Below are 66,135 nucleotides of genomic sequence, written 5' to 3' on the forward strand. Positions count from 1 at the left end.
CTAACAGCTGCATAGTATTCCATTGTATAGATGTACCAAAGTTTCTTCAACCAGTCATCTGTTCTAGGGCACTCGGGTTTTTTCCAGATTCTGGCTATTGTAAACAGTGCTGCAATGAACATATAAGTGCAGATGTCATTTCGACTATATTTTTTTGCTCCTGGGACATATTCCCAGCAGTGGTATTGCTGTGTCAAATGGGAGCTCAACCTCTAGTTTTTTGAGAATTGGCCATATTGTTTTCCAAAAGGGCTGAACTAGTCGGCATTCCCACCAGCAGTGTAGAAGGGTCCATTTCTCCCCACATCCTCTCCAACAGCGGTTGCTTTTGTTCTTTTGGATGTGTGCTAGTCTCTGTGGTGTGAGGTGGTATCTCATGGTTGTTTTGATCTGCATCTCTCTGATGATTAGTGATGCAGAGCACTTTTTCATGTGCCTTTTGGCCATTCGTATCTCTTCCTTGGGAAAGTTTCTGTTCATTTCTTCGCCCCATTTTTTGATGGGGTTGGATGTTTTCTTCTTATAGAGTTCAACCAGTGCTTTATATACCATTGATATCAACCCAAGTAAAGGCATGTTTTATCTAAAAGCTCTGAGAAAGGAGAGAGAGAGAGAGAGAGAGAGAGAGAGAGAGAGAGAGAGAGAAGGAGGAGAGGAAAAGGAAGATGGACAGGGAGTGAGGGAGAAAAAGGGAGTGAGAGAGGGACAGAGAAATGCATGAGAGAACACATGGATCTGGATTCTATCTCCAGCATCCTATATGGTCCCCCAAACACTTCCAGGAGTAACCCTGAGTGCAGAGCCAGAAGTTACCCCTGAGCATTGCTGGGTGTGACCCAAAATGCAAAGAGAGAGGAAAATCAGAGGGCCAAGGTAAATGACTCCTTTTCTGTCCTAGAAGATAAGGGCTCCATTTGCACTGGGGACTCACAGGCTTGAAGGTTAAACACCAAGGTCCATCATGAGCAGATGCAGGAGTAAATATTGTGAGCAATTAGCTCATCTTGGGCTGGGCAGGATAAGGTCTTTGTCTTTTTTTTTTTTTTTTTAATTAATTTTTTTTTTTTTTTGCTTTTTGGGTCACACCCAGCAATGCTCAGGGGTTACTCCTGGCTTTGCACTCAGGAATTACTCCTGGCGGTGCTTGGGGGACCATATGGGATGCCGGGGATTGAACCCGGGTCGGCCGTGTGCAAGGCAAACGCCCTACCCGTTGTGCTATCGCTCCGGCCCGGTCTTTGTCTTTTGATTTGAAAGTAGGGGTGGTGGTTGGACACACCCGTGATGCTCAGGGCTTACTCCTGGCCCTGCACTCAGGAACAATTCCTGCTGGTGCTTGGGAGAACACATGGGTTGCGGGGATCAAAGACTGGTCACCTTTGTGTACGGCAAATGCCATCCTCAATGTGCTATATTTCTGACAGGTCCTCGTCTTCTATCTTCTATGTTTATCCTTTCTCTTTTTTGTCTGCCATTCTATATCTGACTCAGGACTGATGTCTTTCTGCTGTCTGGGTCTTGGGAAGAAGATTTCCGCTCCATCCTCCACCTTGTAACCCTGCCCATGAAGACCGTCTGCTCAACATCCCCTTCTAGGTACATTCAAAGAGTCAGATGGCTCTGTAGTGAAGAGCCAGAGAGAACAGAAGTCAAGAATCTTTCCCTGTGATCATCTGAGAGCTCAGTCAAGTTTGCATTGTGGTGAGACATCACTCTGGGGTTTGCTCGGTTCCTATGCCAGCGTGTACATTTCTGCCCCTTAATACCCAGGGGCATTTTTCTTTTCCTAAACGTCCCTCAAAGTAAGCTGGAAGGCATGTTTGGTGGTCCTCGATCCTCTGAACTGTTATTTGACTGAATGACTCTTTTCTGTTCTTTCTGGTCTGCATTCTAAGTGAAATGGGTAGAGTATTGTTGGTGGGACATATTCTGCTCTCAGCACTTTTTGATACCACGTCACCTCCACCACCCTGTCTTCTGATCTATAGTTTCTTGAGAACTCTGTGGACAGTCTTGTAGGCATTCTCTTCAGAAAGAATACTTTTCTTTTGCTGATTGTAGGGTTCACTCTTTGCTTTTTGTCATTGTAGGCTAATGTATCTTGGTGGGTCTGATTGGGTCTCTTCTATTTGGAACTCTTTGAACCTATGGTTCTGGATGTCCAACTCCTGTCTCAGCTTGGAAAAGTTCTTAGCTGTTACTTTCTCCAAACTTTTTTGTTTGTTCATTTTTGTTTTGTCTCACACACAGCAATGTCATGTTACTTCTGGCTCTGCACTCAGGAATCACTCCTGGTAAGGCTCAGGGTACCCTGTGGGACATCAGTTACCACAGTTGGGTTGGCCGCATGCAAAGCAAGTGGTTTGCCTGCTGTACTATCTCTCCAGCCCCTATTTTTTTGTTTGTTTAAATAAGAATTTGGGGGTGGACCTTTGGAGCAATAGTACAGAAGATAGAGTGTTTGCCTTGCACACGGCAAGCGGGGTTTAATTCTCAGCATACCATATGGTCCCCTGGGCACCGCCAGGAGTAATTCCTGAGTGCATAGTTAGCCACATCCTCTGTGTATCGCTGGGTACGACCATTCAAAAAACGCATAAAAAAACAAAAGGAAAGGAAAGGAAAGGAAAGGAAAGGAAAGGAAAGGAAAGGAAAGGAAAGGAAAGGAAAGGAGAAAGAAGAATATCTTGTCTGTTATCAATAACGTTGCAATGAACATGATCGTGTATATTTCTTTCAGATTAATGTGTCGGAATTCTTGGATTAGATGCCTTGAAGTGGAATCAGGTCTCCTATGGAAGTTCTAATTCTCAATGTTTTGAGAAATCATCAAAGCATTGCCCAAGGAAAATGAATCATACAGTCCCACAAACATTGAATGAGCATTCCTTTTTAAAATTTATTTTGGGGTGATAGCCAGCAGTACTCAGGGCATTCTCCTGGCTCTATGCTGTGGGATGCTGTGGATCAATCTACTGTCAGTCGCATGCAAGGCAAGAGCCCTGCTTTCTGTACTATCACTTCAACCTGGTTTCTGTTCTGATTTTTTTTTTCTTTGCTTTTTGGGTCACGCCTGGTGATACACAGGGGTCACTCCTGGCTATGCCCTCAGGAATTACCCCTGGCGGTGCTCAGGGGACCATATGGGATGCTGGGAATCAAACCCGGGTTGGCAGAGTGCAAGACAAACGCCCTCCCCGCTGTGCTATCACTCCAGCTCCTCTGTTCTGATTTGACTTCTTTCTTTTGACCCTCAGTGGAAACCCTGTTCTACTGTATCATTGTACAAACTTCCTGATTTTTTTTCAAACTTACACCTCCCAAACAGTAGGCACATTTGTGCCCTTTAAATGCCTAGTGGATTAATGTGATATAGCACCAATAAGTAGGGTTTCTCATTTGCCGACTTGGTTTGTTTTATTCACTTATTTTGAGGTAAATGAAGAGCCAGAATGTGGAAACAATCCAAATAGCCAGCAACAGTAGATGGATAAAGAAGGTATGGGGTCACAGCAATAGTACATTGGTTACGGTGTTTGCCTTGCATATGGCTGGACTGAGTTCAATCCCCAGCACCCTCAATGGTCCACTGAGCCCCACCAGGAGTGATCCCTAAACTCAGAGCCAGGAAAAACTCTGATCATCACAGCCTATGGCCCGATACGGAAAAAAAAAAAAAATCTTTTGTCCTAATTGTTTTTATTTAAAAAAGAACAGAAACTGATATGAGCAATAGATAGTACAGGAGAGTTTGGCTCTTGCTTGCATGCAGCCAACCCAGATTCAATCCCCGGCATCCCATAAGGGTTCCCCAAGTCTGCCTGGAGTAATCTCTGAATAGAGAGCTACGAGTCAGCTTGAACACAACCAGATGTACCCCCCAAATACATACATTCTACATCATGGAAAATAATTTGTTGGTTGAAAATAATGCGATATCAAATGACAACTTTGAACAGGTGAGTATGAAACTCATAGTGCGTAAAACTATTGACAAAGCGGAAACTGTGGTACTGGGGTTCATCTCAAAGAAAGTTTTTCTCTTGTAGAAGAACAGAGTCTGAATTTCAGGGGATACCAGGACCATGTCGATCACAAATCAGTGCTTTGAAGACCCACGGGTGTCCTCTACATTTTGGAGAAATCGGGAGGGGTGAACACTATTTAAGTGATTGGCATTGTAACATTGTATGTCTGAAATTCAACTATGAATAACATGGAAGTTGTATAATTCAGGTTGATTCCACTTTCTTTTTCTTTTTGGGTCACACCCGGCAATGCACAGTGGTTACTCCTGGCTCTGCAGTCAGGAATTACTCCTGGCAGTGCTCAGGGGACCTTATGGGATGCTGGGAATGGATCTTATGTCGGCCAATTGCAAGGCAAAAACTATACCTGCTATGTTATTGATCCACTCCATTGATTCAACTTTTTTTAAAGAAAGAAAGGAAGGAAGAAAGAAAGAAAGAGAGAAAGAAAGAAAGAAAGAAAGAAAGAAAGAAAGAAAGAAAGAAAGAAAGAAAGAAAGAAAGAAAGAAAGAAAGAAAGAAAGAGGAAGAAAAAGAAAAAATAGGAAGGAAGAAAGGAAGGGAGGGAGGGAAGAAGGAAAGAAGGAAGGTAGGAAAGATCGAGGGGAGGGAGGGAAGGAGGGAAGGATGCAAGCTGGACTTCTCACGTACTGTCTTATTGCTCTGTCTCCACTGAGGGAGGTAAATCTGGCACTGACCGAGTGATGGTGCCCGTGGTGCAGCCGACCTCAAGGCAGGCTGGTGTTCATCACACACTGAGTGGGTTTCCTTTGCAGATCTCGGCTTTGAAGAAGCTTGTTTTTCTTCATATAGAGTCTTTGTTACATTAGAATGTCATATTAGGTTGGTCACTAAGGTTAATATCGGTGGCTGGTCTGTTGGACAGTAATCCTCTTAGCCAATTAGACCTGTGCATCTGCTTGCCCTACTGTGTCAATGTTTAGAGACGTTACTGACTCTCCAATAAATGTTCATTGATAAAGAATGTCAGTGTTTTCATTTCCCAGGGGAAGCATCTTGGTTTATTCTCCTGCCCCTGGATATGGTAGAAGAGAATCTCCCTCCCTCCAGAGCTAGAGAGACCCCTTCATTGTGCTATGTGTGTTGAGCGCTGCGAAGTTTGCCTGTGTGAGAAATGGAGTTGGTCCCTGTGCCAGGGGGACGACTTGCTCTCTTGGCAAGCGTGGTAGGAGTTTCTTGGTGGGAAAGACAGTGCAGCGGGGTTGGTGCTGGCCTGGCACATGGCCACCTCAGGTTTGATCCCTGGCATTTCATAGGCCTCCCTTGAGCAACTGGATGTGACCCCAAATCCAAGAGGCAGAGTCCCCAGCCTCTGTCCTCTGTGGGTCTCCACCAAAGAACTTGCTCCCTTTCTACCATTCCATGTAACCCTCAGAACATTCATTATATATAAATAAAAAGAAAAGGCGCGGGCGAGGGAAGGGACGCCTCACCACACAGAGCCAGGCACAGGGCCCAGGGCAGCAGCGCTGTTTCTCCCGCCACCCGAGTTTGGGAGTCTCCGGCCGCTTCCCCACCCAGGGGAGGTTGATGGCGATGATGTGGCAGGCGAAGGAAGGAATGGAGCCAAGATGGTTGGTCTTACTTGCAGTTTATTCCAGTCTTCCCTCTATACACTCTTCCCCCCCCCCCCAGGCACAAAGAGTCCAGCCCTGTCCAAATACTAACCCCATCCAGGCTCCATCTTGCAAGTGAACTGCAACTGATACATGATATTTCAAAATGCTCTGCATCCCTCTGTGCTTTGTGCTCTGGGCTGCCTGAGCAGAGCCCAACCACACCCGCCACTCATCCAGTAAATGCATGCAGAATTTTGTTCTGAATTGCTTCCTTCCTTCCTTTGTGCCGGTAATTTCCGAGCCATCACCAGTCATTTATTTTGTTAATTTATTATGTTGTTGGGCAGTTAGTGCCATACATAATGATTGCTCAGGCTCACTGTACATGCTGAGCTATTGCTCCAGCCCCTTAATGAACTTTCCTATCTTTTGAGGGGGAGGTCACACCCAGCAATGCTCAGAGCTTCTCCCTGACTCTGTAGTCCAGGATCGCTTCTGATAGGGCTATCGGACCCAGTGGTGTGACAGTAATCGAAAGTGCATCATTTGTCTGCAAGACAATTCCTTTGACTTGTTTCAGGGAAAGTAAGAGTGAACAACTTTTTTGGTTTGTTTCATTTGTTTAGGTCACACATGGTAATCCTCAGAGTTTACTCTGGGTTCTTTACTGAGGAATTACTCCTGGTGTTGCTCAGGTGACCTATAGGATGTGCCAATCAAACCGGTGGCCATGCCCTCCTCATTCTACTGTTGCTCAGGCCTCATGAAGTTTTTTTTCTTGTAGGGCCACACCCGGCAATGCACAGGGGTTACTCCTGGTGCTGCACTCAGGAATTACTCCTGGCGGTGCTGTGGTAACATATGGGATTGTGAATCGAACCCCGGTTGGCCAAGTTCAAGGCAAACACCCTAGCAGCGGTGGTATCGCTACAGCCCAAAACTCATGAACTTTTAAGGATCTGAACTTTGTCCTCGGGTCAGTTCTGAAGAACCCACCCACTCTGGTGTTAGTCTGCCAGCACACTAACATCTTTGTTATTATTCTTGCAGCATGTCTGGAAGGTTCCCCATGTAGCTTCTTCATATGCCCAGATCCACTGTTCCTTGACTTCCAAACTGCTCAAGTAAGATGGTGAGTTTGGGCTCATTTCTTTTTCATGTTGACGATGATGAGGATGATGATGATTGTGATGATAATTGTGTCTTTTGGGCCTCACACTGGCGGTGCTCAGGGTTGACACCAGGCTCTGTAATCTAGGATATCCCCTGGCGGGTTTTGTCCATTTTTGGACTCATGCAAGGTAATTGCCTCCTGACTGTCCTATGTGCCCTTCCCTTCTTTTCCTAGCGTTTATACTGTGATTAGTGGCTGAGGGGGCAGGCAGCACTTGGACTCGGGCATCCTATGAGCTCCCTTCCTTTGTTCAAGGTGGCCTCTATGGACATTTTCCAAACTGTCCCGCGTGGGGATTCAACCTAGGTAAAAGTCCATTGCTAAGAAGGTGGACAAGGAGTGGGAGTGGTGGTGGTCTTCTTTGAAATCCTTTCCTGTCCTTTTGTTTCTTTGGAAGCTTCTCTGGATCTGTTTCTATAGATTGGTGAGGGTCTTATCAAGTCTTAGTTCCTGTTTCTCCACAAGGTTGGCCTTTGCAATGTCAGAGCTATTACTTCCCAGGAAATTTACTGTGATCACTTGGGGAGGGGCCTTCCCTATCTGCAAGCAGACCTACAATAGAATGACTCCTGACTCTGAGCTCAGGGAACTCGGCTGGGGGTCTTGGAGGATGTAATGTGATGTTGGGGATCGAACCTGGGTTGGAGCATGCAATGCCTGCGCCTTTCCCACTCTGCCCTTATCCAGCCCAATAAGCAAGTCTTCTGGAGGTCTTGGTTTGGCCTCTTAATGCTCCATTGATAGACAGCAGGATCTCTCCTGTCCCTTAAGCAATTCTGCGGGTCTCCCGGAATTAGCTGTCTGAGCAGCAAGTCTCTGGGGTCTGAGGAGTTGCCCAGAAGCTTTATTTTAAAAATTTCTTATTTATTTATTTGTTTGTTTGTTTGCATTTTGTGTCACACCCAGCGATGCACAGAAGTTGCCCCTTGCTTTGCACTCAGGAATTACTCCTGGCGGGCCTCAGGGGTACTATATGGGATTCTGGGAATTGAACCCAGGTCAGCTGCTTGTAAGGCGAAAACCCTACCCACCGTAATAGAAGCATCTCTTCTGTATCACTCTATAACAGGAACCTTGCTCTAGGTCTTGGTAATGTGAAGTGGATTTTCGCACGTGATGCAGTTACATCACCCACCATTTCTTGGGCGTGAATGGGAAGGGCTTTTCACCAGGCCACTGTCAGTTTCCACATTCTTCAAACAAAGATTCCCTTTGTCACTCCAGCTTTTGCTTTCGGGTCACACACTGAGATGCTCAGGACTTACTCCTCACTCTGCATTCAAGGATCACTCCTAGCAATGCTCGGGGACCTTTAAGGGATGCCAGAGATCAAATATACATCCACCACATGCAAGGCAAGTGTTGTCTCTGCTGTGTTTTGCTTCAGTGCCGTCCCTTTGTCATGCTTTTCAGAAGACCCCTCAGAGTTTCCATACAATTCTGGGCCAGATGGTATCATGGTTTGTGGCTCCCAGCACTTGCCACTGAGCTCTGCGTTATGCACACATCCTGGTGTTCCCTGTGGAGATCCTGATGGTTTAAAGTAGAATAAAGTAAAACCCAGGATCCTAAAATCACCCCTCTGAGTCCCGCTGCCCCCGCGGGGTGTGGAGGGACCCTGGCTGATTGGCATCTGTGTGTGTTTCAGGAGTTAGTATCCTTTGAGGATGTGGCAGTGAACTTCACCCAGTCCGAGTGGGCTTTGATAAATCCTGATCAGAGATGCCTGTATAGAGACGTGATGTTGGAGACCTGCAGGCACCTGGCCTTCGTGGGTAAGATTCAGTCCCAACCCTTTAATAAAGCATGGGGCATGGAGCCCGGTGCCCGCATTCTCTGGGGCCATAGTACAGGACTGCTGGGGATAAGGGGCCTGTCTGTAGGCTCTATAGCCCAGGCTTGAAGCATTCCCAGGCAGGAGACAGATTCTAACTGACTTTTCTCTGATTTGGGGCCATAGCGAGAGGGAGCGAGGTGTCAGGGTCACTGCCAGCACCTCTGGATTTTGCTGTGACCCTATTGTTGCTGGTTGGTCCCCCGGTGATCAGGGGCCCAGGGATGAACCCCGCACTGGGTCCAGGAGCATGCCAGGCCCGTGCTTCCTTGGAGATTCTTCTTAGCGACACGACGCCCACACCTGGAGTTTCTCGGGGCTGACCCCTCACTCTATTCTCAGGGACACTCTCGTTCCTTCTCATGGGGTGCGAGAATCTGACCCACCATATTCAAGGCAGCTGCTTCCATGTCTGTGGAAGCAAACCAGCAGAATAAGTCCTATTCTATTTTTATTTTTATTCCTGCAGAGCATCTTTTTTCTTTGATATAGATACCTGGTGATGCTCAGGGCCGATGCTTTGCATTGCTTGGAGGAATCCATTGGGTGTTGGGGAGTGATCTAGGTCAGTTGTGTCCGAGGCTAGTGCCATCCCGGCTTTCCTATTCCTCTGCCCCTTCCCAGAGCCTCCGTTCGGGACTAAATTTTCTTCCTGCTTGTTCCAGAGGGTTTCTCTCCAGGAAAAGACAATGGTACTCTTGGGCATGTCTTGGAGAATAAGTTGTTCAGTGAAAACTGCACTGTGGGGTACATGAGCAATGATTCCTGCAATCGATTCGGAGAGAAGCAGATGTACCCTGATGTTAGTGACCAGCACCAAACTCAGAAGCGGCAGCATAAGTGAGTGGAATGGCCGAAGGGGGAGGAGAGGAGGGTGTTGTTGGCCCGGTGGGAGACAGATCTTGGGAGTCTCCAGTGTCTTTCGAAGTAAAACCATGTGTCCAACTAGTGCAAGACTGAGTAGTGTCCCCTTCACAGTCTTCGCCCTCAAGGGCCTCTTTCATTTACCACACCCGTGATTAGCATGGCTGACTCCTGGCTCTGCACTCAGGAATCTCTCTATGAGGTCCGAATTGCCCTGAGTCATGTAAGGTGAGGATCTTGCGGGTAAGGCTGGCAGCCTCCGCTGGCTTCTTAAGTGGTTTCCACTCAGTATTCTTCTCGGAGAGATGTCCCTTCTCCAACTCCCAACATGGCACTCCACTACTTACAGGCTTAAACAGGGTCCTTCATATAAGGTTTTGATGAATGATGAATCAAGTGTTTATTACGAGGAATATCCAAAAAGCTCTACAGTCAGGCCTCACGCTATAGTTCAGTGCTTATTGTCTATTCTCTAGCATAGTTTTGCCCTCCAAGTCTTGCGTTTGAGTGATTTCTGTGTCCAAAGCCAGGAATAGACACTGAGCACTGCAGTGTGGCTTCAGAGTAGGAGGGAAAAAAAATCGACCTCAAACCAAAAAAGCAAAACAAAAGATAATCAAGCTACTGATTGATTGTTGATATTCATTTATTATTTTATGCTTGAGCATTGCCTCGTCCTGACTCCTGGTCCTATGCTCAGGAATGACACCTGGTGGGGGGGGGGACTTGGGGACTTGATGGTGTTAGGGGAAGGATCATGGGCAGCCTCATGCACGGTCCCTGCCCTTTCGTTTTCCTGTGGCCTCGGAGGTCAGGATGATCTTGCTTTTCTACTCATTTTGTCTCATCTATGGCAGACATCTCTTGCCAAAGAGTCTCGGTTTTGGTCACGAAGCTCCTGCACAAGCCAGAGGAACCTCGAAGCGGACTCGAAACTTCTCTGCACCCCAGGGACCTGCTGCTAATTCTTCTGCGAAATGTTCTTCTCCCCAAGACCCTCCAATACTTCCCCACGGCTCTCCTCCAGGTGACCTCGTTCAGGGGGGCATCAGCTGCCTGGCCATAAAGGGGACTCCCTCTCCCAACTTGGGTGCCTTAAGGCGATGCTCCCTGCAGGATGCTGACACCTGGAGCTCAACATCCCAAGAATGCAAAGTGTGTGGGGAGACATTCAGTCTCGCCAAACTGCTGACGTGTCACACCAGGGGGCACCATGAGGAGATGCCCTATGTGTGCGAGCTCTGTGGGAAGGGCTTCCGCTACCCCACGTACCTGCAGGCTCACAGCGGGATCCATGTTGACCTCAAGAAGGCCTTTAACTGCCCTGAATGCCCACAGAGATTCCAGTATCCCGGTATGCTTGGTGCCCATGCTAAAGTGCACTCTGGGGTCCCGCCTTTCGCCTGCGAGCAGTGTGGGAAACGCTTCAGGACTCACTCGAATCTGCGAAACCACCGCCGGACCCACACCGGGGAGAGGCTGTATGAATGTGAGCAGTGTGGGAAAAGCCTCAGTACTCGCTTAACTCTGCGTCAGCACAACCTGATCCACACCGGGGAGAGGCCGTATGACTGCAAGCAGTGTGGGAAAAGCTTCAGGGATCGGTCCAGTCTGCATCAGCACAGCCTGATTCACACTGGAGAGAAGCCATATGACTGCGAGCAGTGTGGGAAAAGCTTCAGTACTCGTTGGGTCCTACATGAGCACAGCCGGATCCACACTGGGGAGAGGCCATATGACTGTGAGCAGTGTGGGAAAAGCTTCAGGACTCGCTTAACTCTGCGTAAGCACAACCTGATCCACACCGGGGAGAGGCCGTATGACTGTGACCAGTGTGGGAAAAGCTTCAGGTCTCTCTCCAATCTGCAGCAGCACAGCCTGATTCACACTGGAGAGAAGCCATATGACTGCGAGCAGTGTGGGAAAAGCTTCAGGACTCGCTTAACTCTGCGCCAGCACAACCTGACCCACACCGGGGAGAGGCCTTATGACTGCGAGGACTGTGGGAAAAGCTTCGGGACTAGCTCGAACCTGCGTAGGCACAGCCGAACCCACACTGAGGATAGGCCATATAACTGCGAGCAGTGTGGGAAAAGCTTCAGTACTCGTTGGGTCCTACATGAGCACAGCCGGATCCACACTGGGGAGAGGCCATATGACTGTGAGCAGTGTGGGAAAAGCTTCAGGACTCGCTTAACTCTGCGTAAGCACAACCTGATCCACACCGGGGAGAGGCCGTATGACTGCAAGCAGTGTGGGAAAAGCTTCAGGGATCGGTCCAGTCTGCATCAGCACAGCCTGATTCACACTGGAGAGAAGCCATATGACTGCGAGCAGTGTGGGAAAAGCTTCAGTACTCGTTGGGTCCTACATGAGCACAGCCGGATCCACACTGGGGAGAGGCCATATGACTGTGAGCAGTGTGGGAAAAGCTTCAGGACTCGCTTAGCTCTGCGTAAGCACAACCTGATCCACACCGGGGAGAGGCCGTATGACTGCAAGCAGTGTGGGAAAAGCTTCAGGGATCGGTCCAGTCTGCATCGGCACAGCCTGATTCACACTGGAGAGAAGCCATATGACTGCGAGCAGTGTGGGAAAAGCTTCAGGACTCGCTTAACTCTGCGCCAGCACAACCGGATCCACACCGGGGAGAGGCCGTATGTCTGCGAGCAGTGTGGGAAAAGCTTCAGGACTCGCTTAACTCTGCGCCAGCACAACCGGATCCACACCAGGGAGAGGCCGTATGTCTGCGACCGGTGTGGGAAAAGCTTCAGTTCTCAATCGAACCTGCGTACGCACAGCCGTACACACACTGAGGAGAGGCCGTATGATTGCGAGCAATGTGGGAGAAGCTTCAGGACTCCCTCAAACCTGCGTAGGCACAGCTTGACCCATAGTAACTAGAGGCCGTATGACTGCGAGCAGTGTGGGAAAAGTTGCAGTACTCATTTGGTCCTACATAAGCACATCCGGATGTACACTGGGGAGAGGCCGAATGTCTGTGAGCAGTGTTTGAAAAGCTTCAGGTCTTGCTCCAGTCTGCATCAGCACAGCCTGATTCACACTGGGGAGGGGCCATATCACTGCCAGCAGTGTGGGAAATGCTTCGGGACTCACTCGGAACTGCGTGTGTAGGCACAGTTGGACCCACACATAAGAGAGCCCGTATGACTGCAAGCAGTGTGGGAAAAGCTTCAGGACTCGCTTGACTCTGCTTCAGCACAACCTGATCCACACTGGGGAAAGGCTGTATGACTGTGAGCACTGTGGGAAAAGCTTCAGGACTCACTCCAATTTGCATCAGCACAGCTTGATCCTCACCGGGGAGAGGCCGTATGACTGTGAACAGTGTTGGAAAAGCTTTAGTAGTTGTTCGGACCTGCGTAAGCACTTCCGGACCCACACTGGGGAGAGGCTGTATGACTGCCCTTAGGGCGGAAAGTCATTCCGGCATAGCAACTCAAGGGCTGAGCACATGCGCATCCACAAGGGTGAGTGGCTCTACATGTGTCCACTTTGTGAGAAAGGTAATCGCAGCTCGGGCACCAACCGTGGCCACCAGGTGATGCACACGATCCAGAGTTGATTCCAGTGTCCATGTGCAACAAGGCGTAACACAATCATTCCTACTTCAGAGACCACCAGCAGATCCACAAGGTGACCCACACTCTCATCCGCAGGGAGTGTGACAGAGTCTTCAGCCACCCCAAAATCCTCCTCCAGCACCTCAGGAGGCATGTCGAGGAGCAGCTGTTTGTGTGCCACTCCAGGCAGGGTTTTGGCAGTGCTGCAACCCTGCACACACACGTCCGCCAAACTCACACTGGGGAGAACTGCTGAACGTATCTTCTTCCCTATGCCAGGATAGTCTCCTGGTCTCCTACCAACCTGTGGGGCAAGAAACCTTGGGGTTGCAAGAGGGTGTGGGGTGCAACTCTGTGCCTCAATTTCTTACCGCCCCTCCCAAAGCTGAGGGTAAAGCCATTTGTTTCTTAAATCATGTTGGGGCTACAATGATGATGCTCAGGAATGACTTGAGATTCTGTTCCCAGCAAGTTAATCCTGGTGGTTCTAGGGGATCCTGTGGGATGCGGCATCAAAACCTGGGTCAGCCACATAGAAGTCCAGTGCCCCACCTGCTGTGCTATTGTGATGGCCCCCGAAAACTGTAATCTCGATGCTGTGAAGTCATTTGTGACTTTCGGAGCTTCTGGACAGAGTCTAGTGGGGAATTCTATTTGAGTGATGTTATGTTCCTTGTGTTTATATTTCCTTGGAGCCCACACCTGCTGCCGCTCCATTCAGATTCCTGGCTCTGCTCTGAGCGACCAGTCCTGCGTGCCTTTGGGGACCCTGTGATATGTTCCAGTTCCCACCCGGTCAATTGCTGCATGGCCAGTACCTTGTTCTTTACTATGGTCCGGGTCTGAAATTTTATTTTATTTTAGCTGCTGCATGTTATCCACGATGGTTTCAGGTAGAGTTTACAAACATCAAGTACTACAGAGATTTATTATTATTATTATTAGATGGAACGGATTGGTATTCAGGGTTTTCCTGTGGTTCTAGACTCAGGGATTACTCTGACAGTGCTTGGGAACTGTTCAGGGTCCTGTGTATCAAACCCGGCTTGGCTTCATGCAAGTTGGGCTTCCTGCCCACTATCTTACTGTTCTGGTGACACTGATGGAGGCAAAGCTAGCACTGACCATAGTGAAGATACCCGTGGGTCAGCTGACTAACAGCAGCCCTGAGAGGCCACTACGATGTTCTGCCACAGGACCCGGACAAAGAGAAACGCCGGCAGTAGAGGCAGACAGACGTTTAGTGGGGATTGGTGTTGATTCAACACTCAGAGTGGAATCTCGTCACAGATCTGCCCTCGAATATAATTTTTCTTCTATCACAATCATGGATACATCAGTGTCACATGAGGTTTGGTCACTGTGGTAAACATTGTTGGCTGGTCATTTGGACGATAATCCTCCTAGCTGCTTATACCTGTGCATCTGCTTACCCTAGTGTGTGTATATTTACAGATGTTAGTGACTCTACTATAAATGTCCGTTCATAATGAGTGTCAGTGTTTTCATTTCCCAGGGGAAGCATCTTCATTTATTCTCCCGACCCTGGAATTGGGAGAAGAGAATCTCCCTCCCTCGGAGCTAAGAGACCCTTCATTGTGCTCTGTGTGTTGAATGAAGTGAAGGTTCCATGTATCAGAAATGGAGTGGGTCGGTGTGCCATGGGGACATCATGATCTCTTGGCAATTGTGGTAGGATCTCAAGGATCCCACCCTTGAGCTGATTACCTAGTAATCTGGAGTAATCACCTTGGATGAGATTTTGTCCCTGGGGAGTGGTCTTGCCTCTCTTTGTTGATGTGGTAATGTTCTAACCCACCCAGCAACCTGCAGTATGTGACTTGAGAGTTTCCGCCAGGTCCCCCGTGCGGAAATCTCTCTCTCTCTCCTTCAACTTTTTCCCTGGACTTTAGACAGAAACCCAAAACCCAAAACCGCGCGGCTGCGGCAGATGGTACTAATGGACCTAATGTCATCTTAGTATCAGCAATATGTAATGGTTCCTTCTTAATGGGTCGGACTTTTGTGGGTGATCCTAACAAGAATAGTAAGTATTTTGTTGAAATATTGAAGGCAATCAAAATGGTAGCCATCTCTCTAGACTGAACTAAGCTATATCCCCACGCCGGCTGAGAAGAAATATCCTTCTTTCTCGGGAAGAAACGCGGCGTGGTGTCAAACATAGTGTGATGTCCATTAAGCAAACAGACCTGGTGGCGTGGGAATGGGAGATAAGGGGGAAAGTTATGTACATGGAACAGCGGGACGCTGGTGGAATCTCGAGCCGGAGCCGATACCAGCGCAAGATTTTTGGTTCCAGAAACTGCTTGCAGACACTCTACTAGACTATCAACTAAGCCAGAGCCCCACGCCGGCTGATGACAGGAAATAACCATCCTCTTCGGTTTTTTTCCCTTTGTCAGACAGCGTGGCGATTACTAAACAGGCGTGAACCGGTGGCGCGGGGCAAGGGGGAAAAAGAAAAGTTAATTAACAAACAGCGGGACTTAATATCTCTATATTCTTAGCAATGGAGAACTATCAAATGCCTCCTTGGCAATAGGACTGTCTTTTTCTTTTTGGGGGGAAACCCCAGCAATGGTAGTGAGTTGTGTGTTGAAACATGGAAGGTAATCGAGATAAGCGTAAACGAAGTGAAACTTATCACGTACAAGGGTGGGGACTGGGGAGGTGGGAGGGGGCGGCAGATATACTGGGGGGGTTGGTGATGGAAGATGGGCACTGGTGAAGGGAAGGGTGTTTGAGTATTATATAACTGACATAATCCTGAGAACTCTGTAACCCTCCACTTGGTGATTCAATAAAAAAATTAAAAAAAATAAAAAAATAAAATATGATGATCAAATTCAAAAAAAAAAGTATTTAGCTGGTCGTTCATTAGGTGCATATACGTTTTTTAGTGTGATTTCTTCCTGTTGTACATATCCTTTGATGAATAGGAAATGACCTTCGCTTTCCCTTCTAATCTTTTTCAGCCTGAAATCTGTGTTGTCGGATAATAGTATGGCCACCCCCGCTTTTTTGAGGGAGCTGTTTGCATGCACGATTGTTTTCCATCCTTTGATTTTGAGTCTGTGTTTGTTCTGCCTATTTAGATGTGTTTCTTGTAGGCAGCAGAAACTTGGGTTTAGTTTCTGAATCCATTTTGCCATTATGTGTCTGTAGGTTGGTTCATTTAGGCTGTTAACGTTAAGAGAAATTATTGTCATGGGATTTTGCGCCATTTTTCTGTAGGATTTGTTGTTCTTGTAAGTTTTTTTCCTTGTCTTATAGTAGCCCTTTGAGTCCTTCTTTTAAATTTGGTCTTGAGGCTATGAAGTTCCTGAGCTGTTGTTTCTCCGTGAAATAGTGTATGGTTCCTTCAAGTTTAATTGAGAGTTTCGCCGGGTAAAGTATTCTTGGTGAGGCATTCATTTCATTGAATTTGTTCACTATATCCCACAATTGTCTTTGGGCTTGGAAGGTTTCTTCTGATAGGTCTGCTGTGAATCTAAGGGGTGCTCCTTTGTCTATGATCTCCTTCTTTGATCTTGCTGCTTGCAGTATTGTGTCTCTATCCATAGCATCCATCATTCTGACTATGATATGCTTTGGGGATTTTTTATTTGGGTCCCTTTTAGCTGGCACCCTTCGGACTCCTTGGATCTGGATGTCCATATTTTCTGGCTCTGGGAATTTCTTAGCAATGGTGTCTTTCATTGTGTTTTTTTCATAGTATTGGTTCCCTGTGGTTCTGGTACTCCAATGATTCTTATGTTGTTTCTCTTGAGGTCATCCCCTAGGACTCTAATTTGCTCCAGAGCCATTTTGAGGTCTTTTGCCATTATTTGTTGTTGCCTATATGCTTTCTGTAGCTCCTCTTCAAAATCACTGATTTCTTTCTTTGGCAGTAGTCATTCTCCTGTTAAGGGTTCTTACTGAGTTTTTTATTTCATCTACCGATTCTTTTAATTGTGTCACGAATGGCCAAAAAGCATATGAAAAAATGCTCTGCATGACTAATCATCAGGGAGATGCAAATCAAAACAACCATGAGATACCACCTCACACCACAGAGAATGGCACACATTCAAAAGAACAAAAGCAATCGCTGTTGGAGAGGATGTGGGGAGAAGGGGACCCTTCTACATGGCTGGTGGGAATGCCGAATGGTCCGGCCCCTTTGGAAAACAGTATGGACGATTCTAAAAAAATTAGAAATTGATCTTCCATTTGATCCAGCAATACGACTTCTGGGAATATATCCAGGAGAAATAAAAAAGTATAGTCGAAATGATATCTGCACTTATATATTCATCGCAGCACTATTTACAATAGCCAAAATCTGGAAAAAAACCTGAGTGCCTGAGAACAGACAACTGGTTAAAGAAACTTTGGTACATCTATACATTGGAATACTATACAGCTGTTAGAAAGGAGGAAGTCATGAACTTTGCATATAAGTGGATCAACATGGAAAGTATCATGCTAAGTGAAATGAGCCAGAAAGAGAGGGACAGACATAGAAAGATCGCATTCAACTGTGGAATATAGAACAACAGAGTAGGAGACTAATACCCAAGAATGGTAGTATATATTACCAGGATGTTGGCTCCATAGCTTGAAAGGTGGCTTCACATGCTGGGGGAAAGTCATCCCAGATAGAGAAGGGAACACCAACTGGAGATCCTGCATGGGAAGGGAGATGCGTGCTGAAAGTAGACTAGAGACTGAACAGGATGACCACTCAATACGCCTATTTCAGGCCACAACACCCAAAAGGAAAGAGAGATATCAAATTGGAGTGCCTCACCAAAAAGGCTGGGGGCGTGGAGGGTGGGACTGGGGGGTGGGAGGGATACTGGGTTCATTGGTGGTGGAAAATGGACACTGGTGGAGGGATGGGCTCTTAAACATTGCATGAGGGAAAATCAAGAACAAAAATGTGAATCTGTAACTGTACCCTCACTGTGACTCAGTAATAAAAAAATAAATTAATTAAAAAATAACAAAAAAGTTGTTCATGATTGGGTTTCAACACCTGTCCCTTCATCAGTGTATATTTCCTACCATCGATGTCCCCAATTTCCCTCCCTCCACCCCTCACCCCAGAATTGTTTTTTCTTTTTGAATCACACCCAGTGATGCTTAGGGGTTACTCCTGGCTCTACCAAAAGGAATAAATCCTGGTGGTGCTCAGTTGACCAGATGGGATGCTGGAAATCAAACATGGGTCGGCCACATTTGAGGCAAGTGTCCTACCCGCTGTCCGATCGCTCCAGGCCCCCGAGTTCTTATTCAAAAAGTTGGGGTTTGAAAGATAGTACAGCAGGCAAGCAACTTGCTTTGCATGTGGCCAACCCAGGTTTGATCCCTGACATCCAATAGGCTCCACTGAGCACCACCAGGAGTCATTCCTGAGTGCAGAGTCAGGAGTTAGCCTTCAACATCGCTGGGTGTGGCCCCAAAACAAAAATGAACAAACAGAAACGGAGAAAATAATAGCTAAGAACTTCTCCAAGCTGAGACAGAAGTTGAACACCCAGAATCAAAGGGTTCAAAGAGCTCCAAATAACAGAGACCCAATCAGACCCAAGAAGATACATTCGCATACAATGGCCAAAAGCAAAGATAAAACATGAACCCTACAAGCAGCAAGAGAAAAAGTATTCTTTGCTTAAGAGAATCCCCAGAAGGCTGTTAGCAGAGTTCTCAAGAAACTTTAGATCAGAAAGTAAGGTGTTAGACGTGCGTGGTGTAAAACAGTGCTGAAAGCAAAGTACGTCCCACCAAGAATACTGTACCCAGGTCACTTAGAATGCAGACCTGCATAAGGAATAAAGAGTTTTTCAGTCACATAAAAGTCCAGAGGACTCATGACCACCAACCAGCCCTCCATGATTATCTTGAGGGACTTCTAGGGAAAGAAAAGTGACCTGGGAAATATGGGGCTGAAATGAACTACATTTCTGTCTTGGTCTAGGAACCGAGCAAACCCCAGAGTGATGTCTCCCCACTGCAAACTGGATGAGTTCTTGGATGATCATAGGGAAGGATTCTTGACTTCTGTTCTCTCTGGTTCTTCAATACAGGCTGGTGTGGCTGTTTGGATGCACCTAGAAGGGGGTGTTGAACAAATGGTCTTCATGGGCAGGGTTGGCATGTGGAGGATGGAGCCTAAATCTTCTTCTCGAGACCAGACAGCAGAAAGCCATCAGTCCTGAGACAGAATTAGAACATCAGACTAAAAAGAGAAAGGATAAACATAAAAGATAGAAGACGAGGACCTGTGAGACAGATAGCACATAGGAAGGTACTGGCCGTGCTTGCAGGTGTCCTGGGTTTGATCGACACAACTCATGTGGTTTCCCAAACACCAGAAGGAATTGTTCCTGAGTTCAGAGCCAGGAGTAACCCTCAGTATCACCGGGTATGCCCAACCACTGCCCCCCACTTCAAATAAAACACAATGACCTTATCCTGCCCAGCCAGAGATAAGCTAATTGCTCACAATATTTGCTCCTGCATCTGCTCATGAGAGACTTGGTGTTTTGACTTTCACGCCCATGAGTCCCATTTGCAAAGGGAATCCTTATCTTAAAGGACAGAGAAGGAATCATTTCCCTTGGCTCTCTGATCTCTCTCTCTCTCTCTCCTCTCTCTCTTTCTCTCTCTCTCTCTCTCTCTCTCTCTCTCTCTCTCTCTCTCTCTCTCTCTCTCTCTCTCTCTCTCTCTCTCTCTCTCTCTCTTTGCTTTTGCTTTTTCAGTCACATCAATGATGCACAGAGGTTACTTCTGGCTCTACACTCATGGATTACTCCTGGCTGTGATTGTGGTACAGTATGGGATGCCACGGATTGAACCCAGGTTGGCATGTTCTCCCTCATGTCTCTCTCCCTTTCTGTCCCTCTCTCTGTCTCTCTCTTCCTCAGAGCTTCCAGATAAAACCTGTTTTTACTTTGAAAGAACAAAGACATGTGAGTCCAAGGAGATAATTCAGGGAAGGCGCTTGCCTCACATGCAGATGGTCCAGGTTTGATCCCCAGTACCCTGCAGGGTCCCTCAGAGTTGCCAGGACTCCTCCCTGATCACTGCCAGGTATGGCTTTCAAACAAAATTAATAATAAGATTTGTTTGTCTGCGGGCCACACAGAGCAATGCTCAGGGATCACTCACGGACAGTCTTTGGGCATCCTCTGAGATACCAGAGATGGAACCCTAGTTGGCTGTGTGTGAGGCAGTTCTCCAGTATTATCTCACCATCCCTAGGGAAATAGGAGATTGTGGGTGATAACCAGCTGGGAGAAGTGGCCCCAAGGGAGCTTGGATACATTCTCATCGTTGAGTGTACTCGGCCTTACTGAGGAAAACTGGGAAAACCTCCAGTTTTCATGCTGGTATGACAAAGCCAGAAGGGTGATGTCATGTCCTGGGGAGGTAGGTCAGGAGGTGGGTACCATACCTTGCACGTGCAAAGACCAAGTTTTGATCCATGGCACCACATGTTCCCCACACACAGGTATGGCCCTAGCAGCCCTCAGCACCTCAAGGCCTGAGCAACCAACTACCTGAGAGTTCCTCAAACCCCTGAGCACTGCTTAGGAGTTTGACCCTCCCTCTAAAATAAAAAGATGCTGGTGGGATGCACACAGCATCTGACGCCCTGCGTCCCCCAGGTGAAACTGACCTCATGGTCCAGGGAGAAGCCAAAAATCTGCTACAGCTACTTCAGAAGAGGGAAAATGGTCACTCAGAGCTTGGGACACTGGCTGACCAGGAGGAGAGAGGCTGACTCACAGGAGAGGGCAGGAGACCCAAAGGCATGGTGGGAGCTTAGGGACCTGCATGATGGAAGGACCCACAGGCCCCCCCAGGGACAAGGTGCTGCCTGACTGAGGACTGAGCAATGACTGGGGTTAATGACTGGGAACAGGGACAAATGTGCTAGCAGGCAGGAGCAGGCCTTGCAGAATATCAGCGAGGTTAAGTTGGATTTTTTTTAAGTGTGTGTGAGTGAAACAAGATCATCTTTTTTCGTTTTCTTTTTGGGCTATACCTGTGATACTCAGGGCTGATTTCTGGCTCTCCATCTTGGAATTACTCCTGGCTGTGCTCAGAGTAACCCTACAGGATGCCGGGAATCAAACCCGTTTTGTTGTATGGAAGGCCATCATACTCCCCACAGTACCATTGCGTGGGTCCCAACAAAATAGTTTTTATAGGGGCTGGAGCAATAGCACAGCGGGTAGGGCATTTGCCTTGCACGCGGCCGACCCGGGTTCAATTCCCAGCATCCCATATGGTCCCCTGAGCACAGCCAGGAGTGATTCCTGAGTGCAGAGCCAGGAGTAACCCCTGTGCATTGCCGGGTGTGACCCAAAACAAACAAACAAACAAAAAAAGATAGTTTTTATAGAAACTTACTTAGGTTTATTTATTTTTTATCAATTTTTATAAAAACACAGTGAGAACAGTTACAAAGTTTTTGGTTTAAGTCTTGGTCATACAATGATGAAACACCCGACGCTTCACCAGTGCACATTTTCCACCATCAAAAACCCCAGTATCGGGGAGGCAAAGGTCCTGGGACTTCTCCTATGTCTAGGAACCCCAAAACTCCCAGGAAGGAGATGGCATTCTCAAAATGTGGGGTTTTGGGGTGTGGGGATGAAGGGTTGGAGATCTTGTGAACCAGTTTGTTTGAAGGGATAGTCCTACAGCAGGGCAAAGCCTCTCCTGTGTCACCCCATTCGCTCTTCAGCAGCTGGCTCTGGAGCACTGCTCACTGGGTGTCCCTCCACGCAGAGAGTGAGTGAGGCGAGCCCCAGGCAGCACGGACACCCGGACACAGTTCACCAGTTTATTCTCTTACCAGCAGGGCGCGGGCTGGGCTGGAAGTTGCTGGACACTCTTCCCTTCCAGCCCTTGGTGGGTGTAAGCGAGTTGAATCCACCAGAGGAGCCCTTCTCTCGACCCAGGGATCTCTCGAGAATAATAGTGGCACATGGTATCCAGGGTCACTTCCCAACCTACACTCCACCCCCCAGGCCACAACTCCTTATCTGGCTGGGTGATTCAGGGGAGGGGGTGTGACCCAAAACAAAATAATAATAATAATAATAATAGGGCGGCTTGAGGCCTCAGCACCATTAGTGCCCCCGTGGGGTCTTCCCGTCTTTTCCCGCTCCCACGGCTCCTGAGACTCTCAGCTTCTGAGCAGACTGGCCCCACTGGAAGCTGAACCTCTGGTCGGACTGTCTGAAGCAGGTGTCTGCCACTTCGAGCAACTGCAGGACGTGGCCCCGGGTGGCGCTGAATTCCAGCATGATGATCCTCCCTTTCTCACCAGGCTAATTTCTCCCATGTAATCTCATCCTTAGAGGCTGGAATAACCGGTGGGAATTGAGTGTAATGAGAAGTTGTAAATATTACAGGGAGATGTAAATATTTCTCTGCCTTAGTCCTTCAATATGCCCCACATTGGGTGAACAGTCTTTGGCTTCCTAAGTCTGGCTCATAAGCAGACCTGCAGTTCGCTCCTTCTTTTCTTCCTCCAGGACCTTGTCTGAGATCAGGGCTTGATTCTCTATTAGTCGCCATTTAGGGAGGAAACCAGACATTTCTGCTGAGTCCTTTTTCTCAGGCACCCACCCCAGTAAGTATCAGACCCTTGTGGGGGATCACAGATAAAAATTGGAGAGAAGTAGATGCTGGAGCAATAATACATTGGAGGGGGACTTGCCTTGCACACAATCAACAGGGTTCAATTCCTGGTATCTCTTATGGTCTCCTGAGCACTGCTGGGAGTGATCCCTGAACGAAGAACCAGGGGTAAGTGTTGAGCACTGTTGGGTGGGTGTGTCCCAAAATAAATATATAAATTAAAATGGAGAGAAGGAAAACAGACCACTTACAACTGGAGACTCGCCCTGGTTCAGACTTCGTTTCTTGCATGAGTTGGTTTAGCGAACGGAATTCTACTTCCTTTCTTTCTTTCTTGACTCTGTGAAGAAGGAAGTGTCCCCTGGACTGAGTGATGGAACAATCATCAGTGACAGTGATGTGAATGATACTGGGGCCAGTGGATGGAAAAGAAGAAGGAGTGGGAGTGAATGAGTTTACAATAAAAATCGACTCTATCTCAGAGTTGGTCTATCCAACTGGGGAAAACCAAAGGAAGCTTTGCATGCTGGACGTTGAGGATCCAAGCCCATGTCACATGACATTTCCAGTACTGTCAGTAGTTCCTGGGCACCTACCATGTGTGGTCCCTGACAAGTATAAATTTTGTGGGGGGTTTTATTTTGCTTTGTTTTTGCTTTTAGAGTCCCACCATCCCCCCAAAACCAAATAGAATATTCCCCCAAATCTAAGGCCTTTGCTACCCTTTTCCCCGGGCCTGTTGCCGCGGACAGAGATCTCGCTGGGGCCTCCAAATATTAGGGTACCGTTCGATGTCTCCGACCGCAGACAAGGACCACACAGGAATGCAATTAGCAAGCAGCTTATTTATTAAGCTGGCTAGCCAGGGTCGTGCATATGCACACAGCAACACGCAGGTCCCATGTGCAAGGCAAGGCACAGGGGTTACTCCTGGCGGTGCTCAGGGGACCACATGGGATGCTGGGGATCGAACCCGGGTCGGCCTCGTGCAAGGCAAACGCCCTACCCGCTGTGCTATCGCTCCAGCCCCCGAATTTATTGTTTTTTAACTTAACCATTTTTCTTTTTGTTTTTGGACCACTTTGGCAGTGCTCAGGGCTTACTCTCTCTGTTCTCAGGAATCACTCCTCGCAGTGCTTGGGATACCATAGGGGAGCCTAGGGATCAAACCTCGCTCAGCTGCTGGCAAGACAAGTACAACAGCCACTGTACTATCATTCTGGCTCTGAAAATAATTTTTTATGTAGGAGCACTGTTATTTGAATAGCCACTGATGAAGCTGCATAAAGCAGGCATGAACTCCACATAACTTAAAAAAAAATTGTAATTGAATATCTATGAGAAAGACCATTACAATTTGTTCATTATTCGCTTTCAGTCATAGAATGATCAAGCACCCATCCACCAGTGTCTATTTCCCACCACCAATGTCCCATCTTGTCACCACACCATCCCTGAGTACCTCAATCCTACCTCTAGCCTCCCTCCATGGCAGACACTTTCCTTCTTGCTCTTCCCTTTTCCTTTTCTGCATTTTGGTTTGCAATACAATTATTAAAAGATCATCATGTTTGTTCACGGCTTTCAGTCTTGAAATGAAATTTTTATCTTTTTTTTGAGTCACACCCAGCAATGCTCAGTCACTCCTGGGGATGCTTGGGGGAACCGTATGGAATGCCATGGATTGATCTTGATTCGGAAGCGTGCAAGGCCAATTCCCTATCTGCTATACTATTGGTCCAGGCCTTAAAATCTTTTTTTTTTTTTAATTTTATTTTATTAAATCACCATGAGATAGTTACAAACTTTCATGTTTGATTTACAGTCTCATGATGATCAAACACCCATCCCTCCACCAGTGCACATTCCCCACCACCTATATCCCGTGTTTAGCCGCTTTCCCACCCTCCCCCTGTCTCTATGGCAGACAATATTCTCCATACTCTCTCTCTACTTTTGGGCATTATGGCTTGCAACACAGACACTGAGAAGTCATCATGTTTGTTCTCTTATCTACTTTCAGCATGCATCTCCTATCCCAACTGGTTCCCCTAACCATCATTTTCTTACTGATCCCTTCTCTATTCCATCTGTCTTTTCCCCTCCACTCATGAAACTGTCTTCCAGCTCTGGGCAATCCTCCTTGCCCTTGTATCTACTGTCCTTGGGTGTCAGCCTCATGTCATGTTATTCTATAATGCACAATGAGTGCAATCCTTCTATGTCTGTCCCTTTCTTTCTGACTCATTTTACTTAGCGTGATACTCTCCATGTCTATCCATTTCTAAGGAAATTTCATGACTTCATTTCTCCTAACAACTGCATAGTATTCCACTGTGTAGATATGGGAAAGTTTCTTTAACCAGTCATCTGTTTTTGGGCACTTGGGTTGTTTCCAGAACTTGGCTATTGTGAACAATGCTGCAATGATTAGATAGGTGTAGATGTAATTTCTAGTGTGCTTTTTTGCATCCTCGGGATATGTTCCCAGAAGTGGTATTGTGGGGGTCATATGGAAGCTCAATTTCTAGCTTTTGAAGGACTGTCCATATTGTTTTCCAGAAAGGCTAGAGCAGTCGACATTCCCACCATCAATGAAAGAGCGTCTCTTTTTTCCCACATCCACCTCAGCACTAGTTTCTTATGTTCCTTTGAATGTGTGCCATTCTCTGTGGTGTGAGATGATATCTCAATGTTGTTTTGATTTGCATCTCCCTGATGACTAGCGATGTGGAGCATTTTTTCATGTGACTTTTGGCCATTTGTATTCCTTTTTTGAGGATATTTCTGTTCGTTTCTTCCAACTTTTTGATGGGGTTGGAACTTTTTTCTTATACAGATCTACTAGTGTCTTGTATATCCTGGATATTAATCCCTTATTAGATAGGCATTGGGTAAATATTCTTTCCCATTCTGTGGGCTCTTTCTGTATTTTGGTCACTGTTTCTTTTGAAGTGCAGAAGCTTCTTGGTTTGATGTAGTCCCATTTGTGTATGTTTTCTTGCACTTGCACGGTCAGTGCTATTTCATCCCTAAAGATGTTTTTAGCTTCAATGTCATGGAGAGTTCTGCCTACATTTTCTTCTATGTACTCTATAGATTCATGTCTGATTAATCCACTTTGATCTGATTTTCATGCCTGGCATTAGACAGAGGTCAGAGTTCATTTTTTTGCAGGTAGCTATCCAGTTTTCCCAGCACCACTTGTTGAAGAGGCTTTCCTTGTTCCACTTCACATTTCTTGCTCCTTTGTCAAAGATGAATGGCCATATATTTGGGGATGTATGACAGGATATTCAACTCTGTTCCATTGGTCTGTGGGTTTGTTTTTATCCCAATACCATGCTGTTTTAATTCCTTCTGTTTTTATAGTAGAGTTTGAAGTTGGGGAAGTTGATGTCACTCATCTTCTTTTTCCAATGATTGCTTTAGCTATTCGTGGGGGTTTATTGTTCCATATGAACTTCAAGAGTGTCTTGTCTATTCCTTTGAAAACTGTCATGCGTATCCTGATAGGGACCGCATAAATTTGTATAGTGCTTTGGGCAGTATTGCCATTTTGATAATATTAATTCTCCCTATCTATGAGCAGGGGATGTGCCTCCATTTCCTAGTGTCCTCTTTTATTTCTTGAAGTAATGTTTTGTAATTTTCCCTGTATAGGTCCTTCACTTCTTTGGTTAAGCTGATTCCAAGGTACTTGATTTTCTGAGGTACTATTGTAAATGGTACATTGTTTATGTCTCTTTCTTCTCTTTCATTGTTTATATATAAGAAATACATGGAGTTCTGGGTGTTGATTTTGTAGCTTGTCACTTTACTATGTCGACCTATTGTTTCTAAGAGCTTTCCTGTAGAGTCTTTAGGGTTTTCCAAGCATAGAATTATATCGTCTGCAAATAGTTATAATTTGACCTCGTCCTTTCCTATTTGTATGCCCTTGATATCTTTTTCTTGTTTAACTGCCATGGCTAGAATTTCCAGTACTATATTGAATAGGAGTGGCAAAAGCGGGGCAGCTTGCCTTGTGACCGATCTTAGAGGGAAGACTTTTAGTTTTTCTCCATTGAGAATTATACTTGCCGTGCAGCCCTTAAAATCTTCATAGAAATTCAATACTTATCTCTGAAAGAAAGACAAAATAGTAACTAATTTTCTGGGCCAGAGAGGCTCTACAGCAGATTGCCTTGCATGTGACATCCTGGGTTCTCTCCCAGCACTGCATATGATTCCCTCTGTCCGTCAGGAACAAACCCTGAGCATCTCAGGACGTGGCCCCCAAACCGAAACCAAAGAAACATAAATGTTGCCACCTCAAGATGCATCTACATATCAAGTTTAAGGTGTAAAAGACCTGGAAATTAAAATAATATAGAGCTGAGATACACTCTGAGGACCATACAGTAATACCATGGAGAAGTGGGACATACAGGTTGAGAAAACCTTATACTTGCCCGAGCTGATGGGATTTTCTGAACGGTGGAAACAATGTTTGAGTAAGTGTAGAGGATCCAGGCAAAGGGGCCAACGCCCAGAAGAATGTTGTGATATACATCACCATGTTATTAAAAAGGTGTCTGAGCAGGCAAGTTGGAGCATCTGATTGAGTTCACAGACGTGTGGGATTTCCACGCGAGGGCAGAACGACACCTGCAGCAGCATTAAGATTTGCACCAGGTTTTTCCAGATTCTGTCTATTGTACACAGTGCTGCAATGAAAATAGAAATGCAAATTTCATTTCTACTATACCTTTTTGCCTCTCCAGGATAGATTCCCAGGAGTGGTATTGCTGGGCCAAATGGAAGCTCAATTTCTAATTTTTTGAGAATCATCCGTATTGCTTTCCAAGAGGGCTGAACAAGTCGGCATTCCCACCAGCAATGAAGAAGAGTCTCTTTCTCCCCACATCGGCACCAACACCGGTTGCTTTTGTTTTTTTGGATGTGGGCCAGTCTCTGTGGTATGAGATGATATCTCATTGTTGTTTTGATCTGCATCTCCCCAATGATTAGTGATGTTGAGCAGTTTCTCATATGCCTCTCAGCCATTCGGATAATATGGGAGCTGGTGAAGGGACCGGTGTTTGAATATTGTATAACTGAGAAATAAGCCTGAGAACTTTATAACTTTCCACATGGTGATTCAATAAAAAAAAATATTAAGTTAGCCTCTCACCCCCCCAAAAAAAAGAGCTCCAAATAGACAGACCCAGTCAGACCCACCAAGGTACAGCAGCATACAATGGCCAAAAGCAAAGATAAAGAGAAGCAAGAAAAAAGTATTTGCTTAAGAGAACCCCTACAAGACTATCATCAGTGTTCACAAGAAACTATAGATCAGAAGGCGGGGTGTTGGAGGTACCATGGTATAAAAAAATGCTGAAAGCAGAGTATGTACCACCAAGAATGCTCTACTCAGTTCACTTAGAATGCAGATCTGAATGAGGAGTAAAGTTTTTCAGTCAAATAACAGTTCAGAAGATTCAAGACCACCAAACCAGCCCTCCGTGATTACTTTGAGGGACTTTTAGGAAAAGTAAAGTGACTGAACACAATGCTATAGGAAAGGAGCACACCCCAGAGTGATGTCTCACCACTGTGCAAACTTGAATGAGGTCTCAGATAAACACAGGGAAAGATTCTTGTTTTCTGTTCTCTCTGGCTTTTCAATACATGCTCATCTGGGTGTTTGGATACACCTAGAAGGGAATGTTGAGCAGTTTGTCTTCATGGGTAGGGTTGGGTGGTGGAGGATGAAGTCTACATCTTCTTCCCTGGACCAGACAGCAGAAAGATATGAGTCCTGAGTCAGAATTAGAATAGCAGAAAGGATAAAAAGAGAAAGGATAAATATAAATGACAGAAGGCGAGGACCTGTTGGAAAGATAGTACATCGGGAAAGCGCTGGCCTTACATGCAGGTGACCTGTCTTTGATCCCCCTCTACCGATCTGGTCACCCAAGCGCCACCAGGAATTGTTCCTGAGTGCAGAGCCAGGAGCAAGCCCTGGTATCACTGGATATACCCAACCACTGCCCCCTCCTCCAAAGACAAAGACCTTATCCTGCCCAGCCAGAGATGAGCTAATTGCTTGAAACATTTGCTCTTACACCTGCTCATAAGGGACCTTGTAGTTCTGACCTCAAGACCCTGAGTCCCCTGTGCAAAGGGAACCCTTATCTTCTAGGACAGAGAAGAAATCATTTCCCTCGGCTCTCTGATCTCTCTCTCTCTCTCTTTGGTTTTTGGGTCACACCCAGAGATGCTCAGGGGTTACTTCTGGCTCTCCATTCAGGGATTATTCCTGGCAGTGAGTGTTTGAGGATCCATATGGGATGTCGAGGATCAAACCCAGATCACCATGTTCTCCTCGCATCTCATTCTCTGTCTCTGTCTCTCTCACCCTCTTCCTTCCTTAGAGTGTGCAGATAAAACCAGCAGTATCCCCTGTACATCACCGGGTGTGGCCCTAAAAGAAAAAAAAGAAAAGAAAAATATCTTGTCTATTATCTTTGTGAGAAATGGAGTTGGTCCCTGTGCCATGGGGACGACTTGCTCTCTTGGCAAGCGTGGTAGGAGTTTCTTGGTTGGAGAAACAGTGCAGAATGGTTGGTGCTGGCCTGGCACATGGCCACCTCACGTTTGATACCTGGCATTTCATAGGCCTCCCTTGAGGAAGTGTATGTGACACCAAAAGCAAGTGGCAGAGTCCCCAGCCTCTGTTCTCTGTGAGTCTCCACCAAAGAACTTGCTCCCTTTCTACCACTCCATGTAGCCCTCAGAACTTTAATAATCCTCTTTTCGTTTTTCCTGGATACTGGCTAATGCACAGGAGTATTGCAGTGAAATGATGGTCACATTGAGGTACACATAGATTTGTGGGGTGGGAGGTCACAGAGAATCTTAACCCAGACCGGCCGATTAGGGTGGGTCAGCCTGACCGAAGTCATTGAGTACTGGGTTTTCTTATTTTTTGGAGGGCGTAGATACATCCTGTTTATCAGGGCTGACGCCTGGCTCTGTGCTCAGAGTTCACTCCTCTGGTATCATGGGGCCCTATAGGATGCTGGCGAATGAGTTGGGGTCATCTATGAGTACTGCAGGTTTCCAAACCATGATAGTCTCATCTCTGATACCTGGGGTTTCTGAAAAGAACTTTGAGGTTTCTTTTTGGCCGGGGGTGCTGTTGGTCTCCACCACACCCAGGGATGCTCAGGGATCACTCCTGATAGTGGTCAGGATACAACCTATGGGTACCGGGGATCTAACTAGTAATGGCTGCCCGCAGGCTAGTGCTCCCTCAGCTGGCCTTTCTCCCCAGGTCCCTGTGTGTGCTCCAGATGCATATTGGGAAAATCCCCCTAAATTCTCGCCAACGATAGTTCAGAGTGTCCTGTCCTGCCACAACTATGTGCCAGAGTATTCCTGGGTAGAGCCTAGCATGCAGATACCCCAGCTGATATGGGACTCATCCAGGCTCATGCAAGTGAATGTCCTGTAGCCATCAGCAGAGCCATTCCCAAATGCTCTATGGTTCCCTTAACAGATGCAGCCAAGCAGCCCCAGCCTGACCCCGGCAACTGCACCCCATCCAGGTAGAGCAGTCCGCACCCTCAGCAGCAGTCCAAAAAAAGAAAAAGAAAAATAGAGCATATGGTAATGTGGACAGGGCACTTACTTCCCTTACAGCTGGGTTCAATCCCCAGCACTTATGAGCACTGTCAGGAGTGATCAGTGTGGTCAAAGCTAGTGCTGAGCAACCACTGAATCTGGCCCCCAAACAAAAACAAACAAAACCTGTAGGATAACATTGGGTTTTTCCTTTGAGTCTTGCCACAGGGAACTTAGTTTACCTTAAAGCAATGTCCTTTCTATATGGACACCGGAAGACAGTTAATACTATGCTTTGTAACATGGGAGCTGATTGACTCCAATATTATTTACTCTTGGGCATCTGCTTTCTCCACTCAGTTGCCCTTAGTTCCTAGCACCCCCAGAGCATGGTCCTGACAGGGGATCGAATGGACCCAGGACAAGCTGTGAGATACCCTGGCATCAAAATGACCCAAAATGCCAAGATACTTAACTATAAGTAGAAAGCATGATCATAGACAAAAGCTGTCATGATCCAAAGGACCGATGAAACTAGGACCCTGCTGGGGTTAGGAAGACTAATCTGACCTGAGGGGTCCTTGGGAGGGGTTGGGGACTTTTTTGAGCTTACCTGAATGTGGAGCTGTTGCAGGGGGTTGTGGTTGCTGGGCTTAGCAAGTCCAGCAAACAGCACAGCATGTGGGAGTTGGATCATGGTTATGGAGAGCAGGCCTGAGCGATAGTGCAGCGAGAAGGGTGCTGGCCTTGCACACAGCCAACCTGAGTTCAATTCCACAATACAAACATGCTTTTGACATAGAAAGAGCCCTTTAAGTTTTTGTTTGTTTTTTTTTTTTTACCAAACCTTTAAATTAGCATAGAAAAAAATACTTGGACTGTCAATGTTTATGGAAACATAAGAAAACGTTTATTTTGATGGCTTCTGTACCTCCGTTGCTTGTAAAACAGCTAAATTCCTCATAAAAATTGGCTGAGGCTTGTAAGATAAAGCCTTATATTCTCTGAACTCTTATTTCACTTTAGTTTTAGGCACTACTTCTGCAGCTCTTCCTAGATAATACACATTCTGAATTTCAGAAGAATTACAACTCTTAAGAGCCATTAATGTTCTTCCAGTAAGAAATCTAGATTGAGAATTTTGCTTTCTTTCTAGGCTCAACATTCTGATAAGAAATCTTTGTTTAAACCTGGTCTAACAAGTTCCAAAATCACATAGATCCTTTAAATTGCTGAACTGCATATCACTCTGATTTCTTGAGACAAACCTGCTTTCCCCAGGCCTAATTTTACTACTGATTTGCAGGGGGTTGTGGTTGCTGGGCTTAGCAAGTCCAGCAAACAGCACAGCATGTGGGAGTTGGATCATGGTTATGGAGAGCAGGCCTGAGCGATAGTGCAGCGAGAAGGGTGCTGGCCTTGCACACAGCCAACCTGAGTTCAATTTAGGGCATCCCACAGGGTCCTCTGAGCACCACCAGGCATGATTCCTGAGATTTGGTCCTTGAGTTAATCTCCTGGAGGAGCGGTTTTACAACTCTTTGTTGGTTTATTAATGTCAACCCACTTTGTTATCACCATCCTATGTGATTTCTATATAAACTAAGACTGTAAAAGCGAAGGAGTGAGAGTCAGAGTCAGAGTCAGAAGTGAGAGAGAGTGGGGTTCCAGAGACTGAAGCTGACGGGCTCCGGAGAGAGAGATCAGGAGGTCGGAAGGTACCAGAGGAAAGACAACAGTGAAAGAGAGGTCGGAAGAGACAAGAGGAGAGACTACAGAGACAGAGTGAGAGATAGAGAACACAGATAGTAGAGCGTACAGCAGCACAAACAGAAGCAGAGCACAAAGGCAGAAACATTATGATCCAGTCAATATACAGTTGCTCAAGAGCACTGAACTCGAGTGGAGATAGATAGATAGATAGATAGATAGATAGATAGATAGATAGATAGATAGATAGATAGAGAGAGAGAGACGCCCCAAGAGCCCACGAACACACATCACCCTTCCTCGTTCACGCTTGTATTTTTTACAAAAACCGAACAGCCCCTCATGTTTGCAGGAACCACTGGTGCAGAGCCAGGCATACCCATACCCCCGAACTCCATCCCACCCAGATAGAGTCCTGTCTGCAGGAAACGGACCCCAGCACCTACCTGGCACCTCTTTCACTGACACCCTATTTCACCACACACTCTGACTGCCAGGATTTCCTGAGTGGAAACAGCAGATCAGGATAACCCAACTGCAACCCTTGCCTAAAGCACGCATGAAGGAGGCTAACCTCCCTATTGAGCACAGGGGCTGCCCAGGCACAAAGAGTCCAGCCCTGCCCACATACCATCCCCGTCCAGGCCCAATCTTGCAAGTGAACTGCAACTGATCCATGATAATTCAAAATGCTCCGCATCCCTCTGCGCTGTGTGGTCTGGGCTGCCTGAGCAGAGCCCAACCACACCTGCTTCTCATCCAGTAAATGCATGCAGAATTCTGTTCTGAATTGCCTCCTTCCTTCCTTTGTGCTGTTAAGTTCCGAGCCTGTCATTTATTTTGTTAATTTATTGTGTTGTTGGGTGTAGGATGACACATTACTGTTGGGCAGTTACTGCCATACATAATCATGCTCAGGCTCACTCCTGGCCCTACACTCAGGAATCATGCCTGGTGGTGCGCAGAGGACCCTGTGGGATGCCCTAAATTGAACTCAGGTTGGCTGTGTGCAAGGCCAGCACCCTTCTCGCTGCACTATCGCTCAGGCCTGCTCTCCATAACCATGATCCAACTCCCACATGCTGTGCTGTTTGCTGGACTTGCTAAGCCCAGCAACCACAACCCCCTGCAACAGCTCCACATTCAGGTAAGCTCAAAAAAGTCCCCAACCCCTCCCAAGGACCCCTTCCGGATGCTGAGTGTACCGGGGCTGCCTGAGTGAAACTGGCCATAGTCAGATGGCCCAAAGGCATCCAGACACTGAGGGAAGGGCCCCGATGCTTCGAACAAAGGCATTTCAGAACATTCTGCATGCAGCGGAGCTGCTCTAGCCCAGCTGGCACCACTCCTGCCCCACCCAGGCCTGGCCACATGCTTGTCAAGAGGAGGACTCCAGGGCCCTTGCTGGTGACTTTCAGACACACCAGCATTTTGTAAGTGTGGGAGAGCAGAGGAAGAGCCAGTGCAGTCTGAGTTTCCAGCTGCGTCTCACTGTGGATGGCGGGGAGGACCCCAGCACCCCCACCTCACCTGCGCTCCAGGTGCTGGAGCAGCTGGAACTGAGCCAACCCCGACTGGGCACCCCACAACTCTGCTGTCCATGTGCAGATGACTGAAGCACCCCAAAGCCCTTGGCACAGCCACGTTGGAAAGAATTCTTGCCCTCCCAACACCCTGCTCTACGATCTGAGCACAGGGGGCCGCCTAAGCAGAGATGGTGTTGCCAAATGTCACCTGTGCCCATCTAGCCAGTCACAGGCTAGATGGGCACAGGTGACAAGGGAAGCTCCCCCGTGCCCTCCCATTATGGATGCCCTCTGAGCACCCGTGTGTCCAGTGAGGCAAACCGCTGGGCGGAACAGGTCTCACTCCCAACCCAACCTATCCCATCAAGTGGGTGCAGGTTTGAAAGATTAAAACCTCTTTGCAGAGCCGTTTCCAATCCCCCCTCATTGTCCCTGCACTCTTGTTGCACAAGTGCTGCTTGTGCTCTGTCCCCAGCATCACCCCATTGCAATATATTCAGGGGTATCCAAGGACTCCAGTGCGCTCACCAGTCATTTAAAGATGGCTTCAACTAACACCCAAGGACAGTAGAGACAATGATGTGGAGGATTACTCCACTAATACCCAGCAGTGCTCAGGTATTATGCCTCTTTTGTCTGAAGGATCACTCCTGACACTGCTCAGGGTCTTTAGCGGATGCTGGGTATTGAGTCAGAGTCCGTTGCATGCAAGGCACGTGCCCTATCATTTGTACTACTCTTGGGTACCACTGATGAAATCAGGTTTACCAAGATGGATTATTGTGAAGACGAGTGTGGTTCTGTATTCTCTGCAAGCCACCCTTTGCTCCCAGTTATATAAAATTCAGGGCTGGAGTAATACTGTGCTGGGGGAGAGGCAGCACTTGTCCTGAATGCAGCAGACCTGGATTCGATGTGTGGAATCCACCTAGTCCCTTGGTCCTAGAGTGATGGCTTAGAGCAGAGCTAGGAGTAAACCCTGAGCGCTGCCTACTGTGAACCCCTCTCCCTCGGAGAATTCTGAGTAGTGTCTTAGGTTCCCACCTGACCATGCTCTCAACCTAGAAAAAGTGTATGAGGAAACTGTGATTCTTCACATTCCCATTCGCACTTGGAGACCAGGAGCTGGAGGGATATTCTTTGTAATGGGCTGGGCATCTAGATTTCCCAGATTAAGTGAGTAGGGACACTGTTTTTATGGGCCACACCTGGTTCTGCACTCGTGGATCACTCCTTCTGTGGTTCTCATAGGGAGGGTGCCGGGGCTCGAACCTAGGTCAGCTGTGTGCAAGGTGTTAGGGTATGGAGTCGATAATTTCCCCGTCTCCAAATCAGCACAAAGAGTTAAGCCAGTAATGTAACACACAAGCGGAGTTTATAAGCCGGCTAGTTGTGGTCAAGCTTCTAGGTCCGCAGACCCAAGCAAGACTCCGAACAAGAGAAAAGCCGCAAATTGTATTGTCAGTGCTCACATCATAGCCTGTACTTATGAATTTTAACAAAAAAATAAGTGATAATGCAAGATTAATAATTCAGAAGAAAACATACTTTCAAATAGTAGAAACAGGCAGTTACAGATAGGTGATCTAGGCATGTTTTCAGAACATTCTGGCAGCTACCACCCTGCTTGTGTCTGGGTGGCTTTGATCGACAGTGAATAGAGGGTATGAAACTATTTGCCAGGCCATTTTCCAGCACAGTTGTTCTTCCCTTACAGATGCCCGGGAAGGGGGGGGGGGGAAGCGGAGTTTTAAGAAAAACAAAAAGGTTTAAGTAAAACGAAATGTGAAGCAGGAACCAGGCATGACGGAGGTGCTCCTGCCCTGCTCCGTGTCCAACAAAGAGGAGGCCTCCCAGCTGTGTTGTTGGATCTCACCAGCATCTAAGAGAGCCTGTATGGATGTTTTTCCAGACTTTTTGCTTTGTGCCATAAGCATTACTCCTCAAGTCTTAATCCTACCTGATAGCTGAAAGAACCTGGAAGGATGTGAGTCTGTGAAAGCGGAAAGGTGGGGCGCCAGGTAATCTAACATGCATGTGATTGGCCCTTTCTATCTCACCCGCCCTCACCGTCTTCCAATCAGAGGTAGAGAATAGGCGGTGGGGGCGGGGAGATAAACGCAAATGAAGAGGCAGCAGCCCCGAACTTGTTCTTGGCTCCCTGAGCTCTGCCAAGCGTGTCCCCTGGACCCACTGGGCCGCCAGCTCCTGGCAAGGAGAAATAAGGCTGACAGATTCCAGATTCCAGCCCTGCCGGGAGCGCGAATACGGTCTAGGCATTAGGCCAGGCGGCCAGGAAGAAGTAATCGGACCAGGTGAGGGTGGAGTCTGAGACTGGAAGGGGCGAGGGGAGGGATGAGGCATTAGACCAGGCAACCTGGAAGAAGTAATCAGGAGCAGGTGAGGGTGGAGTCTGGGAGTGGGAAATGAGGGAGAGGAGGAATGAGTGACATCATACCCGAGGCATCTGGACCCAACAACTGACCTGTTAAATGAAGTTCCTTTTTTTTTTTTTTTTGGAGCTGGAGTGATAGCACAGCGGGTAGGGCGTTTGCTTTGCACGCGGCCGATCCAGGTTCGATTCCCAGCATCCCATATGGCCCCCTAAGCACCGCCAGGGGTAGTTCCTGAGTGCAGAGCCAGGAGTGACCCCTGTGCATCCCTGCGTGTGACCCAAAAAGCAAAATAAATAAATAAATAAATAAATGAAGTTCCTTTTTTTTTTTTTTTTTCTTTTGTGGCTCACACCCAGCGATGCTTAGGCATCATTCAGAAATTACTGCTTGCGGTGCTGAGGGGCTATCAGGGATGCTGGTTATTGAACCTGGGTCAGGCGAACACAAGGTAAAACGCCCCACCCGCTGTGCTGTTGCTACAGCCCCTTAATGAACTTTCCTATTTTTTGAGGGGAGGTCACACCCAGCAATGCTCAGAGCTTCTCCCTGACTCTAGTTCCGGATCACTTCTGGCAGTGCTGTGGGGACCCAGTGGGGTGATGGGAATCGAACCTGTGTCATTTGTCTGCAAGACAAATTGAATTTGTTTCAGGAAACCTAAGAGTGAACAATGTTTTTTTGGTTTGTTTCATTTGTTTGGGTCACACCTGGTAATACACAGAGTTTACTCTTGGCTCTTTACTCAGGAATTACTACTGGTGGTGCTCAGGTGATTTATAGGACGTGGGAATCAAACTGGTGGCCACGCCCTCCTCATTCTACTGTTGCTCAGGCCTCATGAACTTTTTTTCTCTTGTAGGGTCACACCCGGCGATTCACAGGGGTTACTCCTGGTGCTGCACTCAGAAATTACTCCTGGTGGTGCTGTGGTACCATATGGGATGATATTAATCGAACCCAGGTTGGCCACGTGCAAGGCGAACACCCTAGCAGCTGTGGTATCGCTATGGCCCAAAATTCATGAACTTTTAAGCATCTGAACTTTGTCTGCATATCAGTTCTGAAGAATCCACCCACTCTGGAGTTAGTCTGCCAGGGCACTAACATGCTTGTTATTTTTGTTGCAGTAAATCCGGAAGGTTCCTCACGTAGCTTCTCATATGCCCAGATCCGCTGTTCCTTGACTTCCCAGCGGCTCAAGTAAGATGGTGAGTTTGGGCTCCTGGCTTTGCACTCAGCAGTTACTCCTGGCGGGGGTCAGGGGAACTATATGGGATTCTGGGAATTGAACCCAGGTCAGCTGCATGCAAGGTGAATACCCTACCCAATGTAATATATCTCCAACCCCTAGAAGCATCTCTTCTGCATCACTCTATAACAGGAAACTTGCTCAAGGTCTTGGTAATGTGAAGTGGGTTTCCCCACGTGATGCAGTTACGTCACCCACCATTTCTTGGGCGTGAATGGGAAGAGCTAGTCACAAGGTCACTGTCAGTTTTCACATTCTTCGAAAAAGATTTTCTTTGTCACTCCCCACTTTTGCTTTTGGGGTCACATGCAGAGATGCTGAGAACTGACTCCTCATTCTGCATTCAAGGATCACTCCTAGCAATGATCGGGGACCTTTAAAGGATGCCAGAGATCAAATATACATCCACCACATGCAAGGCAAGTGTTGTCTCTGCTGTGCTTTGCTTCAGGCTCGTCCCTTTGTCACGCTTTTCAAAAGACCCCTCAGAGTTTCCATATGGGTCTAGGCCCGGTGCTATCATGGTTCGTGGCTCCCAGCAGTTGCCATGAGCTCTGCGTTATGCACGCATCCTGGTGTTCCCTGTGGAGATCCTGACGGTTTAAAGTAGATTAAAGTATAACCCAGGATCCTAAAGTCGCCCCTCTGAGTCCCACTGCCCCCCCCCCCCCCGGGGTGCAGAGGGGGCCTGGCTGATTGAAATCTTTGTGTGTTTCAGGAGTCAGTATCCTTTGAGGACGTGGCCGTGAACTTCACCCAGGCCGAATGGGCTCTGGTAAATCCTGATCAGAGATGCCTGTACAGAGATGTGATGCTGGAGACCTGCAGGCACCTGGCCTTCGTGGGTAAGGTTCAGTCGCGACCCTTTCTTACAGCTCAGGGCACAGAGCCCGCTGCCCACATTCTCTGGGGCCATAGTACAGGTCTGCAGGGGAAAAGGGGCCTGTCTGCGCGTTCCCCCGGAGATCTCTCCGGCCCGCGGAGAGACAACAGTGGAAAGCGCTCCTAATTGGGTGGGTTCTGTGAGCGGTTCCGACCTGAAATAAAACTAGTGAGGATAATAAATAGGGGGCCCAAGACGACACATGCCGATCAAGGGCAACTTTATTAACTGCCACGCTGGTTTTATACTTTTCTTAGCAGGGGGTTGGTACATAAGTTGTCAATCATCAGGGAAGTGTCTTCTCAGACCAAATAAGGAAAGGTTTGGGGTGTATTAGGTGGGCTTACAACATTCTTCAAGAGTAGATTGAGAAATAGTGGGGAGGGGAAGGCAAGGGTCTATCTGGCAGGAGCATCTGGCAGGAGGAATGCACAAGGTAGAGGAAGGCATCCTACTTAGGGGCTTAATGGCGTCTCTTAGTTAACTGCCCTGGGCTACTTTTACCTCTTGAGTTTGGCTATTTCCTTTGTCACAAGGGCACCTGTGCCTCAGGTCAAGCAAAGCTGGTAATGGAATTTTCTGGTTTGTCCAGGGTAAAGGTTTCGGGGTCCTCTTTTGTTCAGGGTCCTGAGCAGTCCCCAACACCTGTCTATAGGCACTGTAGCCCAGGCTCGGAGCATTCCTGGGCAGGAGACAGATTCTAACTGACTTTTCTCTGATTTGGGGCCAAGGCGAGATGCAGCGAGGTGTCAGGGCCACTGCCAGCAACTCGGCTTTTGCTGTGACCCTATTGTTGCTGGTTGGTCCCCCGTTGATCAGGGGCCCAGGGCTGAACCCCGCAGTGCTGGATGAGGGAGCTGGTGCCCACGATTATATTCGGGGCCAGGAGCATGCCAGGCCCGTGCTTCCTTGGAGATTCTTCCTGGGGACACGGGGCCCACACCCGGAGGTTCTCGGGGCGGACTCCTGACTCTATTCTCAGGATCACTCTTGTTCATTCTCATGGGGTGCGAGAATCTGACCCACTTCATTCAAGGCAGCTGCTTCCATGTCTGTTGAAGCAAACCAGCAGCATAAGTCCAATTCCAGTTCTTTTTTGTTCCTGCAGAGCATCTTTTTTCTTTGACATACAGACCTGGTGATGCTCAGGGCCGATGCTTTGCATTGCTTGGAGGAATCCATTGGGTGCTGGGGAGTGATCCGGGTCAGTTGTGTCCGAGGCAAGTGCCATCCCAGCTTTCCTATTCCTCTGCCCCTCCCCAGATTCTCCATTTGGGACTAAATTTTCTTCCTGCTTGTTGCAGAGGGTTTCTCTCCAGGAAAAGACAGTGGTACTCTTGGGCATGTCTTGGAGAATAAGTTGTTCAGTGAAGACTGCACTGTGGAGTACATGAGCAATAATTCCTGCAATCGTTTCGGAGAGAAGCAGATGTACCCTAATGTTAGTGACCAGCACCAGACTCAGAAGCGGCAACGTAAGTGAGTGGAATGGCTGAGGGGGGAGGAGAGGAGGGTGTTGTTGACCCAGTGGGAGACAGATCTTGGGAGTCTCCAGTATCTTTGGAAGTAAAACCAGTGTGTCAATCTAGTGCAGGACTGATTAGTGTCACCTTCAGATTCTTCACCCTCAAGGGCCACTTTCATTTACCACACCCATGATGAGCATGGCTGACTCCTGGCTCTGCACTCACAATCTCTCCTGGCAGCCCTTTGGGGTCCAAATTGCCCTGAGTCATGTAAGGTGAGGATCCTGCGGGCAAGGCTGGCAACCTCCAGTGCCTTCGTAACACTCAGTACCCTTCTCGGAGAGAAGTCCCTTCTCCAACTCCCAACATGGCACCCCACTATTTACAGGCTTAAACAGGGCCCTTTATGTAATGTTTTGATGAATGTTGAATCAAGCATTTATTAAGAGGAATATCCAAAAAGCCCTATAGTCAGGCCTCACACTATAGTACAGTGCTTATTGTCTATTCTCTAGCATGGTTTTGGGTCTCCAAGTCTTGCTTCTGAGTGATTCCTGTGTCCAAAGCCAGGAGTAGACCCTGAGCACTGCACAGTGTGGCCCTATAGTAGGAGGGGAAAAAATCAACCCCAAACCAAAAAACCAAAATAAAACATGATCAAGGTACTGATTGATTGTTTATTCATTTATTATTTTATGTCTGAGCATTGCCTAGTCCTGACTCCTGGTCCTATGCTGAGGCGGCTTGGGGGACCTGATTGTGTGAGGGGATGGATCCGGGGCAGCTTCATGCATGGTCTCTGCCCTTTCGTTTTCCTGTGGCCTCAGACGTCAGGATGACCTTGGTTTTCTACTCATTTTGTCTCATCTATGGCAGAAACCTCTTGCCAAAGAGTCTCGGTTATAGTCATGAAGTTCTCGCACAAGCCAGAGGAACCTCGAAGCGGACTCAACATCTCTCTGCACCCCAGAGTCCTGCTGCTACTTCTTCTGCAAAATGTTCTTCTCCCCAAGACCCTCCAATACTTCCCCACGGCTCTCCTCCAGGTGACCTCGTTCAGGGAGGCATCAGCTGCCCGGTTGTAAATGGGACGTCCTCTCCCAACTTGGGGGCCTTAAGACAATGCTCTCTGCGGGGTGCTGGCACGTGGAGCCCAACATCCCAAGAATGCAGAGTGTGTGGGGAGACCTTCAGTGTCGCCGACCTGTTGATGTGTCACCTCAGGGAGCACCACGAGGAGATGCTGTATGTGTATGAGCTCTGTGGGAGGGACTTCCGATACCCCACGTACCTGCAGGCTCATAGCAGGATCCATGTTGACCTCAAGAAGGCCTTTAACTGCCCTGAGTGCGCACAGAGGTTTCAGTATCCCTGTATGCTGTGTACCCATGCTAAAGTGCACTCTGGGATGAGGCCTTTCGCCTGCGAGCAGTGTGGGAAACGCTTCAGGGCTTGTTTGGACCAGGATAAGCACAGCCGGACCCACACTGGAGTGAGGCCCTATGACTGCAAGCAGTGTGGGAAAAGCTTCAGGACCCGCTCGACTCTGCTTCAACATAACCTCATTCACACTGGGGAGAGGCCGTATGACTGCGAACAGTGTGGGAAAAGCTTCAGGACTCGCTCGAATCTGCAAAACCACCGCCGGACCCACACCTGGGAGAGGCTGTATGTCTGCGAGCACTGTGGGAAAAGCTTCAGTACTCGTTCGGTGCTGCATCAGCACAGCCGGATCCACACCGGGGAGAGGCCGTATAACTGCGAGCACTGTGGGAAAAGCTTCAGGTATCGCTCCAATCTGCATCACCATAGCCTGATTCACACTGGGGAGAGGCCATATGACTGTGAGCAGTGTGGGAAAAGCTTCGGGACTCGCTCGAAACTGCGTATGCACAGCCGGACACACACTGAGGAGAGGCCGTATGACTGTGAGCAATGTGGGAAAAGCTTCAGGACTCGCTTTACTCTGCTTCAGCACAACCTGATCCACACTGGGGAGAGGCCATATGACTGTGAGCAGTGTGGGAAAAGCTTTAGGACTCGCTGGAATCTGTGTCAGCACAGCTTGATCCACACCGGGGAGAAGCCGTATGACTGTGATCAGTGTGGGAAAAGCTTTAGGAGTTGTTCGGACTTGCGCAAGCACTACCGGACCCACACTGGGGAGAGGCCGTATTACTGTGAGCAGTGTGGGAAAAGCTTTAGGAGTTGTTCGGACCTGCGCAAGCACTGCCGCACCCACACTGGGGAGAGGCCGTATGACTGCCCCTAGTGCGGTGAGGCATTCTGGCGTAGCAACTCAAGGGCCGAGCACATGCGCATCCACAAGGGCGAGCGGCTCTACATATGCCCACTTTGTGGGAAAGGTTTCCGAAGCCCGGGCACCAACCAGAGCCAGCAGGTGACGCACACAATCCATAGTCGATTTCAGTGTCCTAAGTGCAATAAGGCGTAACACAATCACTCCTACTTCAGAGACCACCAGCAGACGCACAAGGCGACCCAGCCTCTCACCCGCGGGGACAGTGGCAGAGTTTTCAGCCACCCAAAAATCCTCTGCCAGCCCCTCAGGAGGCATGTCGAGGAGCAGCTGTTTGTGTGCCACAACTGGCAGGGTTTTGGCAGTGTTGCAACCCTGCACACGCCCGTCTGCTGAACTCACACTGGGGAGAACTGCTGGACGTATCTTCTGCCCTATGCCAGGATAGTCTCCTGGTTTTCTACCAACCTGTGGGGCAAGAAACCTTGGGGTTGCAAGAGGGTGTGTGGTGCAACTCTGTGCCTCAATTTCTTACCCCCCCTCCCAAAGCTCAGGGTAAAGCCATTTCTTTCTTAAATCATGTTGGGGCTACAATGATGATGCTCAGGAATGACTTGAGATTCTGTTCCCAGCAAGTTAATCCTGGTGGTTCTAGGGGATCCTGTGGGATGCCGGCATCAAAACCTGGGTCAGCCACATAGAAGTCCAGTGCCCTACCTGCTGTGCTATTGTGGTCATTTGGACAATAATCCTCCTAGCTGCTTATACCCATGCATCTACTTACCCTAGTGTGTGTATATATACAGATGTTAGTGACTCTACTATAAATGTCCGTTCATAATGAATATCAGTGTTTTCATTTCCCAGGGGAACCATCTTTGTTTATTCTCCCGACCCTGGAATTGGGAGAGTCTCCCTCCCTCGGAGCTAAGAGACCTTTCATTGTGCTCTGTGTGTTGAACATAGTGAAGGTTCCATGTATTAGAAATGGAGTGTGTCACTGTGCCATGAGGACATCTTGATCTCTTGGCAATTGTGGTAGGCGTTTGTTCATCGTAGGCAGAACAGTTGGAAGGGTGTTGGCCTAGAAACAGCCATCATGTTCTGTGTGAGTTTCCACCAAAGAACTTGCTCTCTGTCCCTTATTCCATGTAGTTCTCTAAACTGTGATAAATCCTTTTCACTTTTTCCAGAATGTTGACTAACTCAGTGACTTGTAGTGAAATTATGGGCACATTGATTTACATATAGGTTTGTGGGATTGGGAGGCCTGGATAAACCTGAGCCCAGATATTCTGATTAGGGTGGAGCAGCCTGACAAATGTCATTGAGAGCTGGGGTTTCTTATTTTTGAAGGGGAGGGTTTATAGACCTAATGTTTTAAGAGTAGCTCCTGCCTTGATGCTATATACACTTGTGGTGGGATGGGGGCCTTTATGGGATGCCAGGGATTAAACTGGCATCAGCCACGTGAAGGACAGGTTCTCTAACCACTGAATTTCCACCCCGTTCCCTGAGGTTTCTGAAAACAACTTTGAGGATTTTTTTTTTCAGGGATTGTGGGGGACGCACACCTGGCAATACTCAGAGATCACTCCTGACAGTGGTCAGGGAACCCTATGTGTGCCGGGGATGTAGCTTAGAAAGGCCGCCTGCCCGGCCAGTGCTCCTACACTGGCCTTTCTACCCAGTCCCGCTTTTTCCAATTCCTGTTGTGCCTATTGAGGGGTGATCCTGGGATGTTAAATGACCCCATCTTGCACTTTGGTCATGATGCTGCTGTTTCTCTGTCTTGTGGGGAGTCCAGACTCTGCTGGGTCTGGGTTTTTGGAGATAGGAACTTCCAGCCATTTCTAAAAGCCAGAGGAACCCAGCTTAAAAGATCTTTCTTTTAGGCTACACACAGCAGTGCTCAGGTATTGATCCTGGCTTTTTACTCAAAAATTTAGTGGGTGCTGGGGATTGAAACAGAGTCAGTTACATGCAAGGCAAGTTCCCCATCAGCAGAAATTGTGGGTGACTCCTCCCCAGGTAAATGTTTCCTTTTTTGTGTTCAAGAATATCATTATCCACTGGTGGAGTAATAGTACAGTATGGAAATCACTTGTTTTTCCCATGGCTGATCCGAGGTGGATTCCTGGTATCGCTTATGGTCTCTGAACACTGCCAGGAGTGATTTCCTTAGGGCAGAGCTAGGATGAATCCCAGAGCATCACTGAGTGAGGCCCCAAACAAAAATAAGAGAATATCACTATTCATATGTTTAAACTGAATGAGGGCAGTTCATCACAGCAGGAGTTGAGGTTTTATAAATGAAAAGCATTTTCAGGTACCTCTAGGGGAAAGTTAAAGAAAGAACCTTAGGCGTAGGGTGTAATATTTTCAAATCAAGTGATAATTAGTGAAGGGAAATAAGGGGAAATCATTTGGCATGAGAAGTGAGTGTGACCAAATCTCAGGTTTCCGTGAAAGAGTCCAACCTCTCTTGATTCAAAGATCGGAAAATAACTTTGGGAAATACCCCAAACTAGATGGTTAAAATAATGTTCCTGTGGGGCCAGTGCAAGTAAGACACTTTTCTTGCACATGGCTGACCTGGGTTCAAAGCCTGGCATCCCTCAGGATCCACGGAGCGTGTACAGAGTGATCCCTTTGTGCATAGCCAGGAGTCTGTCCTGAGTATTGCTGGGTGTGACCCCCAAATTTTTGCATCAGAGAAGAAACTTAATAAATTGATCTTGGGCTGGAACAGCAGGAAAGGCTTTTCGCCTACACAAGGCCGACATGCATTCAATCCCTGGCATCCTATTATGGTCCACAGAGCCCTGCCAGGAGTCAGCCCTGAGTTCAGAGGCAGAAGTCAGCCCTGGGCAAAGCCCGGTATGCCCTCACCCCACCCCAGATACTTTTAATTTTAAAAAACCCAACAAACTGAACTATTGAGTTTTTGCAGAAGTCATTCCAAGTAAACGAACCTTCTTGGAGATTCAGAATCCAGTTATAATGAAGATTGGATGTGAGGAGAGCAATTTCCTGCCTCTGCACCTTGTCATCACCGGCCATTCCGAGCTCCGGGACAAGGGGCCTTTCAGGCACTCACTGCGCCAAGATTTCTTTTCAGAGCCCTCTTTAAGTCTTTTTTCCTCAGGCTGTGGATGAAGGGATTCTGTATGGTGCTGACCACCGTGTAAATCACCGCGGTGATGTCGCTGGAGTGGGAGCTGTGGGAGGCGACATAACTCAGGTACATTCCCTGAGTTATGCCCATGCAGTAAAAGAGGGAGACCACGGACATGTGCGAGACGCAGGTGGAAAACGCCTTAGACTTGCCCCAATCCTAGCCATGCCGCTGATAGAGGAAACAATCTCAGTGTAGGAGGAAAAGATGCCTGTGATTGGTCTGCCGCCCTGCACCTCGATGATGGCGTATGGCATGATGTCATTCAGCAGAATGTCAGAACAAGCCTGTCAAGCCACTTGATTAATTTCACAGAAAAATGGGGGATTTCCAGGACCATGCAGAAGGACAGTCACAGCACCATGAAAGGTTGCAGTATGGAGTCCAGGGCACTCGTGAGCCTGTAGCCCACCGAGCTGGGGGATCATTATGACTGTATAGTGCAAGGTGTGGCAAATGTCCACAAAGTGGTCATCGGCCATAACGGTCAGAAAGAAGTCGTCCAAGAGATAGCACTGCTGGTAGGGCGTTTGCCTTGCACGAGGCCGACCCGGGTTCAAATCCCAGCATCCCATATGGTCCCCTGAGCAGCGCCAAAAGTAATTCCTGAGTGCAGAGCCAGGAGTGACCCCTGTGCATCGCCGGGTGTGACCCAAAAAGCAAAAAAAAAAAAAAAAAAAAGAAGTCGTCCAGTATGGGAAAGATGATTACAAAATGCATGGGTGATGCTGCCCTTGTGAGAGATGGCTTGGCTTTTTGTATGTATGTTCTGTAGCATCTTGAGGATGGTGGTATAGATGAAGCAGATGTCCACAGGTTGGAGAGAAAGTAATACATGGGGTGGTTTGGAGTCAGAAATCTAATGCATATAACGGATGCATTATTGCCAAAAGCTGCATGATTGATATTCAGCAATACAATGATTGATTGCCCATCCCTCTACCAGTGCAAACTTTCCACCTCCAATATTCCCATTATCCCCTCTGTTTCCTTTTCAGTCTTACCCTGACTCTACGGCAGATAATTGTTCAGATACTCTCCATAGTTTTGGGCATTATATTCTGCATGGATATTCCCACCACCTCAAGTCTGCCTTCTAAGGTCAGATGCTAGATCATCTATTTTCCATTGTTCACTTTACATATCAGGAAAGGTCACGTGGCTGCTTATGCGGCTGTGTGATTCGGAGAAATAATCCTGGGCCCCACATACCGGAGCCATGCTTGTCGAAGCTCATGGTTGCTGGGATTCCATCTGGAGAAGGCAGGGAGACTGCACCTGCTCCATCTGGAGCACCTCAGTCATATCAGCTCAGTTTGGGCCCCGGAGCATTCTCTGATCCCATCACCTGCCCTCTAAGAGCTCCAGCGGTCGCCATTTTATAGAAGCCATCGAGAAGGACCAGCTCCCATGTGACCTCGATCCAGAGACACACACAGGAATCTCGGACACGAGCAACCTGCAGCAGCAATTTCTTCAGACCCTAATTATTAAAATCGTGGAATTCCTGAAGCATGTGGCCCCTCTCATAGCTGCGCGACATTATATTTTATCCATAACAAGCAAGACAAAACACATTGTCTAGCAATTGTATTTTCAGTAGATATAAGGGGAGGTAGAAGTGGTCTCGAAATATTGAAGGTAATTAAAGTAGAGAAAGAATATCTTGCAAATTGTCTGCCACACAAGCAGGGGGAGGTATGGAAAGTGAGGGGGGTGGGGAATACTGGGGATTTTGGTGGTGGAAAATGTGCACTGGAGAAGGACTGGGTGTTGGATGGCCGTATGATCAAAGTTCAAACATGAAATTTTTGTTACTGTATGTCACAGCGAATTAATTCAAAAATAGAAATAAAAAAAGAATGGTTTAGAGAGAAGCACGCGCTAGGGAGAGAGCACATGCATCTGCAGAGGGAAAGAGGCGCAGCAGGATCACCACGATGTCCAACGGGGACACGCTGGACTTGCACTCATCGACCATGTTTCGATCCTGGGCCCCCCATATGTCCCCTGACCCTGCTAGGAGTCATCCATGAGCACTGCCAGGTATTCAAAAAGAATAATAAGTGCAAATGGGAGGAAGAGCCGGGGCTTGCCGGCTCTTGCCCAGGTGCCCTGCTGCCCCATACTCCTGCCCAGACACAGGCAGTTCTCCTAAGAGGACGTAGAAGGTGTCCCAGTAAGCGGCGTGCAGCTGACCTTCCTGTCCCTTTTGAGCACTGGTGCCAGGCAGACCTTCACCTGCCTGAGCCAGAACTCGGCCGCTGGGCTGTACGCTGCCTCGTGTGTGTGGGGGGTGCAGGGCCCCCACGCTGTGCTTGCAGGGGGCTGCAGGCCAAGAGTTGGGCCTCACCCAGATGACAGCTGCCTCCCTCCACCCCCCCCCCCGAGGGCTGCCAGGTCCTTGGAACAGGAAATGAAAGAGCATAGGTGGGTCCCCCCGCCCCTACAGTTCTGGAAGGGCCAGGCCGAGACCCTGCTGGAATCCTCACCACCCAGGGACACGTCCTGCAGCTGCTCGAAGTGACAGGCACCTGCTTCGGACAGTCCAACCAGAAGTTCGGCTTCCAGTGGGGCCAGTCTGCTTCAGTAGCTGAGAGTCTCGGCAGTCGTGGGAGGGGGGACAGACGGGAAGACCCCACGGGGGCACAAATGGTGCTGAGGCCTCCAGCCGCCCTATTTATCTTCTGCAACTGCCTCAAGTTCAGAGAATCGGAATCTTCTTCCTTCGTCAGCCCCATGGAAACTCCACACCTCTCTCCTCCCTTCTTGGGGGGGGCACAGCTAAAGTTTAGCTGGATGTTTTGCACCCCTAAACCCCATACGCAGGATTCCAGCTCGGAGCTGACACAGGGTCCCCCAAACCTGCTTCCCTGTCCTGTCCCCCCAAAACTCTGGTACTTCCGGACCGCCTTGTTGACCACTGGATTCCCTCCTGGTCAGCCCGAGATGGCTGGAGGCTTCCCCTGACATTTAGGGGAGCAGAGCAGCTCGGGTTCCCCAAGTGTCGGAACCAAAGTCGAACTCCAGAAGTAACTGGGGAACCCTGCGGAGCTCTGTGCCCCCTCCCCCACCACCTCAGCCCCATTCCAGATGGAATGCCTCTGCCTCTGCCATTGCCCCACCTCTGCCTCTAACCCCTACTCTGAGTCACCCAGCCAGATAAGGAGATGTGTCCTGGGGAGTGGAGTGGAGGTTGTCAATTGATCCTGGATTCCACGTGGCACTATCATTCGCAAGGGATCCCTGGGCCAAGAGAAGGGCTCCTCTGGTGGATTCAACTCACTCACACCTACCAAGAGCTGGAAGGGAAGAGAGTGTCCAGCATCTTCCAGTCCTGCCCACGCCTTGCTGGTCAGAGAATAAACTGGTGAACTGTGTCCGGGTGTCTGTGCTGCCTGGGGCTCACCCCACTCACTCTCTGAATGGAGGGACACCCAGTGAGCAGTGCTCCAGAGCCAGCTGCCAGAGAGAGAACAGGCTGACACAGGAGAGGCTGTGTCCTGCTGCAGGACCATCCCTCCAAACCAACTGGTCACAAGGTCTCCAACCCCTCATCCCCACACCCCAGCACCCCACATTTCTGAGGATGTCATCTCCTTCCTGAGAATTTTGGGGTTCCTCGACATATGAGAAGTCCGAGGCCCTTTGTTCTCCATGGAGGAGGATGACAGAGGCCAGATTCAACTCCAGCATCTCCAGATGTCTGGGGTGACGGTGACAGTGGTCAGAGGAACTGGGAGTGGGTTGAGAAGAATTTTAATTAACACAGTAATAATGAGCCTAAGACTGGGCAATCTCCTTCCATGGAAATTCTAAAAATACTATTTCTGCCTGCCGAGGATAAAGATGCTCAGGGATTACTCCAGGATCTACACTAAGGAATGACTCCTGGCAGTGCTTGGGTACCCTATGGGATGGCTGGGATTGAACACGGGTCTGCTGCATGCAAGGCAAATGGCCTACTCACTCTACTAGAGCTCTGGCACCGAGGATTTTTTTTGGTGGGGGGAGGGTGTGGACCCGCAGGGTTCAGTGAACCATTGAGTACTTGGCATTGAACCTTCTCGGCCACGATCAGGGCCAGATTATTTTGTTGTTGTTCTCTTTGCTTTGAACAAGAAGAGTTCTGAACCCACTTTGCTCTGTCTGACCCAGCTCTTTGGAAAGATTTCCTGTTATGTTCAACCCCACATGCTGTCTTCCCATGTTCTGAGGGTGACCCAACCATCTTCTACAAGGAAGAGGGAGCATGGATACAGCAAGATACAGCTCAGAACACACCAAGTTGGGGTGAGGGAATCTGCCATTAAGGTTCTGATGCTGTCTTGCTTTTATTTGCTTTGTTCAAGGTTTGGGGTACACAAATCCACAAACACTCAGGGGTTCTCTTGACTCTGACTCAGGAATCACTCTGGCATGATGGTGGGACTATAAGGAGAACCAAAGAAAGAACCAGAGTCATGTGACTGCAAGCAAGAGCCTTAAGAGCTCTGCTACCACTGCATTGTCCCAAGCGACTTGCTTGAACCTTAATGATGCTCTACTTGACAATGAAGCAAAGAAAAGGCTTAAGGAAATCTTGAGTGTGGGAAAATTCGGGCTGCGGTAGTTCTGGTGAAATGCCACAAGATGGCGCTGTGGGTGTTCCGGTCCCTCCCCAGGTTCCTTTCTCTAAGAATTTTCCACCCTTGGCTTTGCTTCAATGTTCAGTACGTGGTCGTTAAGGATCCAGCACACAGCCTAGGGTCATGGATCGAATACTGACCCGGGAAGGTGCCTGCCATGTATAGGGTAACCCGGGGTTTATCCCAGTAGCCCATACGCTCCCCAAGCACCATCAGGCGTGATTCCTTAGTGCAAGGTGAGGGCTAACCCCCAAATATCGCCGGGTGTGGTCCCCGAAACAAACAAAAGCCTTTCACGGCGGATTCCTTCACGCCAAGCTTTGGGGTGCTGAGCTGAGTCTTGCTTCCACCACCTTCCTCAGGGAAAACCGCGAATGTGTGGGGATGACCGGTACAGGAAACGTTCGCGTCCTGGGGCTTAGAGGGAGAGATTCTACTGCAGCCAAAGCACGTGCCACGATGCTGGGTTCAATCCCTGACACCCGGGTGGCCCCATGCGAGGCAAGCATTCTCGATGCTCGGCTACCACTGCACGGCCTGAGCGGCCTGCTTGATCCTAGTGACCTGCAGGTTAACATGGAAACAAACCCAGGGGCTGGGAATCTTGAGCTCAGGAAAGTCAGACCATGGCTCTTCCGCCTATGCACCACGAGAGGGCGCTGTGGAGCGTTTCTGCGCCTCCCAGGAGCGTTTTCAAAGAAATGTCCACCGCACCCTGGTCCTGACCTCCCTCCACAACTCTCTATAGTTACCAGGACCCTCAGAATTTCTGCATAAGAAAACAAGAAAGAATTTCTGCGTAGTGGAGCCACATCCTCGTCCCTCTCCTTAGTCCACTGCGCTGACTGGCCAAGCTAGTGGCTCTGGCTCCTATATTTGGGGTGTGGGCTGTGGGTGGCTGCAACAGTTTCTCAGGGGCTCAGGGGGTGAGCTCATACGGTGACTGAGATGGAACTCAGTGTGAGCACAGAAGACAATTGTGCCTTCCCGCAGTGCAAGCTCTCCAAATCTACTCATTCTTTTTGTTTTGTTTTGTTTTGTTTTTTGCTTTTTGGGTCACACCCGCCGATGCACAGGGGTCACTCCTGGCTCTGCACTCAGGAATTACCCCTGGCGGTGCTCAAGGAACCATATGGGATGCTGGGATTAGAACCCGGGTTGGCCGCGTGCAAGGCAAACGCCCTACCCGCTGTGCTATTGCTCCAGCCCCCAAATCTACTCATTCTTATAGGTCTCCAGCCCCATCATCCTCATAACCCCAAACTCCACATTTCTAAGGATGTCATCTTACTTCCTGAGAAAGTTTTGGGGTTCTTATATATATGAGAAGTCCCCAGTCCTCTGTTCTCTAGGGCTGGAGCAATAGCACAGCAGGTAGGGCATTGGCCTTGCATGCGTCCAGCCCGGGTTCGATTCCCAGTATCCCATATGGTCCCCTGAGCACCGCCTGGAGTAGTTCCTGAGATGCAGGAGTAACCCCTGAACATAGCCGGGTGTGACACAAAAAGAAAAAAAAAAAGTCCTCTTTTTCTGTGGAAGAGGGTGGCAGAGGGCAGAATCAATTCCGGCATCTCTAAAAGTTTTGGGTGACTGTTTTTCTGAGTGGAAAATGGCGGTAGTGGCCCCATCCATGTGGCGAGAGCCACCCTCTAAGACCCCCAACCCAGAGACCCAGAGGTAGGACTTTTTAGTGACGTAGCCTGTAAATGGTCCGAGGGGAGGGGGGCGCGTTACCGGCACGCCTTCCGCCCAGATATGATCCGGAGCTGCGACTCAAGAAACAGACCCTCTTACACAGGCAGGGGGCAGGGGGGGCTTAGGGTGGGGGGGCTAGGGGCGTGGGGGGGTTTGGGGTGTGAGGGGGCGGGGTGGAGCTATACTGGGATTCTTGGTGGTGGAATATGAGCACTGGTGAAGGGATGGGTATTCGAGCATTGTATAACTGAGATTTAAACCTGAAAACTTTGTAACTTTCCACATGGTGACTCAATAAAAAATTAAAAAAAAAAACCAACTTAAAAAAAAAAAAAGAAAGAAACAGACCCTCTGCTCCTAAAGACTTTGATCTAGAAGTCTTCTAACCCATTTTGGCACCCAGAGCGGTTGCTTCCAGCATGCATCTAGACTGTGAACTGAGCTAAAATATCAGAAACCCAAAACTGCGTGGCCACAACAGAACTCAGAGTCTTCACTCTCAGCAATGAAAAGAAATTATTAAATGATGCCTTTTCAGCAGGCCTGATTGTTGGGGGAAAATTCCAAACAGTAATAGTGAGTTCTCTATTGAAATATTAAATGTGTTCAAATTATAGAGAGAATAAAGTGAAGATCATTAGCTACTTAGGCGGGGGGGTAGGTGGGAGGGGGTATATTGGGGTTCTTGGTGGTAGAACATGTGCACTGGTGAAGGGATGGGGGTTTAATCAGTATATGACCGAGACTTAAAATTGAGAGCTGGGGCTGGAGCGATAGCACAGTGGGTACGGCGTTTGCCTTGCACCCGGCCGACCCGGGTTCTAATCCCAGCATCCCATATGGTCCCCTGAGCACCGCCAGGGGTAATTCCTGAGTGAAGAGCCAGGAGTAACCCCTGTGCATCGCCGGGTGTGACCCAAAAACCAAAAAAAAAAATTGAAAGCTTTGTAATTTTTTTAACGGTGATTCAATAGAATAAAATCTTAATAAATAAATAAAAGTTTGGGGTGAAACTATCTACATCAGAGAAATCAGGAGCTTGTTGAAAAGAACTTTGGTTAAAACAGTAATAATGAGCGTAAGACCAGGCAATCTCCATACCTGGAAATTCTAAATACAGGTTGGGGGGTTGGTGTGAGTCTGTGGGGTTCTTGAGACCCTTATGAGTACTTGGGATGGAACCTAGTCAGCCATGAACAAAATAAGGCTATTCTGGGTATTATTGTCATGGCTGTTCTCTTTGCTATGAGCACGAAAAGTTCTGACCCCACTTTGCTCTGTGACCCAGCCCTTTGGAGAGGTTTCCTGTTAGAGATGCCATCACCCCATCTTCTGAGGGTGCCCCAAAACTTTTCTACAAGGAGGAGGGGACATGAATGCAGCCAGATACAACTCAGAACCCCCCAAGTTGGGGTGAGAGGTCTGCCATCATGGTACTAAGGCTGCTTTGGTTTTACTTGGTTTGTTCATGGTTTGGGGGCCACAAACCCAGCAAAGCTCAGGGGTTCTAGTGGCTCTGCACTCAGGAATCACACCAGCAAGACTGGAGAACCCTATGGGGAGCCTACGAATGGATCCGGGTCCTATGAAGGCAAGACAAGAGCCCTAAAGGCTCTGCTCAGACTGCAGAGCCCCAAGCGGCGTGCTTGATCCTTAATGACCCTATACTTAACATGGAAGCCAAGAAAAGAGCTGGAAATCTTCACTGTCCCTCTCACTGTCATCCCTTTGCTCATAGGTTTGTTCGAGCAGGAACCAGTAACAATTGAGACTTATTGTTACTGTTTTTGGCATATCAAATATGCCACGGGTAGCTTGCCAGGCTCTGCCGTGGGGGCGCGATACTCTTGATAGCTTGCCAGGCTCTCCGAGAGGGGCGGAGGAATCGAACACGGGTCAGCCCTGTGAAAGGCGAAAGCCCTACTGCTGTGCCTTGACTGGAAATCTTAAGCGTGGGAAAATCGAGCCGCGGTAGTTACGCTGAAATGCCACAAGATGGCGCGGTGGGCATTTCTGTCCCTCACCAGGCTCATTTCTCTAAGAATTCTCCACCCTTGACCTTGCTTCAGTGTTAAGTATGGGTAATTAAGGATCAAGCATGCAACTTCCACAGGTGCAGCTGAATTCCCAAAGTCGGGTGAGGAAATTCGCCATCAAGGGACTGAGGGGGCTTTGTTTTTATTTTCTTGTTGGTTTATTTGTTTGTTTACAGTTCGGACCACACCCAAAGATGCTCAGGGGACACTCCTGACTGTGCACTCAAGAATCCCACCAGGCACGACTGGGGGAGCCAAGGGATGGATGAGGGTCCTGTGAAGGCAACGGCAAGGGCTCTAACCTGTCAGCTCCCGCTGCACTGGATGAAGCGGTGTGCTTGATCCTTAATTACCCCATACCTAACATTGAAGCAAACCCAAGGGAGAAAGTTTTTAGAGAAACATCCCTGGGGAGGGACGGGAACGCCCACAGCGCTATCTCCTGGCATTTAGGCGGAACTGCTGAGGCCCGATTTTCCCAAGATTAAGATTTCCAGCCCTTTGCTTTGCTTTAGTGTTAGGTATAGGGTCATTAAGGATCAAACCAGCCATTTGTGCTGCTGCAGAGGGAGCAGAGCAGTTACGGCACTTGTCTGCAGTCACAGGACCCCGGTTCTTTCTTTGACTCCCCACACAGTCCCAAACAGACTCTCCATGCAGGAGTGATTACTGAGTCAGAGCCAGGAGAACCCCTGAGTATTGCTGGGTTTGTGGCCCCCAAACCATGAACAAATCAAATAGAAGCAAAACAGCATCAGAACCTTGATGGCGTATTCCCTCACCGCAACTTGGGGTGTTCTGAGCTGTATCTTGCTCTATTCATGCCTCCTCTTCCTTGTAGAGGAGCGTTGGGGCAGCCTCAGAACGTGAGGTGGTGGTAACTATAACAGGAAACCTTTCCAAAGGACTGAGTCAAACAGAGCAAAACGGGTTCAGAACTCTTCTTGTTCAAAGAGAAGAGAACAACAAAATTATCTTGTCCTGGTCATGACCAGGTTCAATCCCAGGTACTAGATGCTCCCCTATGGGCCCACACCAAAGCCCCCCCAAAAAATCCTCAGTGCCGGAGATAAAGTACAGTGGTTAGGGCATTTGCCTTGCACATAGCTGACCTGGATTCAATCCCCGCCATCCCATAGGGTCCCCAAAGCACCTCCAGGAGTCATTCCTGAGTGGAGAGGCTGGAGTAACCCTTGAGCATCACTGGATGTGAACAAAAAGAAAAAAAATCCTAGGCAGAAATGATGTATTTCGAATTTCCTGTGTCCCTCTGTTCATTCTCAGGCAGCTGGCTCTGGAGCACTGCTCACTGGGTGCAACTCCACACTGAGTTTCAGTGCGGTGAGCCCCAGGCAGCATGGACACTCAAACACAGTTCACCAGTTTATTCTTTGACCCGAGGCCCAGCAGGGCGCGGCAGGACCGAAAGTTGCTGGACTCTCATCCCTTTCAGCCCTAGGCGAGTATAAGCCAGTCGAATCCACCAGAGGCGGCTTCCTCTGGCACACGGATCCGTCAGGAATGAAGGCAGCAGCATTGGGATCCGGGGTAACACTTGAACCCCCACTCCACCCTAGCCAGTCCAGACCCCCTGATCTGGCCAGGTGGTTCAGAGGACGGGGTGGGGTGGGGGGTGGTCGAGGCACGGGTGTGGCAGCCTCCGGAGGGCACACAGCTCCGCCTGGGAACCCCAGTTCTTTTTGGGGTCCGACTTTGGTCCTTCACTTGGGGACCGCCCCATCTGTCCAACTCCCTCAAATATCAGGAGAAGCCAACGAGCAGTCTCTGTCAAACAGGAGGGAATCTAGTGGTCAAGAAGGAGGTCCGGAAGCAGCAGAGTTTTGGGGGGATAGGGCAGGAGGCAGGTTAAGGGGGGTCTATACCAGCTCAGAGCTAAAAGTCCTTTGTATGGGGTACAGGGGTACTAAAGTTGTAGCTAAACTTCTGCTGCGCCAAGAGAGGAGGGGAGAGGTTTGGGGTCTCCCTGGGGGCTGAAGAAGGAAGGAGGTTCCTCTTGTCTGACCTGAGGCAGTTGCAGGAGAATATAAATGGGGCAACTTAAGCCTCAGCTCCATTAGAGCCCACGTGGGGGCGTCCCGTCTGCCCCCCCCACCCCCTCCCCTTTCCGCAATCTCGAGACACCTTGGTACCAAAACAGAAGGGACCCAGCTGGAAGCGAACTTCTGGTCGGGCTGTCCTGTCTGAAGCCTGCGCCTGCCTTGTTGAGCAGCTGCAGGACTCTTCCCTGGTGGCGCTGAATTCCAGAAGGGTCTCGGCCTGTCCCTTCTGGAACTGAGGGGCTGTGGGCAGGGCGGGACAAGGGTGCGCGGGCGCGGGAATCCCCCTTAATCCTCCCGCCCCATGCTCTGCAGACCGAGCAGCCATACTGGGGGGCCCAGAGCGCCGCCCTATCTGGTTGGAACCAGCCTGGCCCACGGGCCACTGCGAGCGCAGCGCGCGACCCTTGCCTGAGGTCGCGTCCAGCCAGGCGGCTGAGTTCGGGCACAGGCAGGTGAAGGTCTGCCAGGCGCCTGCCCTCAGCAGGGACACGAAGGTCAGCTGCACCCCGCTCACCGGGCGCCGTCCACGTTGGAGAACTGCGGGTGCATGGGCCGGAATCAGGGAACAGCGGGACGGCAGTGCTCAGGGATCACTCCTGGAGGGCTTGAGCAGGCACCATGGGGTACCAGGGAGTGAACCCTGGTTGACGCATGCAAGGCCAGCGCCATCCCCGTTGGACATGCTGCGGCCCCGCTGGGCCTCTTTCCCTCTGGAGATGCCTGTGCTCTCTCCCCAGCGCGTGCTTCTCTCTAAACCTTTCTAAGGAAATGTCTATAAAAACGCTTGTTGGAGCCTGAGCGATGGTACAGCAGAGAGGGTGCTGGCCTTGCACACAGCAGATTCGGGTTTGATTCCTGGGATCTCGTAGGGTTCCCCTGAGTACAGCCAGGAATCATTCCAGGATGCAGAGCCAGGAATCAGCCCTGAGCATCAAGGGTGTAGCCCAGAAAGAAAAAAAAATAGAAAATGAGAAAATGATCTTGCTTCACACACACACCTCTCTCACTCTCTCTCTCTCTCTCTCTCTCTCTCTCTCTCTCTCTCTCTCTGTCTCTGTCTCTCTCTCTGTCTCTCTGTCTCTCTCTCTCTTTCTTAAAAAAAATCCAGCTGAGCCTCTCCAATCTGAGTTTCTGCAGTGTCTGTTCCTGCTGGTGCTTGGGGGACCACATGGATTGCAGGGGATCTAGGACTGGTCACCAGAGTGTAATGCCAGTGCCCTACCGAAGTGCTGTCTTTCTAACAGGTCCTTGCTGTCTATCTTTTATGTTTCTCATTTTTCTTTTTTGTCTGCCATTCTAACTCGTATTTAGGACTGATGTCTTTCTGCTGTCTGGTCTTGGGAAAATTTAGGCTCCATCCACCGTCTTCCAATCCTGGACATGAAGATCGACTGCTCAACATTCCCTTCTAGGTGCACCCAAACACCCAGATGACCCTGTATTGAAGAGTCAGAGAGAACAGAAGCTAAGATTCTTGTCCTGTGATCATCTGAGAGCTCATTCAAGTTTGCACAGTGGGGAGACATCACTCTGGAGTTTGCTCCGTTCCTATACCACTGTGTTCAGCCACTTTTCTTTCCCTAGAAGTCCCTCAAGGTTATCTGGAGGGATGTCATCGATGCTCTGAACTGTTATTTGACTGAAAAACTCTTTAGTGCGTATTCAAAGCTGCATTCTAAGTGAACTGTGTAGAGTATTCCTGATGAGACATATTCTGCTCTGAGCACTGTTTTATACCACGCCACCACCCCGCCTTCTGATCTATAGTTTCTTGAGAACTCTGCTGGCAGTCTCGTGCGGGTTCTTGAGAATTCTGCTGGTGGTCATGGGGGTTCTCTTAAGCAAAGAATATTTTTCTCTTGCTACTTTTACAGTTTGCTTTTTATCTTTGCTTTTGGCCATTGTATGCTAGTGTATCTTGGTGGGTCTGCTTGGGTCTCTTCTATTTGGAGCTCTTTGAACCTCTTCTTTCTGGGTGTCCCATCCAGTTTCAGCTTGGAGATGTTCTTAGCTATTATTTTCTCCTCTTATGTATTTTCGTTTTTGTTTTGGGGCCACACCCAATGATGCTGAGAATCAAACCCGGGTCGGCTGCAAGCAAGGCAAATACTCTACCTGCTGTGCTATCGCTCTAACCCCAAAATTTCTTTCTTTGGGCCCACAGTGTTCTACAGTTGACATTGTACAATCTCCCTGACCTATTTTCAAACTCACACCTCCCAAACAGTAGGCACATTTGTGCCCTATTAAAGTCCAGTGGATTCATTTGGGACAGCACCAATAAGTAGGGTTTGTCTTTTGGCTAACTTGGTTTGTTTAACTCACTTATTTTGAGGTAAATGAAGAGCCAGGATATGAAACACCCAAATATCTAATAGATAAAGAAGTTATGGGGCCACAACAATAGTACATTGGGTAGGGCTTTTGCCTTACATACAGCTGAACTGAGTTCAGTTCCCATCACCCTTTATAGTCCCTGAGCCCCAGCAGGAGTGATCCCTGAGCTCAAAGCCAGGAGTAAGCTCTAGCATCACAGCTTGTGGCCCAATAGAAAAAAAAATTATCCAAATTGTTTTTATTGAAAAATAAAACAGAAACTGATACAAATGATATATATTACAGGAGAGTAGGGTTCTTGCTTGCATGCAGCCAGACCAGGTTCAGTCTTTGGCATCCCATAGGGTTCCCTTAGGCTGACAGAAATGATCCCTGAGTACAGAGCCAGGAATCAGCCTGAACACTACCAGATGTGTCCCCCTAAAAGACAAAACATGCATTTTACATCACTGGAAATAATTTGGGTGGCTGAAGCTATAGTAGAGCAGGTAGGGCGTTTGCCTTGCACGTGGCCGACATGGATTCGATTCCCAGAAAGCCATATGGTCCACTGAGCATCACCAGGAATAATTCCTGAGTGCAAGGCAGGGAGTAATCATTATGCATTGTCAGGGGTGACCAAAAACAAACAAAAAAGAAAAAAGAAAAGAATTTGGTATTTGAAAATAATGAGTTCTCAAATGAAAACGTTGAACTTTTAAGCATGAAACTCATAGCTGTGTAAAACTATTGACAAGGCAGGAACTGTGGTACTGCAGTTCATCTCATAGAAACAGTTATTCTTCTAGTAGAAGAGCAAAGTTGAGTTTCTGGGGATACCAGGACTGTGTCCCTCATAAATCAGTGCTTTGAAGATCCACAGGTGTCCTCTACATTTGGAAAATAGGGGAGGGATGGACACTAGTGAAGGGATTGGCATTGGAACATTGTATGCCTGAAACTCAATCATGAATAACTTGGTATTTTAAATAAATAAATTAAATTGAAGTTATTTCCACATTTTTTTCTTTTCTTTTGGGGTCCCACCTGGCAATGTACAGCAGTTACTCCAGGCTCTGCAGTCAGGAACTGTTCCTGGCAGTTCTCAGGGAACCATATGGATTACTTGGAATTGAATCCGGGTCTGGCACTGCAAGACAAATGCCATACCCACTGTGATATTGCTCCAGCACAGTGATTAAGTTTTTTAAATTTCGGTTTTTTTTCTATTGAGTCACAACTGGAGATGTTCAGGGGTAGGTTCCATAGGGATCTGCACTCAGAAATTACTCCTGGCAGTGCTCAGAGAACGCTATGAATCTTGGGAATCAAACTCTGGTAGGAGCACGCAAGACAAGTGCCCTACCCACTTCTCTATCACTCCAATCCTCCCAATATAATTTTATTTTATTTTATTTTTTGCTTTTTGGGTCCCACACCCAGCGATGCTCAGGGGTTACTCCTGGCTTGGCACTCAGGAATTACTCCTGGCGGTGCTTGGGGGACCATATGGGATGCCGGGGATCGAACCCGGGTCGGCCGCATGCAAGGTAAACGCCCTACCTGCTGTGCTATCGCTCCGCCCCCCCAATATAATTTTAACACAAGGGGAGGAATGGTGTTAGTAATTGAAAACTCTGGCAGGTGAGAAAAAGTGCAGATCAGGATAGAGGAAGGATTTCCATACATAGACCCACTTCAGTTCTATCCCCTGGGACTTGAGGTTATTAAGAAAAAAATTTATCCTCCCTTTCTCAGTAGGCTAATTTCTCGCATGTAATCTCATCCTTAGCGACTGGAGTAACCAGTGAGAAATGAGTGTAATGAGAAGATGTAAATATTACATGGAGATGTAAATATTTCTCTGCCTTAGTCGGTCAATATGCCCCACACTGGGTGAACAGTCTTTGGCTTCCTAATCTGGCTCATAAACAGACCAGCAGTTCACTCCTTCTTTTCTTCCTCCTGGACCTTGTCTGAGATCAGGGCTTGATTCTCCATTAGTCGCCATTTAGGGAGGAAACCAGACATTTCTGCTGAGTCCTTTTTCTCAAGCACCCACCCCAGTAAGTATCAGACCCCTGTGGGGGAATCACAAATAAAAATTGGAGAGAAGTAGAGGCTGGAGCAATAATACATTGGAGAGGGACTTGTCTTGCACACAATCAACGAAGTTCGATTCCTGGTATCTCTTATGGTCTCCTGAGCACTGCTGGGAGTGATCCCTGAACACAGAGCCAGGTGCAAGTCCTGAGCACTGTTGGGAGTGTCCAAAAATAAACATATAAACTAAAATGGAGAGAAGGAAAACAGACCACTTACAACTAGACAATCGCCCTTGACTGAGACTTCGTTTCTTTGTATGAGTTGGCTTAGTGAACAAATTTCTACTTCCTTTCTTTCTTGATTCTGTGAAGAAGCAAAGCATCCCCCGGACTGAGTGATGGAACAATCATCAGTGACAGTGATGTGAATGATGCTGGGGCCATCTTCTGGAAAAGAAGAAGGAGTGGGAGTGAATGAGTTTACAATAATAATCAACTCTATCTCGGAGTTGGGCCATCTAATTGGGGAAAAGCAAAGGAAGCTTTGCATGCTAGACGTTGAGGATTCAACCCCATATCACATGACATTTCCAGTACCATCAGGAGTAGATCCTGGGCACCTATCATGTGTGGTCCCCCACAAGTATAAATTTTGTGAGGGTTTTGTTTTGCTTTGTTTTGCCTTGAGAGTCACACCATCCACCCAAAATCAAATGGAATATTCCCCAAAATCTAAGGCTTTTGCCACCTGTTCCCCGGGCCTGTTGCCGAGGACAGAGATCTCACTGGGGCCTCCAAATGTTAGGGCGTGGTTCTGTCTCCGACCGCAGACAAGGACCACACAGGAATGCAATTAGCAAGCGGTTAGTTTATTAAGCTCGCTAGCCGGGATCGTGCATATGCATACAGTGACACGAAGGTCCCCTGTGCCAGACAAGGCCCCGAGCTCCATCCAAGGAGATCTTATATAGGCCTTCATTGGCCATTACAGCAGAGCGTGCACATTTCATAGCCAATAGATTTGTAGTGATACATATTTTCCCAACCAATCCTTATTGAAGGACATCACTCCTTAGCCTATAGTTTTAGACATCAGCATTTGCGTCAATGTTCAGGAATGTCCTGGGTTTTAGGGCAGTCATGGATCTAGTGGCATGGGTTTTGTAGGAGGCATCTAAGAGGCATCTGGTTATCTGTTCTGACTTGCAAGCTGGGGCGCCTGTATCCGAGTTCTTTGCTCAGGGGCAGAAAAAGAAGTTCTTCTGCAATTCGGTCTCCTGTAAAAAGAATTGTGAGTTGTGAGAAAGCTAAAATAATTCCTAATGTCTGTTCTGGGCCAATTCCTCACACACCAGTCATTTAAAGATGGTCTCAACTAACACCCAAGGACAGTAGAGACAAAGGTCAGGAGGACTGCTCCTCTTATACCCAGCAGTGCTCAGGTATTACTCCATTTTGTGCTCAAGGATCACTCCTGAGACTGCTCAGGGTCCTTAGGGGCTGCTGGGGATTGAGTCAGAGTCAGTTGTATTCAAGGCAAGTGCCTTATTATTTGTACTACTCTTGGGTAGTACAATACTGATGAAATAATGTTTACCAAGATGGTTTTTGGTGAAGAGGAGTGTGCTACCATATTCTCTGCGAGCCACCCTTTGCTCCCAGTTATTTAACATTTAGGGCTGGAGTAATAGTGACTTGAGGGAGCAGGGCTACTTGCCCTGCACGCAGCAGACCTTGGTTCGATGTGTGGAATCTCATATAGTCCCTTGGTCCTAGAGTGATTCCTGAGAGCAGAGCTAGGAGTAAACCCTGAACACTGCCTAGTGTGACCCCCCTCTCCCCAATAGAATTCTGAGAAAAGTCTTAGGTTCCAACTTGACCCAGCTCCCAACCTAGAACAATATGTGAGGAAACTGTGATTTTTCACATTGCCATTCAAACTTGGAGACCGGGAGCTGGAGGGATTTTCTCCCTAATGGGATGGATGTCAAGATTTACCCAGACACCACTGATTAAGTGAACAGGGACTCTGATTTTATTTTGGTTTTTTTTTGGGGGGCCACACCTGGTTCTGTGTTCGTGGATAACTCCTGGTGTGGTTCTCATGGGGAGGGTGCTGGGGCTCGAACCCAGGTCAGCTGTGTACAAGGTGTTAGTGTCTGAAGTCGATAATTTCCCCCTCTCTGAATCCCCACAAAAAGTTCATCCAATAATATAACATAGAATTGTAGTTTATTAAGGGGGCAGGCTGGGGACTGGAGTGATAGCATAACTAGTAGGGGGTTTGCTTTGCACACAGCTAACCCAAGTTCAATTCCTCCGTCCCTCTCAGAGAGCCTGGCAAGCTACTGAGAGTATCCCATCCGTACAGCAGAGCCTGGCAAGCTCCCCGTGGCATATTCGATATGCCAAAAACAGTAACAATAAGTCTCACAATGCAGAAATTACTGGTGCCCGATTGAGCAACTAGATTAACAGGGGAAGCGTGTTTTAAGAAAAACAAAAAGGTTTAAGTAAAACAAAACGTGAATCAGGAACCAGGCATGATGGAGTTGCTCCTGCCCCTCTCCGAGTCCAACAAATGGAAAGGCCCCTTGGCTGTGGTGTGGGAATTCACCAGCATCTAGGAGAGCCTGTTTGGATGTTTTCCAGGACCTTATGTTTAATGCTTTAAGCATTACTCCTTAAGCCTTTCCTACTTGATATCTGAAAGGACTTGGAAGGATGTGAGGCTGTGGAAGCGGAAAGGTGGGGCGCCACGTAATCTAAGATGCATCTGATTGGCCCTTTCCATTTCACCGGCCCTCACCTTCAACCAATCAGAGTTAGACCATAGGCGGTAGGGGCGGGTAGATAACTCTTGCGGAAGAGGCCCTAGTCCTGAACCGGCTCTTGGGTCTTTGAACACTGAGAAGCGTGGCCTCTGGACCCGCGGGGTCGCCAGCTCCTTGGGAGGAGCGATAAGGCAGATTCCAGATCCAGAAGTACTGCCGGGAGTGCAAAGACGGACTAGGAAACAGAACAGGCGGCCAGGAAGAAGCAATCGGGAACAGGTGAGGGTAGGGTCTGGGAGTTGAAAAAGGGGAAGGGGAGGGATGAATGGCGTAATACCCGAGGCAGCTGAACCCAACAGCTGAACAGTTTAATGAAGTTACTTTTATTTTTCTCTTTTGGCTCACACCCAGCGATGCTTAAGCATTACTCAGAAATTACTCCTTGCGGTGCTAGGGGTCCATCTGGGATGCTGGAGATTAAACCTGGGGCAGCAGCATGCAAGGCCAACGCCCTACCCACTGTGCAATTGCTCTGTTCCCTTAAGGAACTTTCGTATTTTGGGGGAGGGAGGTCACACCAAGCAATGCTGAGACGGTCTCCCTGACTCTGTAGTCCGGGATCACTTCTGGCGGGGCTATGGGGACCCAGTGGGGTGATGGGAATAGAACCGCCTCATTTGTCTGCAAGACAATTCCCTTGACCTGTTTTAGGGTACCTAAGAGTGAACAACTTTTTTTGGTTTGTTTCCTTTGTTTGGGCCACACCTAGTAATGCTCAGAGGTTACTCCTGGCTCTGTACTCAGGAATTACTCCTGGTGGTGCTCAGGTGACCTATAGGATGTGGGACTCAAACCGGTGGCCACACCCTCCTTATTTTACTGTTGCTCAGGCCTCATGAACTTTTTGTTTTGTTTTGTTTTGTTTTGTTTGTAGGGTCACACCTGGCTTGCACAGGGATTATCCTGGTACTGAACTCAGGAATTACTCTGGTGGTTTTTTGCGGGGGGGAACATATGGGTTGCTTGGAATCGAACCCAGGTTGGTTGTGTGCAAGGCAAACACCCTACCCTACCCGCTGTGCTATTGCTCCAGCCCAAAACTCATAAACTTTTAGGCTTCTGAATTTTGTCTACAGGTCAATTTTGAAGAACCCACCTACTCTGGAGAGAATCTGCCGTTGTCTAACATACTCGTTATTTTTCTTGCAGCAAGTCTGGAAAGTTCCGCAAGTAGCTTCTTTATATGCCCATATCCACTGTGCCCTGACTTCCGACCTGCTCAAGTAAATGGTGAGTTTGGGCTTATTGATGATGATGATGATGATGATGATAATGATGATTTTGAGCTTATTGATGATGAAGATAATCATGATGATGATGATGATTTTGAGCTTATTGATGATGAAGATGATGATGATGATGATGATGATGATGATGATGATGATGATGATGATAATTGTGTCTTTTGGGTCTCACACTGCGGTGCTCAGTGCTGATTCCAGGCTCTATGATAGGTTTTGGGATTGGACTGAGGTAACAGAGCGAGCCCATGTATACTGTACCATACTACGGACAGGAGCATAGGGACCCATGAAAATGGGCGAGATTTCTCCTGTGTCCTGACTGGTTTGGAGGAAGCTGAACATTTTGCTCCTTCAAGCTGCCTTCAGAAAAATAATTTCAGCATATTGAAAAGATCAGTTTTCCTTCTCTCACAGAAGCCTGGCTTGTCTTTGACATGCAGATCTCCAGTGTTAGCAGTGTTAGCCAGGCCTGACCTTTGAGATTGCAAAGCCTTTGGGATGTAGATTTCAGGTGCTTGCCCAGTTTGTATTTAAAGTGTAGATTTCAGGTAGCAGTGCAGCCTGGTCTTTGAGATGTAAATTCAGGTGCCTGGAGCCCAAGAAAGGTTTCAGTTCAGGGGTTGTATCTTTTCTGTTTCAGTTTTGTATCCTTTCCCCAAAGCTACAGGCCTACAGGTACAAGGAAACAATATGTTTCCACTGTCTCAATGTTCTTTCTGTAATTTTTTTGGATGCCTTTGATGTCACTGTATCTCGCCCTTTAGAGGTACCATGATCAATAAAAGGAGACTACAGGGCTCTCTACCTTTGTCTAAGAGTCAGAGAGAACCTAGGCACTCCATGAAATATATTTCTTCAGCGTTCCTTGTCAGTGCCTCTGACCTCATGAATATTCATGCAACAGATTTGGGATCACCCCTGGCGGGTCCTAGTGCCCATATGGGATGGTAGAGATGGAATTTGGTTTGGCCTCTTGCAAGATTAGTGCCTCCCCTCTGTCCTATCTGCCCCTCCCCATCTTCCCCAGCTTCTATACTGCAGTGAGTGGCTGAGATTCCCATGTCAGTGAGTGCTGGGGGATTGTTTGGGGTGTTGAGTATCAAACCTGGATTGGCTGCATGCAAGCTGGGCTCCCTGCCTACTGTCTTACTGCTCTGGTGACACTGATGGAGGCAAGGCTAGCACTGACCCGAGTGAAGATGCCTGTGGCTCAGCCCAGTAAAATCTGCAGTGAGAGGCCAGTATGATGTTCTGCCATAGGTCCCAGACAAAGAGTGGGGAATTATATTTGAGGTCGGCAGCAGAGGCAGACAGACATGTGCAGGAATTGGTGTTAATTCAACACCCAGAATGGAATCTCGTCACAGCTCTGGGCTTCGAAGATTGTTTTTCTTAGATCACAAATCATTGGTATATCTGTGTCACATGAGCTTTGTTCTCTATAGTAAACATTGGTGACTGATCAATTGGACAATAATCCTCCTGGCTGCTTAGACCTGTGCATCTGCTTACCCTATTGTGTGAACATTTAGAGACTTTAGTGACAATAAATGTCCGTTCATGATGAATGTCAGTGTTTTCATTTCCCAGGGGAAGCATCTTGATTTATTTTCCCGACCCTGGATATAGGAGAAGAGAATCTCCCTCCCTCCAGAGCTCAAGAGACCCCGTCATTGTGCTCTGTGTGTGAAAGAAGTGAAGGTTCCATGTTTGAGAAATGGAGTGGGTCGCTGTGTAATGGGGACAACTTGCTCTCTTGGCAATTGTGGTAGGAGTTTCTTCATTGAAAGAGAAGACAGCGGGGAGGGTGCTGGCCTGGCACACAGCCACCACTTTCTCTGTCAGTCTCCACCAAAGAACTTGCTGCCTGTCCTGTATTCTATGTAGTCCTTGGAACTGGGACAAACCCTTTTCAGTTTTTCCTGGGTGTTGACTAACTCAGGTGAGTTGCAGTGAAATAATGGCCACATTGAGTTCCATATAGATTTGTGGGGGAGGGAGGCATGGTTAAACCTGAGCATAGACCCTCTGATTAGGGTAGAGCAGACTGATCCAAGTCATTTAGGGCTGGGGTTTCTTATCTGGGGTAGGGGGGTTACATACCTACAGTTTCCAGGGCTAACTCCTGGCTTGAGGCTCACTCGTGGTGGGATGGAGGGCCTTTATGAGTTGCCAGGCATTAAATTGGGGTCAGCCACGCATAGGGCAGGTTCCCTAACCACTGAACTACCATCCTCACTCCCTGAGGGTTCTGAAAGCAACTTTGAGGAT

General features: G+C 48.2%; 3 protein-coding genes across 3 annotated transcripts; all 3 read left to right on the forward strand.

Annotated features, from left to right (window-relative positions):
- The first annotated feature begins 10,701 nt into the window (after positions 1 to 10,701).
- LOC101543067 (gastrula zinc finger protein XlCGF26.1-like) lies at positions 10,702 to 12,384 on the forward strand. The gene is made up of 2 exons (XM_055124670.1): positions 10,702 to 11,045; positions 11,331 to 12,384. Exons 1-2 carry the CDS (start codon positions 10,702 to 10,704, stop codon positions 12,382 to 12,384), a joined length of 1,398 nt encoding a protein of 465 aa, XP_054980645.1.
- Positions 12,385 to 37,134: 24,750 nt separating this feature from the next.
- Positions 37,135 to 40,653, forward strand: LOC101542791 (zinc finger protein 77-like). The gene is made up of 4 exons (XM_055124671.1): positions 37,135 to 37,178; positions 37,938 to 38,064; positions 39,407 to 39,577; positions 40,445 to 40,653. Exons 1-4 carry the CDS (start codon positions 37,176 to 37,178, stop codon positions 40,651 to 40,653), a joined length of 510 nt encoding a protein of 169 aa, XP_054980646.1. The 5' UTR covers positions 37,135 to 37,175.
- A 125-nt stretch (positions 40,654 to 40,778) lies between these two features.
- Positions 40,779 to 42,643, forward strand: LOC129401801 (zinc finger protein 501-like). Its single transcript, XM_055124672.1, is given in 1 exon segment — positions 40,779 to 42,643. A coding segment is annotated over 1 exon segment (1,245 nt). The 3' UTR covers positions 42,024 to 42,643.
- The last annotated feature ends 23,492 nt before the right edge of the window (positions 42,644 to 66,135 follow it).

The sequence above is a fragment of the Sorex araneus genome, chromosome 2 (assembly GCF_027595985.1).
Source record: "Sorex araneus isolate mSorAra2 chromosome 2, mSorAra2.pri, whole genome shotgun sequence".
Taxonomy (NCBI): domain Eukaryota; kingdom Metazoa; phylum Chordata; class Mammalia; order Eulipotyphla; family Soricidae; genus Sorex; species Sorex araneus.

Coding starts and splice junctions, on each gene's coding strand:
- LOC101542791 (XM_055124671.1), top strand. Junction 38,065..39,406: donor CAGGCACCTGGCCTTCGTGG/GTAAGGTTCAGT, acceptor TGCTTGTTGCAG/AGGGTTTCTCTCCAGGAAAA. Junction 39,578..40,444: donor CCAGACTCAGAAGCGGCAAC/GTAAGTGAGTGG, acceptor CATCTATGGCAG/AAACCTCTTGCCAAAGAGTC.
- LOC101543067 (XM_055124670.1), top strand. CDS start 10,702: ATGCCCTATGTGTGCGAGCTCTGTGGGAAGGGCTTCCGCTACCCCACG. Junction 11,046..11,330: donor ATCCACACCGGGGAGAGGCC/GTATGACTGCAA, acceptor GAAAAGCTTCAG/GTCTCTCTCCAATCTGCAGC.